This window comes from Meles meles, chromosome 4 (assembly GCF_922984935.1).
Source record: "Meles meles chromosome 4, mMelMel3.1 paternal haplotype, whole genome shotgun sequence".
Taxonomy (NCBI): Eukaryota; Metazoa; Chordata; class Mammalia; order Carnivora; family Mustelidae; genus Meles; species Meles meles.
The window spans coordinates 49,279,326-49,351,414 of record NC_060069.1 but is presented as its reverse complement, the minus strand read 5'-3'; the positions used below and the strand labels follow the sequence as shown (position 1 = coordinate 49,351,414).

General features: G+C 36.6%; 1 long non-coding RNA gene across 1 annotated transcript; it reads right to left on the bottom strand.

Annotated features, from left to right (window-relative positions):
• Nucleotides 1-59,045: 59,045 nt before the first annotated feature.
• LOC123939710 lies at nt 59,046-65,938 on the bottom strand. Its single transcript, XR_006817957.1, has 3 exons — nt 65,872-65,938; nt 63,551-63,611; nt 59,046-60,038 (listed from the first exon to the last, which is right to left on the bottom strand). It is a non-coding gene; the product is annotated as an uncharacterized LOC123939710 (long non-coding RNA).
• Between the last annotated feature and the right edge of the window lie 6,151 nt (nt 65,939-72,089).

Sequence of the window (72,089 nt, the reverse complement as noted above, 5' to 3'; positions counted from 1 at the left end):
TTTAGAGAACCACAAGCTGATTGGTATGCATATTCTTTAAAAGGACACTCACATATATCAGGCAATCAGTCATATTGTAAAATATCATATTTTAATAAAGTCAGTGCTCCATATAATAACAATAATATTACTAATAGATAAAATATGTGGGTACATTATGTTGGCACTACATTAAATGTTCTACCTACAAAATTTTCTTTAATTATAATATCAGTCTTATGAGGTAGGTGTATTATCTATCTTTCCATTTTATAAATGAGGAAAGTGGGGGGGCATGAAATAAACAAATAGTGATAATAATAATAATCATAACAAACTCTTACCCAATATTTATTATTTATCAGGCCTTAGTTTTAAGAGTACAATCATATTAAATTGTTTAACCCACCATAAAACCCACCGAAAAACCCACCGAGTAGATATTATAATTAGTCTCAATTTTTAGATGAGGAAATAGAAGCATGGAGAGGTTAAGTAATTGCTCAAAATCTCAGCTAGTAAGAGGTGGAGCTGGGACTGCACTGCTGGTTTCGGGTTCCCAAGCCATCCTCCCACTGCTGTATTGAATACCTCTGCCTCTCAGACAGTTGATTCCCAGTGATTAATGACTGCTTGGTGGCAGCGATAGGCCTTGATTTCAAAGTCTATGCTCTTAATTGCAGCATTTTATTCTCTTATCTCTCATTTACTAAGCGCACAATCACTGTGCTTAGTGCCATGCCCTGTTGCTTTCATTGCATGTGCATATAAGAGTGAGTGTACAGAGATCATCTTTGCCCTTAAAATTTTTACCTTTTGGGAGTGAAACAGTTTACTTTTTAGGTAAGGGACCTACTAATCCAACGAAATACCAGAATAATTTCTCCCAGGATCTTTCTGGAGTCATTAGGGATCTCTCCTAATGGCTTCTGTAACTTTGACTATGGAATGAGTCAAGAGTCTCTCACTCAATACAGTCCTTGAGTTTCTTAAAGGACTGTTATAATCAGTAAGAGGTAAGCTACTGCTGAAAGTTCTCCCTGCTCACTAAGACACAAATGGCTGAACTGATGGCTGGACGGCGAAGAGAACAAACCACTCTGTGGAGGTACGCCAGCTTTAAAGGGCTTAGCTCCTTGCTTTCTTGTGTGAGAATGCTATGGTGTGACATGAAAGAATGAATGCTAATGAGTCCAACCTGCAATTCAATTATTTTATGATCCTCAAATAGTCTCTATAAACCAGATATACTGTAGTGAAGGAGATATTATTCCTTTCTGGAGGCACAAAATAAAATTGAGAGAAAAGTAGAGAGGAAAGTAGATTTTTAAAGAAAACATGATCCTAAAAGTTTTGCTAAATTTATGACTAATAAGACCTTAAGTGTTACATGAAATGAGGCTAAACTAGGAGTCTGCTGCCCAAGTTCAAGCCCTCACTTAAATCTTAGATTTGGTCTTACAGATAAAATATTGCTATATGTAGTAGACTTGGCTTTTATTAAAAGAAGTGGCTTATTCTCACAGTCTCTCTTTGGTTAACAGCAACCTCTTCCTTTTCTGAGCTCTTACAGTTCATACAGCTCATGTTATGATGTCATGGATTGCCATTTATTATTATAAATGGGGCTCTATATTATATTATTATGTCACTGTATTTAGCACCATTGTAAGCTCTTTAAGGGTGAGGTCTATGAATTCCAACCCTTCACAGTCCCTGTTCCAAACTTTTCACAGGCCTATTCTTTGCCAAATGTGGGAGTTTTGTAATTGTTAATGGACTGAGATTAGGTTGCCAGTAGAAAGCTATTCTTTTAAAATTAATGCTTACCAAACATATCAGTGGAATTCAAGCTTAATATTTACTGATTGATAATAATGACTGCATTAAACTAGAGGCATAACTTCATGCAAATAGCTGCAACTAATTATACCTGTAAATATGATGATGGATACAATTACTAAAACGATTGTCAGCTAGCACAAGCTTATCATTTGCAAGATCATATGTAGTCCTTTCGCTTAAAGATGGCTTTTGAGCATTGGCATATTCAACAAATGATGTATTTGCACTAGTAACCATGTGGGGGAGAACTAGTATTTTTTGGATGACTTCTCATAAAAATAGAGGGTATAAATTCACCCTTCTAGACGCAAATGACCAAAAAGAATTGTAATTTCAGGGGCGCCTGGGTGGCTCAGTGGGTTAAAGCCTCTGCTTTCGGCTCAGGTCATGATTCCAGGGTCCTGGGATCGAGGTGTCAGGCTCTCTGCTCATCGGGGAGCCTGCTTCCTCCTCTCTCTCTCTGCCTGCGTCTCTGCCTATAGTGATCTCTATCTGTCAAATAAATAAATAAAATCTTAAAAAAAATAAGAATTGTAATTTCAATACTGTTTTTCCTGGGAGGTTTTGTTTCTCATCTTAGTTTGAACTGGGCAAGGACATTTTAAATCTAGCTCTTGGAGTTAGGAGGCTGCGGACCAGTGTAATATGAAGATTGCAGTTACATACTAGGACAGTGGAAAGAGCACTATACACAGTCTGGATATCTGATTAGAAGTCCCAGCAGTTTTCTGTGTGACCTTGAGTAAATAATATCTGTATTACAGTCCCCTAGCAATAGCAACCTCTGATTCCTGAAAACAAAAGCTTTATATTCTTACTCCCACCTTTGGTCCCAAGTCTGCTATTCTTCTTTCATTCTAGGACTTTATCTTGCTATCTAAGAGTTCCTCTCTCTGGAATGAAAACTTCAAGTTCATAAAGAAAACAATCTAAGGTTGAAATAGGCTTTTGTGTTGTAAAGAGCTCTATAGTCTCAAGAGATATCTAGTTGACTGTGTAATAACTGGTCTTGGCAGCTTGGATGTCAGACAGTTAACTAGGTCAAAGTGGGTGATTTGGATTGATGCTATTTACCTGTTTTCCTATTGTACAACTTTATTTGCTTTGGATAAATTATTCTTAATAAATAAACTCAAGTCAGAAACCGGGTGCCTTTCTCCCACCTCTACTGCTTAACACTGTGTTATAATGGGCAAGTGATGTGTTAGCTTTGAACTTTAGTTCTCTGTGTGTAAAGTAAGGGTCATAATACCCATCTAACAGAATCTTCATAAATGTTAAATGAGCATTATCGAAAATATTTATACCTTATCAAATATTTTCAAATTCAAGGGATGATAAAAATGACACTTTGCAGAGAATGAACTAAAGATTTGAGGGAGATGCAGTAACTCCTTTAGATGTTAAATAAATGTACAGTGTTCTAAGTAAAATACCAACAGTTTCAAAATTAAGGTAGCTTTTAAACTGTGTGGGCTTACTCTTAAACTCGAAACTTCAACCAAGATTTGCCTTAACAAAAAGGAATCATTCACCTGAATGCATCCTATTCACTTTGTAAAAAATAATATATATATATTATTATAACTGTTATCACTATCATGATAATGATAACAGTAATTTTGATAATGTTGATATCATATTTCCAGAATGATCAACCTCCAATTTCTTTTAAACTGATGAAATATTTTTTTTCTAAGAGTGCAGCTTATTACACATGAGGAATATTTTTTATCTATATCTTTTCTTGGAGATGTCGTGGAGTGGGGTGGAGCAGTTCCTTTTTCCACACAAAGGACATTAAGAATAACTTAGGACAAATACATACTTACTGGGATGGAAGAAGAAATACAGGTATATATGGGAAGAGAGTTCCCTTTTTTGTTTGAACTGAAACTGTTTTCCCTTCAAAAGGAGAATCTAACCCATGGCTTTTAATAGGAGCTTAGTTCAGAATCTGAAGTGTTGTACTAGATGTTTTGACGCCTGCTCAGAAATCCCATTATTTCACGAATTAAAGTTGAGCCACAGAACTCCAGGACTGGTAATTTCTTAGCCAGCTTGTGAAAATCCCAATGCTTCTTAACTATGTACAGCCAGAGAGCATGAGTGCATTGCTTGTCTGGAAATGTTAGCAATCACATCATCATAATATAGGGATTTGGCAGCCTGTCTTCATGAGTGACCTTCACAGCTGAAATGCGTGAGTTCATTTTCAAGTCCTTTGAGAAGTAAAGCATTCAAAAATAACTAGGGATATTGAAGGCATTCATTAAGGAACTAATTCTTCCCAACTTTGTTTTGGAGATTAGCTTGGGAAGTAGCTGCTTGTATGTGGCTACTCTGGGGTTTGTGGTGATGAAGATGAAAATTACCCAGAGCAGGCCCAGGCCAGGAGGTCCCAGAAAATGGAAAGTTACTAACAGTAAGCTAGAGATAACTGGAAGCCCTACTGGGAGCAAGAGATAGCCAGCCATTTCTGCTTCTGTAAACAGGCTTCTGGCCACAGGCTCCCTGCACTACTGTTCTCGCCTAAAGCAGTCCCTGGCCCCCAGTTTAAACCCACCCACCAGGAGTCAGCATAGCCCTTGGAACCTATAAAAGTCCTATAACCCTATTGCCTGGGGCCCAGAGCTTTGAGCATGAGCTTATTGTGTCCGTCAGCGTTAAATAAATCCGAGTTCTCCTACTTCTCTGAGTGTCACTTGGTCTCTCATTGGTCTGATTATTTTCCGCAACATTTTGAAGCAGTAGATGTATATTAACAGGAGCAAGCAATGTTGAGAGGTACGCACTGGGGTCTGTGGTGTGTGTTTATGAGCTATTCAGCTCCAAAAAAAGGGGCAGAGAAAAATTTACAGGCAGTTTAAAGATATCAAAGAAAAAAATCCAACTACTTACTGGTAAACAAAATTATCTCATTTTACTGAGGGTATCTCATTTTAAAAAATAAAATGTTCTAATCTCATCAAGTTCTTTGGAGTATTTTTCATATGAGCTCATTAAATGTTATACAAATTATAGATGGCATGATGAGGTAGGGAGTTTGCCCTTATATGAAAAACTCTAAGTGTGTGATTGCTTATCTAGATGAACAAGGGGCAGAATCATCAGAATTTAAGGAGATACATCCTAGATAATAACTGGCCAGGTAGGTAGATAGCGAATTTTATCTTTGCATTTTGTTTGTTTGTTTTAATGGGAAAATGATTCACCTAGGAAGTTATTACACTGAATTCTGGTTTTCAGCTAGGTAACATATATCAGGATCATCTATGAAACAAAAATAAATGGGGGGGGAGTTTCTGTCCCCCAAAACCCTGACTTAAACATTCGAGAAGGCCCTAGAATTGTGCCCAGTTAAACCAACTCTTCATTTCACAGACATATCCATGCAAACATACATTTCTTCTGAATTAATCTTGCTCAGACATTAACTTTTACTATCCATATTCTTTTAAAACAACCAGTTTTCCTTCCCCTAGTTTCTCTCTTAGACGATAAGAAAATTGAGATTAACACATATTCTGAACTGAAGTTCTGTGTACAACAAGCTTCTCTGTTAATCTATTTGCAAATAATTCCAATTAATAAATATTGTCTGAATGTCAGCTAGGGGCCAGACACTGGGCTAGGTTCAAGAATCTGAAGATGAGGAACACTCAGTTCCTGACCTCAAGCCGCTCACAGTTGAACTACAGAGACAGAGACCCAGTGTATAAGCAGTGAGAATCAATGACTTTCTCCTTGGGCTACGTCATACTTTATACTGATCCTATAATCTCACTGCATTTTTCCTGTGTCTCTGTATCCACATACATCATTCCAAGTGGGTTAAAAGTCTGCTGAGGGTAGTGAAATACCAATAGCCCTATAAGTCTGGTGGTACCTAGCATATAAAAGGAATAAATAAATAAAAATTGATTAAGGGTAAAGAATGGGTAGTTGGGTTATGGACATTGGGGAGGGTATGTGCTATGGTGAGTGCTGTGAAATGTGCAAGTCTGACGATTCACAGACCTGTACCCCTGAGGCAAATAATATATTATATGTTAATAAAAATAATTAATTAAAAAAAACAGAAAATGGAGTAGTGCAGATTTGCTTGTTGACAATCGTTAGTCAAGTTGTCTTAATCTTGAATAATGGTGTAGAACCTACCTGTTTCCAAAGTGGAAAATTCAAGGTCATTTGCTTGTTCTCCACAGTCTTTACATCCATATCCAAAAAGATTTGTACCAAAGAGCACAGAATCTGAGTGATTATATTATATTTTCATTTTCATTGATTTGCTTGGAAAAAAGTGATCATTCCAGGACTTCTGAAAAGAACTTGGCATTGAATTTCAGACACTTTCCCCCTTTCTGCCTTCTGCTCTTTCACCAAAGCTATCTTCCTAGAGAGCAGATTTGATCTCTTTTTCCTGTCCTTAAAAACCTCTTTTGACACCCCAATGCTTACAAAAGAAAATTCAAACACCTCAGCAGATGAACCTCTTCCTTCTTTTTGTCTCACTTCTGTCTTCAGGCCCATCTGCAAACACTCTCCCCACTGTACCTCAAATATATCAGCCATCTCTTCAGACTGCCTCTTGCCACATGCAATAATTTCTTCTGAGGGGTCTTTCCTCTTTGATATGCCAGATAAAATCCCAATCAGGTTATAATTCAATCCTCAGTACCATATTTATGAAGCTTCCCTGAATTATCCTTCTAAAGTTAGTATTTTTCTGCTTTATATAGTGAAGTTCAGTTTTCAAGCTTCTACTCAGAGTCCAATTCTAAAAATTGTGCTACTCCAGTCTTGCCACTGAGTGTAACATTTGTGAATCTGTCAGTCCTTTGAAGTAAGGTCATTACAACTACAGGAATCCTTTCTAAAACACAGATAGCTTCAGAAGAGCTAATACACTAATAATCCCTGGAATTTACCTAACGCCTCACAGTTTACAATAAATTTACATATTCAATTTCAGGCCAGGAAGACAAATATTTCTACTCAGTAATATTCAAACCAGATAGCTAGCCTTGTTTTTTTCTGCAGCTATATGTTTTGAGAGACCTTTTGAATTTGTCAGGTCTATGTATTTCTGGTCAAGGTTTCTCCTTATAATTTCCGCTCTTCTTTTTTTTTTTTTTTGAATTTTATTTTATTTTATTTTTAAGTTTTCCAAAACTCATTGTTTATGCACCACATCCAGTGTTCCATGCAATACATGCCCTCCATAATACCCACCCCCCCACCCCCCCCAAACCCTCAGTTTGTTTCTCAGGGTTCACAGTCTCTCATGGTTTCTGTTCTTCTGGCTAGTGAATAGACAGTCTCCCCAGAAGAGGCTCAGCTGAATGTAGCAGAGGACCACATGGAATCCAAAGCTGAGAACAGTAGCTTTTCTCAAAAACACTTTGAGCTTTCTATTTTTTCAAAGCATGTACCCCCATGCATTTGTGCACAGATGCATGGGGGTACATGCTTTGTACCCCTCCACACACATTTTCAAAACACTATACTTTTAAAATAAATTTATAATATGCAGTTAATTTTTAAAGGAAGAAGTAGATATGACAAAATTTCTATTATCTAAAGCGAAACACTATTCTGATTGTGGTCTTTATTTTTACTATCTTTTTTTAGTATTATACATACACGCGCAGATGACACTTGCAACTTGTGTTTGTCACTAATAGTGTACGCTGAATATCTTCATACCTTTGATCTTCCTTTGAAGCCAAAATTTATAAAATGTTCATTGAAGTTTGATTGAAAACTCAGAGATTTACACAGAGCTAAGTCCAATCAAATTCAGCTGTTTAACCTATTAGAAGAAAAAGTGGAGGATGATAGCTTCTCAAGGAAGTTTTGGGGAAGACAGCGTGTCCTAGACATCTCTCTTATAATTCCTTGTGACAGCTATGCTACATGGCATGATTAAGCCTTATTTTCCTACAAAAGATGATGATTTACTTTCTTAATTCTTATTCTTAACTCTTAATTCTCGGTGATGTATTTCAAAAATGAGACCTTTCTCGCTTTTTCGCTCTCTATATATACATACATCCTTAAACAAAATTCTGTTGGGCCTCAGTTTCTCCATGTATAAAACAAACGTGTCAGCCAGATAGTTTTTTTTTTTTAATAAACATATAATGCATTATTAGCCCCAGGGGTACGTGTCTGTGAATCACCAGGTTTACACACTTCACAGCACTCACCATATCACACACCCTCCCCAATGTTTATAACCCCACCACCCTCTCCCTACCCCCCCCACCCTCAGATTGTTTTGTGACATTAAGTGTCTCTTATGGTTTGTCTCTCTCCCAATCCCATCTTGTTTCATTTATTCCTTCCCTACCCCCCAAACACCCCATGTTGCCTCTCAAGTTCCTAATATCAGGGAGATCATATGATAATTGTCTTTCTCTGATTGACTTACTTCGCTAAGCATAATACCCTCTAGTTCCATCCATGTCCTCACAAATCAGCCAGATAGTTTTAAAAGCTTTATCCCACACTAATATTTCCAGTTTCTGAATCAATTTTCTAGGCTTCCATTTTAAATATAATCAACCTATTATCATTAGAATCAAAACAGTCACTCTATCTTTTTAAAAACTTCACAGTTTTATTCAGTTAAATTCCCAGTGGTTTACTAGGCTTATGATTTTGCAAGCATAGTGGCTACTTCATGACTTTTAAACAGAGCCTTAAACTCAAAGCAAAGTCTCAAACTATGTTACCTATTAATACACTCTGTTTCTTTCAACACTAAATTCTTAGACACTGGTTTTTGGCCAAGTGATCTATTCTGATTTTCTCAGCTTCATTGTTAATTCAATTCAAATTGTCATCTGGCTTTGCCCACTTCATTACTATAGAGTAGCTTCTAAACTTTTCCAGCCTATAAACTCAAACCAGGCTTGCATCTCAATTCTCACTTTTGAATGTATGAAAGGATGGAATGCACGATAAGGTAGCTCTCTCAGGGCTCCCAGTTCCCACCTCAGTCCCCTTCCAACAGTATCATGCTGCCTTTCTGATGTTAGTTTGTGAAAGTGTCTCTTTTGATACATACTAAAAAATGTTTCTTTATTTAACACTAAAGGAAATGGTGGTAGGTAATCACGTTGCTACCTTCCATCCTCCTGACCTTTAGATTTTATGCTAAGTGATTTCCTGGAAGTGAATCCTACCACATCAAATGCATTTTTTTTTCTCTTCCAAAAGTCATTAACTTGCTCTACCTTCTGAATTCATCATGACTCACAGGTGTAACGGCCCCTTGAGGAATTGCTAAATGTCTCAGACATTTCAGAGATGTTCTGGGTCAAATTGCCACTTAGAAAGAGGACACTTAAATTAGAGGTGAATAAAATAGTTGAAAATCAACCGATTTACTCCCCGAAGGAAGCAGGAATGTCTCAATTATATGCAGTATCAGGTCAGGCTTCCCTGGAGATTTTACAGTGATATATGCTTCCTGTGTCCCTGAAAAATCAAGTCTTTATGGATGACCTAATTTAGTTATAAAAATAATTGCCATAAAGGGTAATATTCACCTTACAGTAGACTAAAATGTATGCCTTTTAAAATTTATTAGTGCATTTGATTCACTTAGAAATATTACTTATCTACTACCAGATCTCAATTCCTCTTCCTCATTTGTTTTTCTTCATTCAAACTTGTTCAAATGAGCTCGCAAAATCTTCCTTAACAAAAGCTGCTCATTCTCATGCAGGAAACTTTACGGCACTTCCTCTTTTCCTTGTGCCACCTAGCTTTTGTTTTGAGTGATAATAAACTATGCTTCTTTCTTTTCTCCATTAGTTTTTCTCCATTAGTAAGCAACCTTATGCAAGAAACTAGGCTTATTCTCTTTCCCTAGATAAAGAGGTTTATCCCTCTTTCCCAGCATAGGTCCTGGAGTCTAGTAGGAATTCAACAGATGCCTGAATTTTTGCTGAACAAAGCCTATATGCATTTGTTTTACTCACTGTGCCACCCACGGAAATGCTTGGAAAGTATGGTTAATCGTTATTACAAAAATAAGCATTTTCCTTAAATCTGTGGCAAGAGACTCAGAATTGTTCCATTTGTGTTCAAAAGAATAGTTTTTAGTTTTGAGTTGGAAGTCAAGAGAATAAGCTGATTTTGTATGTGAAGAAAACAAAATTCATAAGCCATTTAAGCCACCCAACCGAAACACAAACAGGAGTGGGTTGTTAGGTGTTTACATTAGATTTAACTTTCATTTTTTTAAATGAGGAACTAGCGTTAACTCCATTTCCAAAAAGTGATAATTTACCAGCAAACGATCAGGTTTGTCTGCATGGCAACAGGATTGGCAGTGCTCAGAAAAGGGATCAAACAAAGAGAAATGAACAAATTATCCAAAGTGTCAACCCCAACCTATTTATTTGATTTAATCAATCTCACAGCACTTTAGACTTCCTCAACAAATAAAGGCACAAAAGCTGAGTTAGGTCAGTCATCCTTCTTGGGGAATTTATCCTGCTCACAAGCAAAAGAATGTAAAGTTGGTTTTTCCAACATCTATTACAACATTTAACAATATGAAGCAAATCCAAAACATCAGCTGAAACTGTTAGCTTTAAAATGAACCCTTTATTTAAATAAAGGCTGCATTCTCAAAGGATATTCTACATTATAGTTGCAATTTTACATCTGCCAAAAAAAAAAAAAGATCTATGAAATTAAGAACTGAAGCAATGCAGTCATGGGAAAGATTATTTACATATTTTTTGAAGAGCACAATAGTATTTATTCCATAGTCAAGATAATCAATATGAGGATTTTATCTATTTCTAAATATATTCATCTCACTTATGCACTAAGATTAAGGAAATGACTAGAGTATGTGTCTGAAGACTGATTGCACACATGGTGAGATGTTTCTAGAGCATAATTCTATCACCTGGCTTCCATAAGTCCTGATCTTAGCAAGAAGTGTGTGTATAGAGGTATTGGGCACAATTCATTTCAGAACCTATAGTTTAGATCAGCTAGGCTTCCTTAAATGCTCTAGAAAGATCTGAGTATTTCCTTTTCTCCAGTGAATTGTTTTATTTTAATTAATGGCTGTTGGTTTCTTTGGAGAAGAATGAAGAAGGTATTTTTTTTTTTAAAGATTTTATTTATTCATTTGACAGAGAGAGAGATCACAAGTAGGCAGAGAGGCAGGCAGAGAGAGAGGAGGAAGCAGGCTCACTGCGGAGCAGAGAGCCCGATGCAGGGCTCGATCCCAGGACCCTGAGATCATGACCTGAGCCCAAGGCAGCGGCTTAATCCACTGAGCCACCCAGGCGCCCCGAAGAAGGTATTTATTTTACATATATGGGTCAGGATTGCGAGGTTTTTTCCTCCACAGGACTCTGCCTCTTTTTCAATGGATAGGTTCTGGATCTAAGAATTTTCTCATATAAGGAAACTGATAAGGGATCACTATTTTCCTTTGCAGTTGGTACATAAGATTTCTGGACATCGTTTAACTTTTTCTGGTCATACAGTTATAGTCCCTACCTCATTCTTGCAATCACTATTGTCAGCTAGTTATCATCTCAGATTCCTAATGTTCTAGACTCCCTGGTTACCACCCCAAACTTACAGGTATTTCTAGGTCACCTCTGATGATTAAATGCCAACATCTGGCCTTTCCTATTTTCCCCACATCCAATCACCCCTATTGAAACTGAAGACCTTAGCTCCATCATCATCTCCAATAATCAACTCTGGCTTAAAGAGAACAGTCAGCACTAACATTCTCAGTGAGGCCAGTGGTCCCCACTCATAGGCTCTCTTAGTGAAGAGAGTTTCATCTCGGCCTTCTCACATAAAATGGGGAAGTGACGGGTTCTCTAGTCTCACAAATTATATCCATTCTAACTCACCCACATCCTTATGCCTTCTGATTCCTTTTACAACATTCTGACAAAACAGTTCTTATTCATGTACTATTTGCCATATTTATTGTGTCCAAGATCTAAAGAACCATTCTAGCAATGTTTCAGGACCAACTCTAAATGCCCGTGCTATAATGTTAAATCTTGAGTCACAGAAAATTCTTCTATATCAATAAATATTCTCTTATGCTGCCTTATAGTCAACACTTCCACCCTGACCCACAGCTCTAAGGAGTCCCATACATTCTCTTGGTTCCCTCTTATACATATTTACTAGAATGTGAAACAACTTTACAATAAAGCTATCTATTATCCCAGCAGAGAGTATATTTCCTGCTCAGCCTATGCTGAAATTTGACTCTAGTTATTAGTCAACAGGCAATCGGGAGAGACCCGGACAGATTTTAAGAAGGAAAAGCATCAGGGCATCTGGGTGGCTTGGTGGGTTAAAGCCTCTGCCTTTGGCTCAGGTCATGATCCCAAGGTCCTGGCATCCAGCCAAGTCCCATGTAGGGCTCTTTGCTCAGCAGGGAGCCTGCTTCCCTTCCTCTTTCTCTCTGCCTGCCTCTCTGCCTACTTGTGATCTCTGTTTGTCAAATAAATAAATAAAATCTTAAAAAAAAAAAAAGAAGTAGGCAAAGCATCATCTTGCAAGATCTCCGCCTCAGGTAAATCGTCATATAGCCTCCAGGCAAACCTCATGACAAGTGTCTGTAATCCCAGGAATCGGAAGTGAAGGACTGGGAAAAGTGAGACAAAGACGAGGGAAAAGTCAGTTATCACTATGGGGAATCAGGGCTTAATTCTGCTGGGCTCAAATAAGAAACTATGCTGAACATAGCTCAGAATTGTCCTTAGAATGGGTAAAAATCCTGCGGGAATTGATTTACCCATTCCTACGCTCTGTGTGTCGAACGTTTCCTCCAGCAGTATTAATTCCCTTATACTTAAAGATTGTGTCTGAACATGGCAGAGCAGCTTTCAAGGAAAGCCAGACAGGGAGTCTTTGAGGCATATTCTTGATGGGGAGCATAGGAAGTACATAGAATATTCCATCAGTCATACTGAAATCAAATGAGCAGAGGGAGGGTATCTTGGCACATCACATGCATTCAGCTAAAAAGGATGATTATCATGTCAATCCCACTTTGTAAGATTGTTCTTGACTCACAGTTTCTGCAGGACAATTTCCATGCTCTTAGCAAGTCATACAATACCCTCTTTAAATTGACTTGCGCTTATTCTTCAAGACTCACATACATAGAAATCTACTCTCTAATTACTTCACTATCTATTCATGTAGATCTTGGTGTCTGCAAGCTTCTAAACATTTATAACTTCCTGACTTTGCATCTATTCTGCCTGACATATCATCAAATCTCATCACCCTTTCTATACGGAATAAACTTAAAAGTCCTTAGTGTGACATTCAAAGCTCTACAGTGATTGTCTCTACTGCTTCGTAATTGTGATATTATTTTCCAAACGCCTTAGAAAATCTTTATTACTTTTTTTTTTAAAGCCTCAATGCAATGGTCACATGCATTATGAAGCATTGTAAGATTTATCCACACCACCCACCACTCAGTGAGTTGACCTCATCCTCACTTGGTGACTTTATATGCTATTATGGTGCTTATCATATTACATCATGATTATCAGTCACCTGCATTAGCATGTAAGCTGCTGGAAATAAGATACATTGTCTAATTTGGATATTTATATCTCCAGTACTAGTTGTCCAGTAATTAAGTACTGAATCAATAAAGCAACTGAAGATGAGATTTTTATATCTTTTAAAATTTATATAAAAAGTAAAATCAGCTCTTTGATGGCTACTCTGCTGACTCAACCCTATTTAAAACTAAATAAATACAGATTTTAAATACAATATTTTATTTCCATTTATACCTTAAGTTAGAGTTAACAAATGTGATTGGGTTACACTTGTAGTGAAAATAGAGATAAATTCAAATAGACGCTTGGAGAATAATATATATAACTGTATTATACCCTTTTTAAGAAGAAAGGAATTAATTTAGGTATTTGGATAAGGAAGCAGTAGACAGAAAGTTAAAATATCTTTAAAAAATGAAATGCATCCCATCTAAACTCATGTAGAAAATGTTATGAATAATTTAAGCATTTAATCAATAAGGGCTGTTGATATTTTCATAATTTTCAAAAGACTCAGTCTCTGTCAAGTGCTAATGTATTGTAGAAGGATTCAGTTGGTGGAGCAATGAAAGCCTTTAGTTCCTGAAAGTTAACAACAATTGCTGGCAGCTGAATTACAAAATTATAATAAATCACGTCAACTTTTTAGTCTTTTTTCACATTTGTAAAATACGGAGATGGAATTTCATAAGCTGAATTTATCATTCAGGTAAATAAAAGTTATCATAAGTTTTCTTCCTGCCACTAACCTCAACTCACCTTTTAATTTTTTTTTTCTTTTTTAAGAAAGCTACCAGAGTAAGCTCCCTTGACCGTTTTACTGTCCCTCCTTTTCCCATCAGGGTCCATATAAATTTCGAGATAGACTAAGATCGAAGTATAAATGATCTATCTAGAAAGAGAAACCCTCACACCTACTTATATATTTATTTACTTATGATCTATTTCTCCTCCATTAGTCTTTAGGAATCATGAAGTTTGGTACTTGTTTGTATTCACTTCTGAATTGCTGTTACCTTGAATGTGGTAGGATGTAAAAATTCAATAAATCCTTGTTGAATCAATGCATAGTTTAACTTTCAGTTTATCTGGGGTTAGAACACTTTGTTCTGTTACTTAGGAGTTAATAGATATACACTTAATGATTCTCCCAATCAAATAAAACAGAAATGGTTTTTAAAATGCAAATTTTAGGTAGACTTAAAATAAAGTAAAACATTATCAAAGGCCCAAACCAAAGTCAAGGCAGGAATCAAAAGATAGGAAAGCTTGGGAGGCAATTTTCATCCAAAGATATTTCATCTGCCATTTTAAGGATTGCATACAGTGATGGAGACATAATGTGAATTCTAAAGCCTGCTGAGGTGAACACCAACTAGGGAACACCAATATAAGGTTAGGATTACAAATGATCATAGCTTTAAAGAAAGAGCAGGTGAGGAAAAAAGGTCAATGTTCAGAAAGTGGTAGGGAAAAAAGTTTAATTTTTAATATTTTGGGTTTTGAGAAAGGGGAAAAAATCTCCTGGAAAATTTCACAAACATAAATTGACTCTCATATGGTTTTGTAACTCAGAGTTATGCACTTATATGAACCAACAAAACTTAAGGTCAGATGTTTATTTTAAAAGATCCCAGGTTGAAAATGCCCCCAGTCACCTGGCTGAAGCAAACACAAATCCTCTTTGGAAGAGTACAAAATCAGAGCGTGAGCTTTCAATCCAAAAGTGTTCTCTCCTTTCAATTTTTTGGAAGAGCTTGAGATAGCATTAATTCTTTTTTCAGTGTTTGGTGGAATTCACAAGTGAAGCCATCCGGTCCTGTGCTTTTCTTTCCTGAGCGGTTTATGATTACTGATTTAATCTTCTTACTTGTTTTTCTTTTCTTTCTTTTTTTTTTTTTTTAAGATTTTATTTATTTATTGAGAAAGAGAGAGCCCATGAGTGGGGGCAGGGTCAGAGAAATAAGCAGATCCCCCTGCTAAACAGGGAGCCTGATACAGGACTCAATCCCAGGACCCTGGGACTATGACCTGAGCCAAAGGTAGATGCTTAACTGACTGAGCCTCCCAGCTGTCCTACAATCTTCTTACTTGTTATTGGTTGTTCAGATTTTCTTCAGTCTTGGTAAATTGTAGGTTTCTAGGAATTTATACATTTCTTCTCGGTTATCCAATTTGTTTGATTTGTATGATTATTCATAGTAGTTTACATAATTCTTTGAATTTCTGTGCTCTCAGATGTAATGTCTCCTTTTTCATTAATAATTTTATTTATCTGAGTTTTTCTTTCTCTTGCTTAGTTCACCTGGCTAAAGAGTTGTCAATTTCCTTCATCTTTAAAAAAAACAACTTAGTTATTTTCTTTTTTTTTTTAGTCTTTATTTTATTTGTTTCTCTTCTCATTTTTATTAGTTCCTTCTTTCTGCTAACTTTGGGCTTAGTTTCTTCTTTTTGTTGTTCCTTGATGCATACAGGTAGGCTGTTTGAGATCTTTTTTTTTAGTGTGGGCATTTTTCATTATAAACTTCCATCTTAAAAATATGCTCACTGTTCATCTTTTTTTTTTTTTTGCTTGATAGAGGCTGTTATTGACACTATTGCAATTTTTCATCTCATTCGGAATATTCTTCAGTTCCATAGTTTATTTGGTTCTTTTTTATTATTTCTTTTTGTTGAACTTTGTTCATGTACTGTTTTTCTGATTTTATTGTGTTGTTTATCTGTGTTCTTTGCAGCGTGGGGAGCTAACCTTAAACTATTATTTTGGTTCTTTTATCAGGCAATTCATAGATCTCCAGTTCTTTGACGTTGGTTACTGGTCACTTTTTGTGTTCTTTTGATGGTGTCATCCTTCCCTGTTTTCTTGTTTTTGTTTTTGTTTTTTGTTTTTTTTCCAAGTTCCTAATCATTGTTGACTTTGAAATACTATTGTCTTTGAAGAAGTAGCCACCTTCACAGTCTTATATTGACTGCCTTCAGGAGGGAAAAATCTTCACCAGCTAACCCAGCTAGGGATTCTGTGGATCTCAGATCTTTTCTATGACTATACCTACTCCACTCCCATTCCACTTGGAAAGGAAGTGTTTTCTCAACCCTACCAAGCTAGACTGGTTCTGACATCCCATTTGTTTTCTCTAGGGCAGTGCCCTGAAATGTTCTTAGTAATACACCTTCTCCCAATTCAGTAAAATTGAGCCCAACTTTTGTGCTCATGTATAATCTGCAGAGGCTTCTGTGTGCCATCTACAGGTGGCATGCAACAGCAGAAGGAGTGCTCAGGTTACTGGGGTGGCATGTGGACTAGTTTGGGGGGCCTCAGGTAATGTATCCTATGAGGTTTGTGGCAGTATCTTGGTGGAGACTGCCAGGCAGTTAGGAGAAACCATGTGCCTTTTTTAGTTTATGCTGGCTACTGTGAGTCCTTGCCCCCTTTCTCTGTTCCTAACAACCCTCAGACTCTTCAGCTACCCTGATCCCCTAAGTGTTCTATGTGAAGCAAGAAAGGAGTGGGTCTTTTGAGCAGTGTCCCACATAGCTGGGGATGCCAAGTACTCATTATGTTCTCTACTTTTCCCCATGAGAGAAATCATAGGCTAAAAAGTCTTTCTTGGTACTGAGCTACTTTGGGGGAAGAACGACACAGGTAAAGTGAAACTTCTCTTATTCTCTTCAGTGGATATTATTGGCTTTAGTAGGGTTCTGGGACCTCTCCACTGTACTTCCAGGCTTCCACAAAGTTACTCTCTTGGTGATTGTCCGAATCAGTGTTTCTGTGTTAAGAATAAGTGCTGAAAACTTTTTCTACAATTTGCTCTACATTCATTCTCTGATGTCATTTTCTGTGCTAGGTTCAGCCCATTGCAGGGATCTATGGAAATGGGAGTATTCAACTTGCAGCTACCAAGTAAAATTGATAATAGCAATAATGTAAAAAATGGTTGATTTCATTCTTGAAATACCCAAAAAATCCGTTTTTAATAGTGAAAACAATGTATGTTAAGGATTGAGCTTAGGTCAAGCATCAAACACCAAAGTTACAACTAATTTGAACTCTGCAGAGCCAGTTAGATTTCACTCACATGGGAACAATTCTGCCTCTCATTAAAACCAAAACATTGACAGTTATACAAGTATCAGGTCGGGAAATCAATGCTTCTAGCTTTCAGGCTGAAGTCATGAGAAGAGTAAATTCAGAATAAACAAAAAACAGTTTTCTAGTGTGATGTGTATAATGTTAGACCAAGACAGGATGTCTGGATGCTAATTCCAACTCTGGACAAGTTTCTTCCCCTGCCTTGGCCACAATTTATTTCTATGTAAAGTTAGTGGGTTAAAATAGAGCTTAGGAATTGAAAATATGACCTAAAGGACAAATGTAACTTGCTTATCTCAGGGTGGAAAAATCATCTGATATTTTTAGCACAACTTAGAAGTCTTAATTTGCTGGTATAGCTCACCTAATATGGGCCTGAATTGATTAAGCATTTAAGTTTTAAATTGCTGCCTCTGGGAAGGGAGAGAAAGGAGAAAGAACTGTTGAGTTTTTCCATAGGAATTATCATCTCTGCAATAGGAGATATGTTTTCATCTCTATATGCCACGCCTAATGAGATTTCTCCCATGAAAAGAGGTTTAAAACACTTTTTTCTTTCACAGTGGAAGTAGAACGCTGATTTTGCAGTGAAGAGGCAGGCAAGCAGTGGTCAGATGAGAGAATCAAAGAACCACTCTGCATCTGAAGTGGTTCTGCTAACTTATAGACTAGTTGAAGCATTTTTACTATTTGTAACTTGGACATCAAATTATAAAAGTGAGTGAAAATATTTCATTCATTAAAACAATCAGATTTTTAAAAAATTGCTTTCCTTGTCGTATAGAATAACCCCCCCCCCCCCAAAAAAAAAGGACACATCCCTAATAATTTTTACCTAAAGTTAAGAAGGTGATTCATTTCGGACACTTGCAAAGCATCTTACATTTTAGTTTTAGAAAGTTCAACTTATGGGTACTATTTTGTCCCCATAAAACTCAGCTATTTCTGAGGGTCAAAGAAGTTGAAAACATAAGGGACAACTTGTTCCTTGGGTTTACTTTTTGATGTTACTTCTTTGGAATGCAACCAAGGGCTGGGATTACTTTTGAACCAGCTCATACCAATTTCACAATCTCCTGCTCTGGCATGTTTAATGAAAGTGGTTTTATTAGATATAAAAAGCTACTCATCCAACTAATCGTCTAATACTTATTCCTGAAGGGTGTTGGGGGATGTTGAGTCTGAACTTAAAAAAGATTTTAAACTCCCATAACATTTTAAAATAAGAGAATATTTGTTGAAATGTTGTTGTCCTTAGAGATGCAGCATTTGGGGGGGGGGTCTCTTGAGGAAAAGCCTTATTTTCCCTCATTTTTTTTGAGTGCAGTTTGGAAAATATGTACTTTAAAAACATTTTTTGGAAAATATTTCAAACTTAAAATTGTTTCAGAAATTAAAACAATACAAAGAACATCTGTATAAATTTTACCCAGAGGGTGCCTGGGTGGCTCAGTGAGTTAAGCCTCTGCCTTCGGCTCAGGTCATGATCTCAGGGTCCTGGGATCGAGTCCCACATCGGGCTCTCTGCTTGGCAGGGAGCCTGTTTCCTCCTCTCTCTCTCTCTGCCTGCCGCTCTGTCTACTTGTGATCTCGCTCTGTCAAATAAATAAATAAAATCTTAAAAAAAAAAAAAAAATGTACCCAGACTCATCATCTAGCATTTTGTCTTATTTGCTTGATAATTCTCTCTGTGTGTCGGTCTCACTCTGTATCTCTTTCTTTCTCTTTCTTGTCTTTCTCCTCATGAAATGAGAACTTTATTCTCTTCCTCAGATTGACTTACCGTGGAGGCATGAAAAGAAGACATGGACATTTTTGGTTTAAAAAAACAAAAAACAAAACCCATCATCTGGTAAAGCAACTGCCCCTGGGGTCTTTGCAAAAACTCCAAGGGATAAGAGATTTTTTCTGTTGCAAAGGAAAAGAAATGTTTCTACTAGGTCTGAGGACTCAGAAGAATCTGGAGGTTCAAGGTCCTCAGCTCATTCAATCAAATGTCCCCATTGCAGACCTCAGATTTCATTCATTTCCTATTAGCACCCTGTCTTTGGCATAAAAGACCTATCAAGTTTATGCAATAAGTTGTAACTGGGCTACCTTTATAATTAAATCTTGGGCCTCTGCCTTGTAGCTGTAGGAGAGGAGGGTCTTTTTAAATGTTGTCAGGGAGGCTTTCTTATTTTCAAAGTATAACTACCTGAGTCTATCACTTTATTTTTTTAAGTTTTTGAAGCTGTAAATAAGCCAGGAAAATCGCCATCTTTAGAATTACTTTTGCCCTATATAATTTATTTTCTTCTATTTATTTATTTGCGAGTGGGGGCAGGGAGACAGAAGGAGAGGGAGAAGCACTCTCTCTGCAGAGCAGGGAACCCAATGAGGAGGAGGCAGACAAGGTATCGAAGGACCCTGAGATCATGACCAGAGCTGAAGACAGAAGCTTAACCAACTTGAGTCACCAGGTGCTCCTGCCCTATATAATTTAAATGTCAACTCTTAAAACTACCTCAGAAGTTAAATCTTCACCTTCTACATGCTCCCAGGCCCATCTAGTGTTGATGAAATCCTTAGTGACTGTAAGCAAGGGTTATCACTGGCTCACTTACTACCAGCAATGCAGTCTTTACAGCTTTCTGACTATTGAGAGTTCCAGCTTTACAAAACCCGTTCTGAAGGTGTGATTTACAGGGTCTTTTCTGTTACCAATCAATTTAAGCCAATTTGCCCAAGAAGCACATGTGAAATCTAGGTCTCCATGCAGATAATTTAATTTTGAAAGTGATCCTATGAGATAGGAAGGGGAGTGGGTAGGGCATAAAAGGGAATAAAGAAGGCCAGTCTAGGAGTAAATTATCATACTAACAAGAGACCTGTCTTGCTAGATAACTTGGAGGAACCATATAGAAAGTGTTTGTGTACTACCCCTGAATTTCAGAAAAAGGAAGTATTCACTGGCTCCCAATCCTCACTGATTAAAAGTAGCAGCATGGGGTTTAATTCCTTCAAGATTTGAGATTTTCTCCGTGTCAGAATGGCTCACAGTTTTCTGGCCCTTGTCCCACAGTACCGTGATAGAGAAGCTCAGGGGGAAAAGTCACATTATTCCACAGAGCTGATGTGGGGGGCTGGGGATAACACTTGCACACAGTAACTTGGCACTGTAAAAACGAGCCAAAAGGAGGGCTGAAATAATGTGAAGTGAGACACAAGGTAAGTCAATTACATTTGTCATTTAAACAAGGGGGGAGGTATTATCTAAAAGAGCATATGTTAGAACAGGAATATTTTACTTTGGAGGTAAGGTTCTGTATTAGTTTCCTATGGCTGCTGTAACAAATTTTCACAAAGTTGGTGACTTAAAGTAACATAAATGTATTCTTTTATAGTTCTGGTGACCAGAAATCTAAAATTAGATTCAGTGTACTAAATTCAATGTGTCAGCACAGGCAACGCTATTTCCTTCCAGAAGTTGTAGAGAAGAATATATTTCTCTGTTTTTTTTCCAGCTTCTAGAGGACCTTTATTTTTGGTTTATGTCCCTTTATCAGAGTTCTGCAGAAAAACTGAGTCAGTGTGAATGTTTATATCATATATGTATATTATTGTTCCCCGAATAATGATGGTTGACTTAGGATTTTTCAACTTTACAATGGTATGTGATATGCATTCTGTAGAAACCATATTTCAAATTTTGAATTTTAATCTTTTCCTGGGCTAATATATGAAATACAACATTCTCTTGTGTTGCTGGGCTATGGCATTGAGCTGCAGTTCCCATTCAGCCATTTGATTATAAACAACTGATACACTTATAACCATTTTGTATTTCAATTTCAGTACAGTATTCAATGGATTACATGAGATACTCAACATTTTATTGTTAAATAAGCTTTGTGTTAGATGATTTTGCCCAACTGTAGGCTCATGTAAGTGTTCTGAGCATATTTAAGGTAAACTAGGCTAAGCTATGTTATTCAGTAAGCTGGATGTATTAAATGTATTTTCAACTTACAATATTTTTAACTAATGATAGGTTTATTGGGATATAACCCTTCCATAAGTCAAGGAAGATCTGGAGATCTATGTATCTATATCTGTCTATCTTATCTATCTATCATCTATCTATCTATCTATATCTGGTGGGGGGAAGATTCATTTTAAAAAATTGGGTGTTGGAATTCTGGAGGCTGGCGGTTTGAAATTTTCAGAGCAGGTTGGAACACTAAAACCCCAGCGTAACATTGATGTTATGTTATGTTAGAAGGCAGTCTAGGGGCAGAATTCCTTCTCCCTTTCAGATCTCTCAGTCTTTTTTCTTAGACTTTCAACAGATGGGGTGAGCCCTACCTCAATTATAGAAGGTGATCTGCTTTACTCAAAGTCTAACTGGTTTAAATCTTAACCACATCTCACAAACACCTGCCTAGCAATATATGAGCCAGTATTTGACCCCTCATCTGGGCACAGTAGCCTAGCCAAGCTGACATAAAATTTGTCATCAGAGTTCCCGTCCCCCATCTTTAAAGTGTATTACTCCAATCTTTACTTCCATTATCATATGATCTCCTCTGTTGTTTTGATTCCTCTGGCACTTTTCTCATAAGGACACTTTTTATCATATCAGGCCCATAGAGATAATCCAGGATATTTTCTTTATCTCAAGATCATTAATTAGATTATATCTGGAAATTCTCTTTTGCCATATAAAATAATATTCATGGGGTCTGGTGATTAGGTTGTGAATTTAGTGGGATGTTTTTTAGGCTATCACAGTCTGCCCTGTGGCCCCTGAAGATTCGTGCACATTCCACACACAAAAGATATTCTAAGTCAGGTATAGGTGAGACACTGGGCATGATTTATTTATCTTGTCAAAATTCTACTCCGTTTGTGGACATGTGAAACTAGAAAAGAAATTATCTACTCTCAAAATATATTAGTGGGGCAGGCATAGGACAACAGTCACAGATTTTCCCATTCTAAAAGGAAGAACATGAAAGGAAGAAAGGTCCTAAGAAATTAATTATAATGTGTCATGGTATGGGTTTCTTTAGATTCACTTTATTTGGAACTCTCTGGGCTTCCCTGGTTGTGGACATCTGTTTCTTTCCCTAGGGTAAGGAAATTTTCAGCCATTACTTCTTTGAATAATCTTTCTGCCCCTTATTCTCTGTTTCTCTTTTCCTTCTGGGACTCCTATAATGCAAATATTTTTCTACTTGATAATGTTCCATAAGTCTCTTGAGATATTTTTATTCTTTTTCATTTTTTTTTTCTTGATCCTCTGATTGGATGAATTCCACTGCCTTACTTCTTTGTTTACTTCGGCCTTGTGGGACCCATGAATCCAATTCTACTGGCCACCAGGGCCAGGTAATCAACACATGTATGCTCAGAGTAGCAGCCACACATGCCAGAGTGATAGCCATGTGCACAAACTCCTTCCTGGGTGATGCCAGTGACCAGCAGCAGGCCCAAGGGATAACATGAAGACGGTGCCTGCTGTTTTCCCTGGTTTCCAGGTGGGAATCCAAGGTAGCCGCTAGGGGTATGCTGAATTAGAAGCCCACTCTCAGGCAGCAGCTTTTAAAGTATGCAAGTGAGACCTCTTTCAGGAAAAGAGTGGGAGTTAGAGTTTCTGTCTGTAGTCTCTGCCCTGAGCTTTTGGGTCATAGCCATAGAGAGTCCTCATGAGCCTAAGAACTTGTTCTTCCTTTGGTATAGTCTTGCAGGCCTTTTGGGTTAAAGCCCCATTGATTTTCAAAGCTAGTGTTTTGGGAGCCCAACTCCCAGATGGAAGTCTTAAAATTTGGGGTACTTGCTGTTGCCTCCAAACCTTTTGCCATCTGACAGAAGCTGGGAATTATGAATTCTCTCCTGTTTATATATTGCTGTGGTGGGTGGGGTTTATAGACAATGTGTCAGCCTTTCCTACCCATTTTGAGTAGTTTCTTATTTGTTGGAGGTGTAGAAGTCACTTAGCTAGATTCTGAATTCTTTTAAAAGGAATTGTTCCATATGTAACTATATATTTTGTGTGTCCAGAAATGGAGGTGACTTCAGGAGCCTCCTTTGTAACAATTTTGGACTGGGACTCCCCAAAACACCTAGTACAAGTAATTACCTGTCTACTTATTTTCCATTCTGTAATGTTTTATCTTAAGTCTTGCAACTTTTTTTTTGCGCTGAATGCTTTTGTAAACATTATGCACTTTTTAAAAACAATCCTCATTTATAGAAGCCCACATCATAGTTTTATATGAATAAATTGACAATACAAAGTGATAACGCATTTCTTCTGTAATTACAATTTATCATTTACTTTACAAAGGAATGTGACTATACAATAGTTTTTAAAAATTAAGGATAGGTTGAAAATACATTTTACATTTTAATAATATATAAAAATTGTAAATGAATTGACAGAGAAATATATAGAGTCTTGTTTCTGGGTTCCACAGAAAACAGAGCCTGAACTAAAGTGTTTATCTGAGATTGTGTTACAGGAAGAGGTGCAATACCAGAGAGCAGGTGAGAGAGGAAATGTGAATGAAGCAGAGAAAAGGAAAAGCCAGTTACCAGGACATGTTATTGATTTGGATGCTGCAAAATGCAATTGATCGCTGATATCTTAGCCACCAATAAGCTGCATAAACATCATCCCTCAACAGCTTATTTTAGGGATGCTGGGGGAGGAGAATTACTCAATAGCTGCTCTTTCCCATTCATCAATATTTCACCCAAGAATGGGTAATTCTCAACTACATTTCATGGATGTTTGGTTGGGTGCCGTTGCTTCCCAAGCCTTTCAGTCAACAGAAACATCATGGGAGAGGAAACAAGAGATGCATGGCACAGTGAGATGGAATGGTGCTGTCATAATTCATGCAAAGCTGGTAGCCATAGCAGACAACACAAACAAAAGACAAATGAGGCCAAGAAACTTCGAAGCAGTACATGAAGTGTTATCTATACAAGTCTCAAAAGCACAAATATTGGTTGTGTAATTTGTTTCTAATTATGCAAATAACATATATAAATAATGTTTAGGTGAGTATTTCACACGTAGCACACTCAAAATGTGTTTACTTAAATATTTACATCTCCTCATTATTGCCCAAAATCTGGAGACATTTGGTTTGTCCCAAAATTGATCATTAATCTTTTTACTACCAGTTTTCCTCCTGAACAGAGATAATTAATATTTATGATAAATTATACAAAAGTACTAAGTGAAAGATTTTGGAATTCATCTTTTCCATTTAGATGTCTAGCACCAGACTTTCTTGACATCTGCATAAAGATTTGAAGAAAAGTGGTCTGAGAATTTGTTTAACTAGAAGTAAGCTGAGATTTAATTCCCATAGTTGGATGTGTGGGCAAATACTTTGCCATGCAGCAAAGATTATCAATACCTGAAAAAGCAGTTGATATTTACATTAATGTCCATACCCTCCTCATTTTTTCCCTATATTACATACTTTTTGCTGAATATTCAAACAGAAAATACTTCATCTCCGAAAACAAGATTTCTGCTTAACGCTTTTACTTCGTAAATCTTTCAAAGCAGCTTGTTTTCAAAAGTATTTAAACAGATCTGCAGATGGTAGAGAATTAACATTTTGGTAGATGACATATGTAGCTTTTTCAGTAGGAAAATCTTATGATGATATAATTCATTTTACATGTAGCATGTATGAATGTATTCTATAAAACTTGTGTGTGAGAAGCACTACATTTGCATTTTTTTCTCCTAGATTAACTTAAACCTAGCATGAGATTCTATCTCCCAACCTAGGAGAATATCCAATATTACTCATTATGGTGTCTCCCAAGCTTACTTGATGTCACGATAATGGGAAACTATTTAGTACTTTGTATTGCAGTCACCAAGGTGTGCTTCTTATCCTATAGAATGCTACTGTGGAGGCTAATCCTTTGCTTGTGTGTGTGTGTGTGTATGTGTTCCTCTGATGCTAAGCCCAGAGGCACGATCACTGGTACTCTAATAAAGAAGTGGTACTGAAAAGCTATCCTGCATGTGTGTTGGCCTGACCTTCCCCCAGTTATCCAGCCAGTTCTTTTTGTGGGAGTAGAGGGTAAGATCCTGACACCCATGAGTGCTCTGGTGCTTCCATAACTCTACAGATGGAGTATCCAACTCTCCCTCCAGGTCTGGCTGTCTCTCTCTCTCTTACTGCCCAAATACTTGTCTCTTTCCTCTCTACCCTTTTAGAGAAAGTAGCTGAATTTCTTCCTCACAGAGCTGGATAGGTTTTTTCTTCCATAATTAAAATCCAGAGAAAGTTATTAATTTTCCCGAAGCAGTAAGAGTCAGACATTATCATTTCAATGGAAATCTTGACACAAATGTAATTCTATGTCATCCCCATAAAAATGTTTGTGAGCTCAATTTAATGCTTAATTATAGTAACCATTGTTATTTTTTTTTCAATAGCTGAATTCTTCCCCTAGACTGAGTTCCTTCCCCCAAATTATTTCAATATTTAACTTTACTGTGTCATGTGTCCTTTATTATAAGATGCTTCTAATCTTTTCTTTTTTCTTTTTTTTTAAAGATTTTATTTATTTATTTGACAGAGAGAGATCACAAGTAGGCAGAGAAGCAGGCCGAGAGAGGAGGAAGCAGGCTCCTGAGCCGAAGGCAGAGGCTTTAACCCACTGAGCCACCCAGGCGCCCCACCTTTTCTGTATAAATACTGGGTACAAGGGAGGAAGAAATACTTTAAAATATTTTACAAACAATAGTACATGTTTTGCATACACTAAGAAATTTCTCTTCAAGGTAACCTGCCTTGCATGAATGCTCTTGAAGTGTGAGTGATAACCTCTTCCGTTATCTACTCAGTAGTTTTTGGCTTCCATTCTCAGTGTGTGTGCACTCACACATGGTCTGTAACACGTATATGAAATGATTGCACGGAACAGCACTAAGATGAGTGGGGCATCCTGCATTTTGGGTAGAGCCTCATGAGGTGAAGAGGAGATATTTAATTTCAATTTATAATACATATTTAAGTTTCTTTATAAGAGTTGTTCCTTTTTCTTTTGATAAAATGTAAAACCCAAGTGAGACTTCTTTGAAGCAAAGAAGGATCATTCAGTACAAAAGTATATAGACCACAGGCGCAGACACAGAAAGCCCATGGTAGTAAAATAAAGACGTTCACATCATCTTCAGAGACACAGCACATCACTTAGACACAGCCATTAATGTCAGGGCTTATAGAAGAAAAATAAAGCCTCCCATAGAAATAACATTTCTCCCACAGAATAAAATCTGAGATATTGGTGTTTAGGAGACAATTCATTTATAAACTGACCTTTAAGCACTGACCTGTCTTTACCTTTAGTACGCTTACTCACTGACATTAAAGAGAGATTATAGAAATTGCCCAAAGTTACACAGCTAAATGACTGATGGAATAATGATTTAACTTAGAATATTTCTACTCTAAAAAGTATGTCTTTTCCATTTGCAGAGCACAGGGCATTTACTTAGTGCTGATATTAATACTGCATCCTTGGGAATATTACAGTTTGGACAGCAGGACAGGATGAGGGTGAACCTAACCTCTACAGCTAAGGTTCAGTTATAAATAGAAAATCTTATTTCTGTTGACATTTGGGTTTATTCCATTATTAAGAGGGAAGAAACCTTTGCTTTCTTATCAAATGTTGAGTGCCTGGTGTATAAAATTGGTTAGGTGGGAAAGGAATTAAAAAAAAATGAGGAAAACACAGAGACCAAAGAGAAAACCCATAAAAGTAGCTTGTCAAAGGGGTAAAATGTATTGCAAAAACATATTCACTTTTCCTGCTAGTCACTATGATTTAGAGGGCTACATATTATAATTAAGAGACAACATACACAAAAATTCTAATCAATTATCTATTCACTGATTTTAACTGTAAAAAATTAATTTAATTTAAAATTGCAGAACTTGACTCAATCCTGCCTATTTGAGCTGTTTAGTTTGGTTTTGTTCACTTGTCATTTCCATCTGGGATTGAAATATATGCTGCCAAAGTAGGCCTAGGAAGGAGGCTTGTATGGATTTCCCATCTGGGATCTCTGATATGGGGCCAGAAATCTCCTGGGAGACTTTGCATTGGGTCACAGCCAGATTTAGGGGTTGTTATTTTGAGTATTTAATGTTAGCATGGAACCAACAGGATATTAAGTGAGGTGCAGAACATCCAGAGGGAAGGCAGGGCCTTTAGCAGGTAAGCAATAGTGATTAAGAGCAGAGCTTTTCCAATTTTCGTGTGTGGTGTAAGGAATTGGACCACTTCCTTACACCACACACGAAAATAGACTCCAAATGGATGAAGGACCTCAATGTGAGAAAGGAATCCATCAAAATCCTTGAGGAGAATGCAGGCAGCAACCTCTTCGACCTCAGCCGCAGCAACATCTTCCTAGGAACAACGGCAAAGGCAAGGGAAGCAAGGGCAAAAATGAACTATTGGGATTTCATCAAGATCAAAAGCTTTTGCACAGCAAAGGAAACAGTTAACAAAACCAAAAGACAGCTGACAGAATGGGAGAAGATATTTGCAAACGACATATCAGATAAAGGGCTAGTATCCAAAATCTATAAGGAACTTAGCAAACTCAACACCCAAAGAACAAACAATCCAATCAAGAAATGGGCAGAGGACATGAACAGACATTTCTGCAAAGAAGACATCCAGATGGCCAACAGACACATGAAAAAGTGCTCCACGTCACTCGGCATCAGGGAAATACAAATCAAAACCACAATGAGATATCACCTCACACCAGTCAGAATGGCTAAAATTAACAAGTCAGGAAATGACAGATGCTGGAGAGGATGTGGAGAAAGGGGAACCCTCCTCCACTGTTGGTGGGAATGCAAGCTGGTGCAACCACTCTGGAAAACAGCATGGAGGTTCCTCAAAATGTTGAAAATAGAACTACCCTATGACCCAGCAATTGCACTACTGGGTATTTACCCTAAAGATACAAACATAGTGATCCGAAGGGGCACGTGTACCCGAATGTTTATAGCAGCAATGTCTACAATAGCCAGACTATGGAAAGAACCTAGATGTCCATCAACAGATGAATGGATAAAGAAGATGTGGTATATATACACAATGGAATACTATGCAGCCATCAAAAGAAATGAAATCTTGCCATTTGCGACGACGTGGATGGAACTAGAGCGTATCATGCTTAGTGAAATAAGTCAATCGGAGAAAGACAACTATCATATGATCTCCCTGATATGAGGACATGGAGAAGCAACATGGGGGGGTAGGGGGATAGGAGAAGAATAAATGAAACAAGATGGGATTGGGAGGGAGACAAACCATAAATGACTCTTAATCTCACAAAACAAACTGGGGGTTGCTGGGGGGAGGTGGGATTGGGAGAGGGGGAGCGGGCTATGGACATTGGGGAGGGGAGACGAACCATAAGAGACTATGGACTCTGAAAAACAACCTGAGGGTTTTGAAGGGTCAGGGGTGGGAGGTTGGGGGAACAGGTGGTGGGTAATGGGGAGGGCACGTTTTGCATGGAGCACTGGGTGTTGTGCAAAAAGAATGAATACTGTTACGCTGAAAAAATAAATAAAATGGAAAAAAAAAAAAAAAAGAGCAGAGCTTTTAGAATCGGGCATTTGATGCTGGATTTAGACAGTTATTGTATATTTGATCTTAGGCAAATGACTTAATTCCTCTAAACCTCAAGTTTATCATATGCAGTTATTAGAAGGATTATAAGAAGTGTTTGTAAAGCATTTACCATGATACCTGTTATATAATGGAGCTCAAAAAATCTAATGCAAATGGTTTGAATAATCATTAGTCATCATTTTTTAAAAAGATTTTATTTATTTATTTGAGAGAGAGAGATGGAGATAGCGAGAGAAAAGTGAGAGAGCAGGAGTTGGGAGGAGAGAGAGAAGCAGGGTCCCCACTGAGCAAGGAACTAGAAGCAGGACTCAATCCCAGGACCCTGGGATCATGACCTGAGCCGAAGGCAGACACTTAACCGACCAAGCCACCCAGGTGGCCCAATCATCATTTATTTTTTCTAAATGTATTGCCTAAACAATATTACAGAACTAACATAAATAAAAAGTGAGAGGGAAAAAAAAAACACCCCAAATTCTATTCACTACCTTAAGTGTCAAGCACTAGGTCCTTTTTTCCTTTTTTAAATTAGTAATAAATTAAATTAAATTCACTAACAATATTTGCATGGTAAAATCACACTGTAGATATAGTTTCATAAACCAATAAAATTTCAGCTCCCTAAGGACAGGGATAGTATCTGTCTTTTTCACTACTATAGGTCCACAATGTAATACAGATTTATTGAGTTGAATTGAATTCGAATTTTAAACATAGTCTTCATCACCATTATTTCTAACAAGGAGACTATAATTTACCTAAATAAATTCATTGTTGCTGTAACCATGGTTTCTAGTTTTCTAGAGATAGTCCTAGTATATAACTGTTACAAATCAATAGTACTTATTTGTTTTTAGTGCCATCTTTCTCTCTAAATCATGTCCTGATTTGAATGAATTATATAATTTGGTTACCAACTTTTTGACTTTATAAATAATGCTGTGATAGGCATCTTTAATATATAGCTTTTTACTTCTGTGATTTTATTCCGGTAGGAGGAATTAACAAGATTAGGATTTAGTCAAGTACAGATATTTTAACATAATTGTAAATCCTTCCTTTTTGTGTGTGATTGACTCTTCTGAAAAAGATACTCAATTAACTTTTTAATAATTCTTATTATATAAAATGATGTGACTTCCTCAAAGTTTTGATGGATTTAACCATATTGTCACTATTACTTCCCTACCAATAGATTTCAGGATTAATAAAAAAACTCAAGCCAAAAAAACCTCAAATAAGACAAAAATGTTACCTGTTCTCTATAGACTTTTAAGTATTTTATACATGATTTCCAAACTGTGGTTTGATTAATCAATTCACTCATTATCTCCGATAGGTATTAAACGTTCTACAGCATTTCCTTATTTTCCTAAATCAAATGATAATTTCCTATATACTCCCAACTTGTTAAGATTGGCAATAACTTGATTATCAATTTTTAATAGACTCCTTACCCCTTTGGAAATTACATGGTCCTAACAAGTGTGTTTATGTGGAGAAGTCTTAAGAGTCTGGTTATTTTGATCAGTATTGTTTTCCTTATGCTTGAGACATCTTCATAGAATAGCAAGGTTCTCAACCTTCCTCAGTGCTGAAGTCCTTTGAGCATAGCCTTTGAAGGAACCCACATGGCTATTTTCCATCTATTTCCAAGGAGACTATACCTGGCCAGATTCTAAGGTTACCATGTTTTTTTAGTCAACTCCAACTGCTCTAACAAATCACCGTGGACTGTAGCTTGAACAATAAACATTTATTTCTCACAGTTCTAGAAGCTGGGAAGTCCAAGATCAAAGTGCTGGCAGATCCAGCGAAAGGTGAGGGTATGCTTCCTGGTTTGCAGATGGTCGTCTCCTCATTTGGTGCAGAGCAGAGGGAACGGACTCTCCTGTCTCTTCTTATAAAAGCAATAATCACATTCATGAGGTCTCTGTTTTCATGATCTAAACTACCTCCCAAAGGCTCCACCTCCTAATACTATCACAATGGGGTTTAGGACTTTAATGTATAAATTTTGGAGAGTTGAACACAAACATTCAATTCATGACATTCTTCTTTTGTACATTCTAGGGTTTCCTATTAGATAACTTGATCTAATTCCCTCAAAGGCCTAAGTCTTTGAAAACACTGGTTATAAAGATTAATAAGGCAGGAAAGAACAAATGTTGGAAAGGATGTGGAGAAATGGGAACTCTCTTACACTGTAGGTAGGAATGCAAGTTGGTGCAGCCACTTTGGAAAACAGTGTGGAGATCCCTTAAGAAATTAAAAATAGAGCTACTCTATGACCCTGCAATTACACTACTGAGTATTTACTCCAAAGATACAGATGTAGTGAAAAGAAGGGTCATATGCATCCCAATGTTCATAGCAACAATGTCCACAGTCACCAAACTGTGGAAAGAACCAAGATGCTCTTCAACAGAAGAATGGATAAAGAAGATGTAGTCCATACATACAATGGAATATTACTCAGCCATCAGAAAGGATGAATACCTAACTTTTTACATCAACATGGATGGGACTGGAGGAGATTACACTGAATGAAATAAGTCAAGCAGAGAAAGTCAATTATCATATCATTTCACTTACTTGTGAAACATAAGAAATAGCATAGAGGACCTTAGGAGAAGGAAAGGAAAAGTGAATTAAGGGAAATCAGAGGGGTAGAACAACCGCGAGAGACTGTGAACTCTGAGAACAAACTAAGGATTTTAGAGGGGAAGGGGATGGGATGAGGGGTGAGCCTCATGGTGGGTATTAAGGAGGGCACATATTGCATGGAGCTTTGGGTATTATACATAAACAATGAATCTTGGAACACTGCATCAAAAACTAATGATGTGTTTTTTGGTGAATAACATAACACAATTAAAAAAAAACACTGCTTATGTATGTTGAAAATATCTTCAGAACTATACCTCCAGTTTGAGGGCATGAAACCCAGCATAGTTATTAATTACTCCTTGAGGGAAGATAAGCTAGAACTAAGAACTCCATTCCTGGAATGGAATGGTCTCCATTCCTGGAAGGGAAAGGATAGAAGACATGACAGATGTTTTCATTTTTCTTTGTTGAGATAATATTAGACACAGTAGTTCCTCCTTATCCACAGTTTTGCTTTCCATGATGTTAGTTATCCACAGTCAACTGCGATCTGAAAGTATCATCAAAAGGTCAGTAGTAGCCCAGTGCTACATCACAGTGCCCATGTCACTCACCTCACTTCATGTCATCACGTAGGCAGGATATCATCTCACATCATCACAAGGAAAAGGGTAGGTATAAGATATTTTGAGAGAGTGACCACGTTCACATAACTTTTATTCTCTCTCTCTCTTTCTCTCTCTCTCTATATGACATATATATATGTCATATATATATATATGTATATATATATATGTGTGTGTCTCTTGGATATTCTAATACAAATGTCATATATATATATATATTTGTTGTTAATAATTGTTCTACTTTGTCATTAGGTGTTGTTAATTTCTTACTGTGCCTAACTTATAAATTAAACTTTATCATGTATCTATTAAGGAAAAAAAAAGTACATATTCATAGTATATATTGAGTTTGTACTATCTATAGTTTCAAGGCATCCATTGGGAAGGTCTTAGAACTTCCCCTCCATGAATAAGGGGGGGATTACAATAAAAAAAATAATATAATAATAATACTGTCTTCAAATGATACCAGTTGAACTTTTTTTCTTTTTTCTTTTCCAGAGCTTAACTTATTTACTACCTATATGAAGTTCTGTTAAGTGCTATAAGGAGTTAGATGTTTATGAGGAATGGGGAATAGGATCAAGGTAGAAATTGGTGAACTGATGATAAGGTAATCACCACTCTCAAGTAACTCAGAATCTAGTAGCAAGACAGGTAGCTCACCACTTGTCCAGTGGTTAGGAGCAGGTTTAAATTCCAGATATATGTCATTAGCCCTGATCAAATCCTTGATTTCTCTATACTTTAGTTCTCTTGTGTCTAGAATGGCTAATAATAATCCTCTTGGGTTGTTGTGAATATTATATGAGTTAATATATAATATCATAATAATATTAATGTGATAACAAAAAGAACTTAGAGGAATGCTTGATGCTTCACATTTAACAAATTTTAGCTATAATCATTAAGGTAATGTAGACTATAATATGGTGTGAAAGAAGCAAATGATGTGTTAAGAAGGAAGTGAAAAAAAAATAGATTCTTCTGGGAAGATCAGTGATGCTCTTACAGAGGAAAAGACTTTAGATTGAGCTTTGAAGAATGAGTAGGAATCCACAGGCAGAGATAAGGAGAAGATAATTTCATGATGAGGAAAGAGTGTGATACTTACAAATGGATGGGTTATTATATTTGGGAAATGTCAATTAGCCTTGTGTGTTGCATGCAGGATGCAGGAGAAGGTTTTCAAGTGAGGCAGCTTGTCACTACATTGGAAATATGAGTGAAGCGATACATTAAGAAGTCTTAGATACAAACTAAAATATTAAGGTTTTCTTCTCTTAGTAAATGAATTAATATTTTATTATTTATTATTATTTTAACAAATAATAATAATATAATGATTAATTATATTATAATATAACCAATACAATATTTAATTATTATATAAATAAATATTATATTACTATAATAAATAATTATTTTAACAAATAATTAATAATTAATATAAGTATACTTGATGTTTTTCATGTAAACAATTTACAGTAAGTTTAGGTTTGTGTTAGAAGAGGCAGAGACTGGAAACAGGTACATTTCTGAAAGGGTTCCTTAGTGATGACGGAGAGGGTAGAGTTAAAGATTATAGTGTCTTTTTTCCTGAGTGAGAGACTATTTATGCCATTAACTGAGCTAAGAAAAATGCTGTACATGTTGGGAATAATCAGTAAAGGAAGTCTGGCCTTTAGGGCTGTCAATCCTGGATGTTTCTACCACTCTAAATTTGGCATGCAGATGGTACCCGTTATTATTGTTGTTGTTTAACATTTACTGAGTATCGACAGTGAGCTAAGCCTGGAGTGGAACATTGGCAAGGCATGCACACCTCCACATTCCCACTCCCACCTCCGTCTGGTCCCTTACTTTGTTATTATCATATTTTCTGGATACTTGTAAGTTGGTCACTGTTTATTGACTGAAGAATTATCAATTACGTGGTAATAGTGAAATTTTGGAAGTTCACTCATTTATCAAACAATACCTCATGGGAAATGGGTACATGATCTTGCCTAAAACTTTGTTTAAATAAGGGTTGTATGTCTTACTGTTTAGTGTGTTGCAATTTTATGACAATTTTGGATTTATTGGCTTATTTTGATCCTAAAACATAGAAAGTTCCTGTTTTACTTCAAAATACTTAAAATCACAGAAAATGCTTAGAATGATATAAATATCAGTGTTTCATGCACACACAAACACATACACATATTTTTAATTAAAGAAATATTACTTTATATGTTTATAAAAAATAAGAAATAAAAATTTAAAAAAAAGAAAGATATTACTACAGATAAATTCAAAATCTCTTTTGTTCTCCAGCCCAGTATCATTTATCTCTCTCCCTGTCTCTCCTAGAGTAACCACCATGATAAAATTTGATATATTTGAAGTCCTTTCCGGCCAGTGTTGTTGTACTTTTATTACCTAAATTTGCATTTTTATAGAATACAATATTATAGTTTTATCGGTCACATAAAATTAGCCACACAGATTCCCCTTTTCTGCTTCTCTGTAATAGTACAAGAAATATTATACAATTGTATTTTATTAATTTGTGCTTTTATTTTTACTGTTTTCTCCTCTATGTACTTTAGGCATAATCTGTGTGTGTGTGTGTGTGTGTGTGTGTGTGTTTTCCCTAGCATCCTGATTCAAATTTTTAGGCTTCTAAGTTTCCATTTTTATTTTTGATCACTGATCACAGGAGGTGTTTTGTCTGCTATCAAGGGTTTGGAAATTTTTAAAAGAATTTCTTTGGCCTAGTAAAAATAGAATAATAAATACTCCATGTATGTTTAAATGGATTTATATTATTGTTGGCATATGTATAATTACTAAGTATAATTATATGAACAGTATAAACTTTGTAAGTATTAAATGAACAAAATAACTTAAATATTTATATAGTTATATATAATGGTTGTATATATATTTTTATATCAACATTATTTATTCTTTTTAATCTGCCACAGTGTGGTATTGTCTTAAAGATACATCTATAAAATAATAATAAAGAGCCCAGAGATAGACTTACACATATATGGTTAACTGAATTTCACTAGAAACATGAACACAGTTCAATGGGGAACGAATAGTCATTTAGGCAAATAGTGCTGCAACTCTTGGATATTCTAATATAAAACTCTTCTCAATTCCACCTTGCACCACACAAAGATGAATTAACTTGAAATGGTGTTAAAAATAAATATCAAACTTAAAATTATAAACTTTTTAAAAATTATAAATATTAAAAAATATGAAACTCTAGGGGCACCTGGGTGGCTCAGTGGGTTAAAGCCTCTGCCTTCAGCTCAGGTCATGATCTCAGGGTCCTGGGATTGAGCCCCACGTTGGACTCTCCGTTCAGCAGGGAGCCTGCTTCCATCCCTCTCTCTCTCTGCCTGCCTCTCTGCCTACTTGTGATCTCTGTCTGTCAAAAAAAAAAAAATATATATATATATATATATATATGAAACTCTAAAAAAATAGAAACATTGAGAATACCAAATACTGGCAAGAATGTGAAGAAATTGGAATGTTTAGACATTAATAGTGGAAATGCAAAACAGCACAGATATTTTAGAAATCAGTTTGATAATTTCTTATAAAGTTAAACACCTCTTATTTGACCCAGGAATCCCACCCCTGGATATAAAGAAATGAAGTATATGCTTATAAAACAACAACAACAGCAATAAAAATCTGTATGGGAAAGTTTATTGCAGTGTTTGTTACTGGTAATTGTCCAAAACTAGAAACAACTCAAATGTCAATCAACTGTTAAATGGAAAAACTAAATATGAGACACTATGGAATGGAATTTTATTCAGCAGTAAGATGGAAGGGATTGTTGATGCATGCAACATCAAGGATGAATGCATATGTATGAAGCTAAGTGGAAGAGACTGATAAAAAATCCACAAATTATATTATCCCATTGATATCATATTCTGGAAAATCCAAAACTATAAAGACATTAAAAACAAACAAAATTTTTGATAGCTGTGATAACCATGGGCTAGATGTGGGGAAAGTAAATGGACAATGAAGAAGCATGTGGGAATTTTGGGGAGTGAAGCAAATGTTCTCTATCTTGATTGTGTTACTGGTTGCATGACTGCATAAATTTGTTAAAAATTATAGAGCCATACTCAGAAAAAAGGTGCTCTTACTCTATATAAATTAAATTATAATTTGAATTTTTTATATTTCTTTTGCATGGAGGTCTTATACATTTTGGGGGGCAATATTCTATTTTTTTTTCTTAAAGATCTTATTTATTTATTTGACAGACAGAGATCACAAGTAGGCAGAGAGGCAGGCAGAGAGAGAGGAAGGGAAGCAGGCTCCCCGCTGAGCAGAGAGCCCAATGCAGGGCTGGATCCCAGGACCCTGGGATCATGACCTGAGCTGAAGGCAGAGGCTTTAACCCACTGAGCCACCCAGGTGCCCCTGGGGGCAGTATTCTTAAACGCCTTATAATTTTGATACTATTTTAGATGGTATATACCTTCTTAAGTTAAGTTGAACTGTTTGTTAAAGCATAAAATTATGGTTATTATTATTATATTGGTCAAGTTCCAACACACGTTTTTAAAAGTTTTATTAATTTTATTTTTTAAATGCTTTTGGATTTTCTCTACACAAATAGCTCATTAGTGGATTATAAACATTTTGTTTATTCCTTTTAAAAAGTTCACAGATCTCTTGTCATTTACTCAAGTCTGCAGGGTTTGAAAGTGGCAGAACCATAGCTCCAACAATGCTCTTCTAAATATAAACTCCACAGCATTCTTTGATTCAGTCTGCACCTTTATTATTTAATTGCTTTCATGTAAGGTATTTATGTTGGGTATGTATTGTTTGCAAAGCTGCAATGGATATCATTTATGCCAGCCCAGCATCTATTTCCTATTTTCTAGTAATTGAGTCTCAATTTCCATTAAGAAAAAAACAAACAAACAAAAAAACCCCCCAAAAATAAATGAAACAAGATGGGATTGGGAGGGAGACAAACCATAAATGACTCTTAATCTCACAAAACAAACTGGGGGTTGCTGGAGGGAGGTGGGATTGGGAGAGGGGGAGCGGGCTATGGACATTGGGGAGGGGAGGCGAACCATAAGAGACTATGGACTCTGAAAAACAACCTGAGGGTTTTGAAGGGTCAGGGGTGGGAGGTTGGGGGAACAGGTGGTGGGTAATGGGGAGGGCATGTTTTGCATGGAGCACTGGGTGTTGTGCAAAAAGAATGAATACTGTTACGCTGAAAAAATAAATAAAATGGAAAAAAAAATTAAAAACAAAAACAAAAACAAAAAAAAAAAAAAGAAAAGAAAAGAAAAAAAAATCCAATGCCGCCCACCCCTATAAATTTAGGTGGACATCCCATTGAACACCACACGTCTTTGGTAAATGGACTATATGGATCAACAATTGACTCACACCAGGTTTGTCATTCAATCCATGAAATGTAACTGGATTTATTGGAGGGAGGATCCTTCTTTCCATGAGGCTTGCAATCCTATAGAATATAAGTGTGAGGCTTCCAGGGTCTGCTCTGTGTGAGAGCCTCACAGGAGATCAGAATGGAGGGGAAGAATTAGAATTCTGATGGTGGGATGCCTGGGTGGCTCAGTGAGTTGCACCTCTGCTTTCGGCTCGGGTCATGGTCCCAGGGTCCTGGGATTGAGCCCTGCATCAGGCTCTCTGCTCAGCAGGGAGCCTGCTTCCTTCTCTCTCTGCCTGCCTCTCAGCCTACTTGTGATCTCTGTCTGTCAAATAAATAAAATATTAAAAAAATAGAATTCTGATGGTATTTTTTATTCAATTTTCCTAAGACTAAGTTGGTCCCTGGACTTCAGTTATGTGAAACAATAAATTATTTTTTTTTTCTTGAACTGTTTTGAGTGTGAGAGTATCCTCTGATAATGATGTGTAAAGTAGAACATGAGTCTCAGAACAGAGAGGCCTCGCAGGTAAGTTAAGGACCTCAAAGACCTTTAAAGAGGATAACAGGGGTGTCTGTGTGGCTCAGTCACTTGGGCATCTGACTCTTGGTTTCAGCTCAGGTCATGATCTCAGGGTCCTGAGATGGAGCCCCACATAGGCTGGTGCTCAGCATGGAGTCTGCCTGTCTCTCTCCCTCTGCTCCTCCCCCACCCCACATTGTCTGTCTCTCTTTTTCTCATAAATAAATAAAGACTTTTTAAAAAAAGAAAGAGGATAAGTAATGCACATAAATTTATTATGATAATAACTTTTCTATGTTGCTTCAATGTCTGATTACCTCATTTGAGACCACTTATAAAAATAAATTGAATTAGATAAATGTGAGCCATTCTTTCATCTAAACCAAGAAACAGATAATAGTTTAAATTCCACCAAAAACAGATACAGAGAGAGAAAAAAACAATGAAGTAAAGCTTTGTTTGAGTAGAAAGACATAGTCCTAAGAAAGTCACATTTAGATTTTATTTAATGCAATTGGCTGATTTTGGACTTTATTTCAGAGATCTAGATTCCTTAATCACTGTGAGTTTTGAAGATCAACAGAGAATGATGTGATTCCAAACATTTAAAAATAAAGGTTTTTAACATCCATGGGAAAAAAGCATATGAAGATGACCTCAAGATTTAGTATCAAGGGGGCGCCTGGGTGGCTCAGTGGGTTAAGCCGCTGCCTTCGGCTCAGGTCATGATCTCAGGGTCCTGGGATCGAGTCCCACATCGGGCTCTCTGCTCAGCGGGGAGCCTGCTTCCCTCTCTCTCTCTCTGCCTGCCTCTCTGTCTACTTGTGATCTCTCTCTGTCAAATAAATAAATAAAATCTTAAAAAAAAAAAAAAAAAGATTTAAAAAGATTTAGTATCAAAAGCTGGGAATAAAACGAAAGAAGTGCTCAGGGCTCACCATTGTCTCCCAACTTGTTAATTATACTATTGTTAAATAAAAATCTCAGAATATATGCATTAAATGTTGTCAAATAACATTTTTTCAAATGCAGTAAGTAAATTGGAAATCAGTCAAAATCTACAGTCTTCTTAATCCTGAATGATGTTTCATTAACACTTTCAAACTAGCAAAAAATTAATTAAATAATTTTTAGGACATAGCAAGGAGGGTAAATATATTGAGATTAATAGAATTAAATCATGAAAGTTTATGTCTATAAATACATATAAATGTCAATCTCTGTGTGCAGGTACAGTATATAAAGTACCTAATCATCAAGAATGTCTTCAACACACACATGTATTTTTTTTTATAGGATTGCATTAAACTTGTAAAAAAATTAGAGAGAACTGACATCTTTACAATGGTGAGTGCTGGAATCTATGAATGCAAATCGATGAATCATGAATCCGTGAAGTTTCTCCTTGATTTCTTTCATCAACATTTTGTAATTTTTAGGATACAATCCTGAATATGTTTTATCAGATTTATACCTAAGAACTACATTTTCTTTGGATCAATTATAAATGGTATTACATTTTAAAGTTTGATTTCCATGCAGGTTTGTTTTTTTTTTTTTTTTTAGTATATGTATATATTTTTGCAGCCTCTCAGATTTTCAAAGCATTCATGTCATATGCAAATAGGGGCAATTTTATTTCTTCCCTTCCAATCAGTTTGCCTTTTATTTCTTTTTCTCACCCTACTGCACTGATTAGAACTTCCAGTTTAATAAAAGTAGTGAGAGCAGGCATCCCTACCTTATTCCCAATTTTTTTTTAAGACTTACTTATTTATTTGACAGAAAGAAAGAGAATGGTGGAAGGGGCAGAGGGAGAGAATATCCAACATCCAACCAAACACCAGCTAAGCCAGTCACCAGGCTCCATCTCAGGAGCCATGAGATAAAAACTTGAACTGAATCCAAGAGCAGGATGCTTAACTAACTGAGCCACCCAGGCATCCCTTATTTCCAATCAAAGGTAAAATATTCAGTCTTTCCTTCTCAGGTATGATGATAGCAGAAATTTTGGTAGATAACTTTTTATCAGATTGAGGCAATTCCACTCTATTACAAACATGCTTATTGTTTTTATTATGAATTAATGTTGAGTTTTGTAAAATGTTTTTGCTATGCCAATTAATAGAGTCACCAGATTTTTCTTTTTCATTTTGTTGATATGGTGAAGTAAATTGATTTTTCAAGTGCTTCACCGGTCTTCCATACCTGAAATAAATTCAAGTTGGTAATGATGGGTGTTTCTTTTTATACATAGCTGGATTCAATTTTCTAATATTTTGCTGACAGTTTTATGCCTAAGTTCATTAGAGTTATTGGTGTGTACTTTTTTTCTTCTTCTTCTTCTTTTTGTATTATTTTGTACTATCCTTGCCTGCTTTTGGTATCTTATTAATACTAGTTTCATACAATGTGTTGAAAAATATTCTCTCCTTTTTTATATTTTGAAAGAGAGTGTGTAAAATTTGTGTCAATTCTTTAAATAGCTGGTAGAAATCGTCAGTGAAACGTCTGGTTTTGTTTTTATTTTTTGTTTTTGTTTTGGGGTTTTTTTGTTCTGTTTTGTTTTGTGTTGTATTTTCAGAACTTGTTTAAATTGCATGTTCAACTTTGTTAAAGGTAATGGAAAATTTTAAGTTGACCATTTCATCTTTATTGGTAATTAGTCATTCTTAGGTTTTTGATACTCATTTATTTCCTTTAAATTGAATTTATGAATGCAGAACTGTAGTATTTTCTTATCATCTTTACATATATATATTTTATTTCTTATTTTTTATAAACATGTAATGTATTTTTATCCCCAGGGGTACAGGTCTGTGAATCGCCAGGTTTACACACTTCACAGCACTCACCATAGCACATACCCTCCCCAATGTCTATAACCCCCCTCCCCCCTCCCAACCCCACCTCCCCCCAGTAAACTCCAGTTTGTTTTGTGCAATTAAGAGTCACTTATGGTTTGGCTCCCTCCCAATCCCATCTTGTTTCATTTATTCTTCTCCTATCCCCCTAACCCCCCATGTTGCATCTCCATATCCTCATATCAGGGAGATCATATCATAGTTGTCTTTCTTCGATTGACTTATTTCACTAAGCGTGATACCCTCTAGTTCCATCCACGTCGTCGCAAATGGCAAGATTTCATTTCTTTTGATGGCTGCATAGTTTTCCATTGTGTATATATACCACCTCTTCTTTATCCATTCATCTGTTGATGGACATCTAGGTTCTTTCCATAGTTTGGCTATTGTAGACATTGCTGCTTTAAACATTCGGGTGCACGTGCCCTTCGGATCACTACGTTTTTATCTTTAGGGTAAATACCCAGTAGTGTAATTACTGGGTCATAGGGTAGTTCTATTTTCAACATTTTGAGGAACCTCCATGCTGTTTTCCAGAGTGGTTGCACCAGCTTGTATTCCCACCCACAGTGTAGGAGGGTTCCCTTTTCTCCTCATCCTCGCCAGCATCTCTCATTTCCTGACTTGTTAATTTTAGTCATTCTGACTGGTGTGAGGTGATATCTCATTGTGGTTTTGATTTGTATTTCCCTGATGCCGAGTGATGTGGAGCACTTTTTCACATGTCTGTTGGCCATCTGGATGTCTTCTTTGTAGAAATGTCTGTTCATGTCCTCTGCCCATTTCTTGATTGGATTGTTTGTTCTTTGCGTGTTGATTTTGCTAAGTTCCTTATAGATTTTGGATACTAGCCCTTTATCTGATATGTCGCTTGCAAATGTCTTCTCCCATTCTGTCAGTTGTCTTTTGGTTTTCTTAACTGTTTCCTTTGCCATGCAAAAGCTTTTGATCTTGATGAAATCCCAATAGTTCATTTTTGCCCTTGCTTCCCTTGTCTTTGCTGATGTTCCTAGGAAGATGTTGCTGTGGCTGAGGTCGAAGAGGTTGCTGCCTGTGTTCTCCTCAAGGATTTTGATGGATTCCTTTCTCACATTGAGGTCCTTCATCCATTTTGAGTCTATTTTCATGTGTGGTGTAAGGAAGTGGTCCAATTTCATTTTTCTGCATGTGGCTGTCCAATTTTCCCAGCACCATTTATTGAAGAGGCTGTCTTTTTTCCATTGGACATTCTTTCCTGCTTTGTCGAAGATGAGTTGATCATAGAGTTGAGGGTCGATTTCTGGGCTCTCTATTCTGTTCCATTGATCTATGTGTCTGTTTTTGTGCCAGTACCAGGCTGTCTTGATGATGACAGCTTTGTAATAGAGCTTGAAGTCCAGAATTGTGATGCCACCCACTTTGGCTTTCTTTTTCAATATTCCTTTGGCTATTCAAGGTCTTTTCTGGTTCCATATAAATTTTAGGATTATTTGTTCCATTTCTTTGAAAAAAATGGATGGTATTTTGATAGGGATTGCATTAAATGTGTAGATTGCTTTAGGTAGCATAGACATTTTCACAATATTTATTCTTCCAATCCAGGAGCATGAAACATTTTTCCATTTCTTTGTGTCTTCCTCAATTTCTTTCATGAGTACTTTATAGTTTTCTGCATATAGATTCTTAGCCTCTTTGGTTAGGTTTATTCCTAGGTATCTTATAGTTTTGGGTACAACTGTAAATGGGATTGACTCCTTAATTTCTCTTTCTTCTGTCTTGTTGTTGGTGTACAGAAATGCAATTGATTTCTGTGCATTGATTTTATATCCTGACACTTTACTGAATTCCTGTACAAGTTCTAGCAGTTTTGGAGTGGAGTCTTTTGGGTTTTCCACATATAGTATCATATCATCTGCGAAGAGTGATAGTTTGACTTCTTCTTTGCCGATTTGGGTGCCTTTAATTTCCTTTTGTTGTTTGATTGCTGAGGCTAGGACTTCTAGTACTATGTTGAATAGCAGTGGTGATAATGGACATCCCTGCCGTGTTCCTGACCTTAATGGAAAAGCTTTCAGTTTTTCTCCATTGAGAATGATATTTGCAGTGGATTTTTCATAGATGGCTTTGATAATATTGAGGTATGTGCCCTCTATCCCTACACTTTGAAGAGTTTTGATCAGGAGGGGATGCTGTATTTTGTCAAATGCTTTTTCAGCATCTATTGAGAGTATCATATGGTTCTTGTTCTTTCTTTTATTAATGTGTTGTATCATATTGACTGATTTGCGGATGTTGAACCAACCTTGCAGCCCTGGAATAAATCCCACTTGGTCATGGTGAATAATCCTTTTAATGTACTGTTGAATCCTATTGGATAGTATTTTGGTGAGAATTTTTGCATCTGTGTTCATCAAGGATATTGGTCTGTAGTTCTCTTTTTTGGTGGGATCCTTGTCTGGTTTTGGGATCAAGGTGATGCTGGCCTCATAAAATGAGTTTGGAAGTTTTCCTTCCGTTTCTATTTTTTGGAACAGTTTCAGGAGAATAGGAATTAGTCCTTCTTTAAATGGTTGGTAGAATTCCCCTGGGAAGCCGTCTGGCCCTGGGCTTTTGTTTGTTTGGAGATTTTTGATGACTGTTTCAATCTCCTTACTGGTTATGGGCCTGTTCAGGTTTTCTATTTCTTCCTGGTTCAGTTGTGGTAGTTTATATGTCTCTAGGAATGCATCCATTTCTTCCAGATTGTCAGATTTTTTGGCGTAGAGTTGCTCATAGTATGTTCTTATAATTGTCTGTATTTCTTTGGTGTTAGTTGTGACCTCTCCTCTTTCATTCATGATTTTATTTATTTGGGTCCTTTCTCTTTTCTTTTTGATAAGTCTGGCCAGGGGTTTATCAATCTTGTTGATTCTTTCAAAGAACCAGCTCCTAGTTTCATTGATTTTTTCTATTGTTTTTTTTTGTTTCTATTTCATTGATTTCTGTTCTGATCTTTATGATTTCTCTTCTCCTGCTGGGTTTAGGTTTTCTTTCTTGTTCTTTCCCAGCTCCTTTAGGTGTAGGGTTAGGTTGTGTACTTGAGACCTTTCTTGTTTCTTGAGAAAGGCTTGTACCGCTATTTTCCTCTCAGGACTGCCTTTGCTGTGTCCCACAGATTTTGAACCGTTGTGTTTTCATTATCACTTGTTTCCATGAATTTTTTCAATTCTTCTTTAATTTCCTGGTTGACCCATTCATTCTTTAGAAGGATGCTGTTTAGTCTCCATGTATTTGGGTTCTTTCCAGCTTTCCTCTTGTGATTGAGTTCTAGCTTCAGAGCATTGTGGTCTGAAAATATGCAGGGAATGATCCTAATCTTTTGATACTGGTTGAGACCTGATTTGTGACCCAGGATGTAATCTATTCTGGAGAATGCTCCATGTGCACTAGAGAAGAATGTGCATTCTGTTGCTTTGGGATGTAATGTTCTGAATATATCTGTGAAATCCATCTGGTCCAGTGTGTCATTTAAGGCCTTTATTTTCTTGCTGATCTTTTGCTTGGATGATCTGTCCATTTCAGTGAGGGGAGTGTTCAAGTCCCCTACTATTATTGTATTATTATTGATGTGTTTCTTTGATTTTGTTATTAATTGGTTTATATAGTTGGCTGCTCCCACATTAGGGGTATAGATATTTAAAATTGTTAGATCTTCTTGTTGGACAGACCCTTTGAGTAGGATATAGTGTCCTTCCTCATCTCTTATTATAGTCTTTGGCTTAAAATATAATTGATCTGATAGAAGGATTGCCACTCCAGCTTTCTTCTGATGCCCATTAGCATGTAAATTGTTTTCTACCCCCTCACTTTAAATCTGGCGGTGTCTTTGTATCTAAAATGAGTTTCTTGTAGGCAACATATAGATGGGTTTTGTTTTTTTATCCATTCTAATACCCTGTGTCTTTTGATTGGGGCATTTAGCCCATTAACATTCAGGGTAACTATTGAGAGATATGAATTTAGTGCCATTATATTGCCTGTAAGGTGACTGTTACTGTATATTGTCTCTGTACCTTTCTAATCTACTACTTTTAGGCTCTCTCTTTGCTAGGGGACCCCTTTCAATATTTCCTGTAGAGCTGGTTTGGTGTTTGCAAATTCTTTCAGTTTTTGTTTGTCCTGGAAGCTTTTGATCTCTCCTTCTATTTTCAATGATAGCCAAGCTGGATGTAGTATTCTTGGCTGCATGTTTTTCTCATTTAGTGCTCTGAATATATCATGCCAGCTCTTTCTGGCCTGCCAGGTCTCTGTGGATAAGTCTGCTGCCAATCTAATATTTTTACCATTGTATGTTACAGACTTCTTTTCCCGGGCTGCTTTCAGGATTTACTCTTTGTCACTAAGACTTGTAAATTTTACCATTAGGTGACGGAGTGTGGGCTTTTTCTTGTTGATTTTGAGGGGGGTTCTCTGCACCTCCTGGATTTTGATGCTTGTTCCCTTTGCCATATTAGGGAAATTCTCTCCAATAATTCTCTCCAATAGACCTTCTGCTCCCCTCTCTGTTTCTTCTTCCTCTGGAATCCCAGTTATTCTAATGTTGTTTCGTCTTATGGTGTCACTTATCTCTCGAATTCTCCCCTCGTGGTCCAGTACCTGTTTGTCCCTCTTTTGCTCAGCTTCTTTATTCTCTGTCATTTGGTCTTCTATATCACTAATTCTTTCTTCTGCCTCATTGATCGTAGCAGTGAGAGCCTCCATTTTTGATTGCACCTCATTAATAGCTTTTTTGATTTAACTTGGTTAGATTTTAGTTCTTCGATTTCTCCAGAAAGTGCTTTTATATCTCCAGAGAGTGTTTCTTTAATATCTTCCATGCCTTTTTCGAGCCCGGCTAGAACGTTCAGAATCGTCATTCTGAACTCTAGATCTGACATATTACCAATGTCCATGTTGATTAAGTCCCCAGCCTTCGGTACTGCCTCTTGTTCTTTTGTTTGTGGTGATTTTTTCCGCCTTGTCATTTTGTCCAGATAAGAGGATATGAAGGATCAAATAAAATACTAGAAGGGTGGCAAAAACCCCAGAAAAATGCGCTGTACCCAAATCAGAAGAGACCCCAAATTGTGGGGGGGAGGAAGAGGATAAAAAGAGGTTCAGGAAAAAAAAATTAAAAAATTAAAAAAAATAAAACTAATAAAGAAAAAATATAAAAAATAAAGAAAAAATATATATTTTAGCTAAACTAGTCAAAAAACATTAAAAAAGAAAAGGGTAAAAGTTTTAAAAAATTTAATAGAAGAAAAAAAGAAAGAAAAAAATTGAAAAAAAAATTGAATTAATCGCAAGATTAAGGAATCATGGGGAGAAAGCCATGAGTTCCGTGCTTTGCTTTCTCCTCCTCTGGAATTCCGCTGCTGTCCTAGGTATTGAACCTGCTTTCCTTGATAGATGAACTTTGTCCTGACTGGATATTTTGTTGATCTTCTGGGGAAGGGGCCTGTTGGAGTGACTCTCAAGTGTCTTTGCCCGAGGCGGAATTGCACGGCCCTTACTGTGGCCGGACTAAGTAATCCGCTCAGGTTCGCTTTTGGGAACTTTTGTTCCTTGAATGCTTTCCGTAGAGTTCTGGAGGACAGGAATGAAAATGGCGGCCTCCCAGTCTCCGGCCTGGAGGAGCCGAGAGCCCGGGGCCCCACTCCTCAGTGCGCCCCCAGAGAACAGCGCCCAATCACTCTCGTATTCCCGGCCTCTAGCCGCGCTCCGAGCTCACCGAGCCTGCGACCGGTTCAAGGTAACCCCGAGCTGAGAATTCAGTCCACGGCTCTGTCTCTGTAGCCGACTTCTCCGTTCTAATACCTGCGAGCTCTGCGACACTCAGACACCCCTGACCCTTCTGTGACCCTGCGGGACCTGGGGCCACACTGACCCCGCGTGGGCTTCACCCCCGTTTAGCCTCTGGAGCAATGTCCCTCAGTGGAACAGACTTTTAAAAGTCCTGATTTTGTGCTCCGTTGCTCTGCCGCTTGCTGGGAACCGGCCCCTCCCCCCGTGGTCTATCTTCTCGTCACTTTGGATTCACTTCTCCGCCAGTCCTACCTTTCCGAAAGTGGTTGATTTCCTGTTTCTAGAATTGCTGTTCTTCCCTTTGATCTCCCATTGGATTTGTAGGTGTTTGCAATGTTTAGATAAGCTATCGAGCTGATCTCCTGCTATCAGATGTAGTCTCAGCCTGCTACTTCTCTGCCATCTTGACTCCCCATCTTTCTTATTACCTTTTTAATGCTATAAGATCTATAGTGATGTCTCTTGCCTCATTCTTTTTTAGTTGTTTTTTTTTTAAAGATTTTATTTATTTATTTGACAGAGAGAGAGATCACAAGTAGGCAGAGAGGCAGGCAGAGAGGAGGAAGCGGGCTCCCTGCAGAGCAGAGAGCCTGATGCGGGGCTCAATCCCAGGACCCTGAAATCATGACCTCAGTCGAAGGCAGTGGCTTAATCCACTGAGCCACTCAGGCGCCCTAGTTGTTATTTTTTATTTTGTTTTTGTTTTTGTCTTATTCTTGATAATGTCTTTGCTAGTTTTTTTTTTCTTTGCCAGTCTGAATATAGCTTTATCAATTTTATTGTATTCTCCTTCATCTCTCCAAGGAATGAGTATCTTGTTTATTGATTTTCTCTATTGGTTTTCTGTTTTCAGTTGTATTGATTTCTGTTTGCATCTTTATTGTTTTCTTCCTTTTTCTTGCTTTAGGTTTTTCTTTTCTTTTTTTTTTTTAAGGTAGAAACAGATCATTGATTTGAGGCTTTAGTTGCATTTCATATATTTGGTATGTTGTATTTTCATTTTCATTCCTTTCTCTATATGTTTTATTTCTCCTGACATTTCTTCCTTGACCCAAGGCTTATTAGGCATTTCTCAGTGTAAAGATTTTCCAGTTGTCTTTCTGTTACTGATTTCTAGTGTCATTCCATTATGTTCAGAGAACATACTCTAAAACTTCCCAGTATCTGAAATATGTTGAAGTTTACTTTATGGCCTAGAATATGGTCTCTCTTGGTGAATTTTCCATGGAACTTGAAAATTCTGCTACTGTTGAGTCAATGCACGTTGTTGAGTAACTACTGAATCTAAAAGATATGACATAAATGTATGCATAGAACTTAGTCTCTATTCTCAAGTGTCTAATAAATTTGTCAAAGAAAATCAGTGTACAAGAATAATTATCAAATTGTGATAATCATATTTCTGATTAAGTTGAGAAATTTTTTAATAAGAAGAGTGTCTTTGTCAGACATTAAAGGATGAGTAAAATTCCAACATATGAGATTTGAAGGACAGATATCTTGACTTTGTTTATGTAGTGCATGGAAGCTGATTGAGGGACGAAGGGAAGGAATTAGTTTGACTACTACATTTTTAAGATCCTCTCAATAGATGCAGATAAAGTTTTTGACAAAGTACAGCATCCTCCCTTGATAATAGGGATAGAGGGGACATACTTCAATATCATAAAAGTCATATATGAAAAACCCACTGCAAATATTTTCTTTTATTTTTTTAAGATTTTATCTATTAATTTGACAGAGAAAGAGAGAGAGAGAAAGAGAGAGCAAAAGAACATAAGTAGGGGGAGTTGCACAGGGAGAGAGAGAAACAGATTCTCCACTGAGCAGGGAGCCTGATGCAGGGCTTGATCCCAGGACTCTGAGATCATGACCTGAGCTGAAGGCAGATGCTTAACTGACTGAGCAACCCAGGCACCCTGTGAATATCATTTTCAATGGAGAAAAACTGAGAGTTTTTCCCCTAAGGTCAGGAAGGTGGCAGGTATGTCCACTCTCACTACAGTTGTCTCAACACTGTTGTTGAACATATGTTGTTCAACAAAGCCTCAGCAATCAGACAACAGAAAAAAAATAAAAGGCATATGAATAAGCAAAGAAGTCAAACTCTCACTCTTTGCAGATGACATGATACTCTATGTGGGAAAATACTCTACCCCCACATTGCTGGAACTCATACAGAAATTCAGCAAAATGACAGGGTATGAAATCAGTGCACTGAAATTAGTTGTGTTTCTATACGCTAACAATGAAACAGAAGATAGAGATATTAAGGAGTCAATTCCACTTATAAGTGCATGCAAACCATGAGATACCTAGGAATAAACCTAACCAAAAATGTAAAGAATCTGTACTCAGAAAACTATAGAACATTCATTAAATAAATTGAGGAAGACATAAAGAAATGGAAGACCATCCCATGCTCATGGATTGGAAAAAGAAATATTGTTAAAATATCTATGCTAGGGGTGCCTGGGTGGCTCAGTGGTTTAAGCCGCTGCCTTCGGCTCAGGTCATGATCTCAGGGTCCTGGGATCGAGTCCCACATCGGCTCTCTGCTCGGCAGGGAGCCTGCTTCCCTCTCACTCTCTCTGCCTGCCTCTCTGCCTACTTGTGATCTCTCTCTGTCAAATAAATAAATAAAATCTTTAAAAAAAATGTCTATGCTACCTAGAGCAATCTATACATTCAGTGTAATCCCTATCAAAATAACATCAACTTTTTTCATAGAGCTGGAACAAAGAATCCTGAAATTTGTATAGAACAGAAAAGATCCTGAATAGTCAAAAGAGTGTTGAAAAAGAAAACTAAAGCTGGTGGCATGACAATTCTGGACTTCAAGTTATACTACAAAGCTGGAATCGGCCAGACAGTTTGGTACTGGCACAAAAACAGACACATAAATCAATGGAATAGAATAGACCCTCAACTCTATGGTCAACTAATTTTTGACAAAGCAGGAAAAAATAACCACTGGAAAAATGACAGTCTTGGGGTGCCTGGGTGGCTCAGTGGATTAAGCCGCTGCCTTCGGCTTAGGTCATGATCTCAGGGTCCTGGGATCGAGCCCCGCATCAGGCTCTCTGGTCCGCAGGGAGCCTGCTTCCTCCTCTCTCTCTTCCTGCTTCTCTGCCTACTTGTGATCTCTCTCTCTGTCAAATAAATAAATAAAATCTTAAAAAAAAAAAAAAGACAGTCTTTTCTACAAATGGTGTTGAGGAAATTGGACACAGCCACATGCAGAAGATGAAACTGGACCATTTCCTTACACCATACAAAAAAATAGACTCAAAATGGTTGAAAGACCTAAATGTTAGACATGAATCCATCAAAATCCTAGAGGAGAACATAAGCATCAACCTCTTTGACCTCAGTCACAGCAGCTTCTTGCTGGACTCATTTCTAAAGGCAAGGGAAACAAAAGCAAAAATGAACTATTAGGAATTTGTCAAGATAAAAAGCTTTTGCCCAGCAAAGGAAACAGTTGACAAAACCAAAAGACAACTGACAGAATGGGAGAAGATATTTACAAATGTCTTATCAGATAAAGAGCTAATATCCAAAAACTATAAAGAACATATCAAACTCAACACCTAAAGAACAAATACCCTAATCAAGAAATGGGCAGAAGATGTGAACAGACACTTCTGAAAAGAAGACATCCAAATGGCCAACAGATACATGAAAAAATGCTCAATATCACTCAACATAAGGGAAACACAAATCAAAACCATAATGAAATACCACCTCAAACGAGTCAGAATGGATAAAATTAACAAGTCAGGAAACGACTCTGTACTCTGCTTCCTTATCCCTCCCTCACCCTATCTCATGGGAATGAATAAACTTTTTACTGTATCCATAGTTTTGCCAGAGTATCATCCATATGTAACCTTTCATATTGACTTCTTCCATTTAGCAATATGCATTATGGCTCTTCTATGTCTTTTTATGGCTTAATAAATAATTATTTTATAATGCTAAAAATATTCTATTGTCTGGATGTGCTACAGTTTATTCATCCATTCACCTACTGAAGGACATCTTAGTTGCTTTCAGTTTGGGCAATTATGTATAAAGCTGCAATAAATATCCATATTTAAGGTTTTTTTGTGGACATAAGTTTTTACTCTTTTAGGGAGATAGAAAGAGTGCAATTGATGGATTGTAGAGTAAGAGAATGTTTAATTTTGTAAGAAACTGCTAACCTGTCTTCCAAAGCGGCTGTGCTATTTTTTAATTCCCACCACCAATGAATGATAGTTCCCAACGCTGCATATTCTCACCAGCATTTTGTGTTGTCAGTGTTCTGGATCTGGCCATTCTAATAGGTATGTAGAAATATCTATCTCATTTGTTTTAATTTACATTTCCCTAATAATATTTGATATGGAGCATATTTTCATATGCTTATTTGTCCTCTGTTTATCTTCTTTGGTGAGGTGTCTGTTAAGGTCTATGGCTCATTTTTTTCACTCAGGTTTTTTTCTTAACTGTTGAGTTTTAAAAGTTCTTAGTATGTTTTGGACAATGGTACTCTATCAGATATGTTTTTTTGCAGATATTCTCTCCCAGTCCATATCTTGTCTTTTCATTCCTAGTGATGTCTTCAACAGTGTGGAAAATTTTCATTTTAATGAAGTCAGGCTTATCAATTCTTTCTTTCATGGATTGTGCCTTTGGCATTGTATCTAAAAAGATATTTCCAAAACCAAAGCCTGTTGCTATTTTATCTTCTGAGAGTTTATAGTTTTGTCTTGCATTAGCTTTTAAATTGCTGGACTCTGAATAAAGCAGATTGCCTTCTATAATGTGGATGACCCTTATCTAATCAGCTGAGGATTTGATTAAAGAAAAGACAGGTCTTCCTCATCAAGAAGGAATTCTCAGCCTGAGGACTTGAATTGCAACATTGGCTCTGTTTGGCCCTATTTTGGGCTTCAAATCCTGCTTACACTCTGCAGATTTGGGGCTTGCCAATCTCCATAATGCATAAGTCAATTCCTTAAAATAAATCTCTTTTCATATATCTATCTATTTATCATCTAGCCACGTGCTATTGGTTCTGTTTCTCCCAAAAATTCTAATACACTCTCCCTGCTCTATGATCTGGAAGTTTATATGACAGAGTGCTTACTTTTATTTGTTTTCTTTCTCTCAAAGACTACAATTCTGTGCTGTCTGTTGTCTATTGTTTAAAAACTGTATTTTATATATTTTATCCAGTTCTCTATATTTTTTTACAGTGTGAAATTTAAATCTAGTCCCTGTTACTTTATTATGGCCAGAACATGAATCCCAGTATCAGTTTCCATGCTCCTTATAATCTCTTATTTCTCTGTTCTCTAAATGTCTATTAGTCCTTTCTTAATTTGTCTATTAATAAAAACATGACCAACCTTTTAAAGAGATTTATTTATTTATTTCAAAGGGTGGAGGGTAGAGGGAGAGGGGAGAGAGAATCTCAAGCACAATCCCCGCTGAGCCAGGAGTCTAATATGGGTCTCCATCTCATGATCCCAAGATCAGGATCTGAGCCAAAATCAAGAGTCAGATGTTTAACCAACTGAGCCACCCAGGCACCCCAAAAACATGACTGATTTTTATTTAACTTGAGCAAAGACAGGAACATTCGTTTAGAGTCAAATAAATGTGAGTTCAAATGATGGTTCCACCACTCACCAAGTGCCATGAGCAGTTTATGTCCTTTCCCAGAGCTTTTATTTCTTCATTTGACAATGTGGATAATAACTGGGACATAAAGCACCTGGAATCGTGTGCCCTCAATAATTGCTAGTATACAGAATACATTTTTTGGACAGTTCTCTACTCTTCTCCATCCAAACAGAGAATGTGAAGTCATTCTGTATACCATGTCTTTGCTCTCCAAGTCACATCCTGCTGAGGGGTAACAACCTGGTGTTTGTAAGATTTAAAATTCAGAAATTGTGGCAGTGATCATGTTTCCTATTTTAAATAACAGAGGCAAGGAGAAGACAGAGACAGAGAAACAGAGAGAGAATTCCCAAGGTGCAAAATATGTCTCATATTCAATTAGTAGGAGTCACCTGTTTCAAAGACCCATAAACCAGCTGCATTCTATTCCACGAATTCTATGAAATATCTCACTACTTTTACAATAAACTTTTATTTTGGTTTAAGATAGATTAAATTTGGTTTTTGGCCTTTTCTATCCAAAGATTCCTTACTAATAATATGTATCATCTCTTCAACCTTGATTTTCTTTGTTTCCTTGGAAATTTAACTTACAAGTTTTCCTTTTTGTAATGATCCGTACAATGATTCAGCTTCTCACTCTCTAATATTGGGTAAAATATAAAGGGAGATAGAATTTTTACAAAATATGTGGAGTTTTTTAATGGTTTGCAATGTGGAAGGTAGCATAATTATAAAATGATTAGCAAAACTGTTCCTCAGATGAATATATTTTATGGCTTTGAATGTCCCCACTTGTACTGTTTCCTGTTATCCTAAATCCTTAATTATAAGTGACTTTAATTATAGCCCAGCTTTTTGCATGAAGAAAGTAATGAGATATAAATCTTTTTTTGGTCAAACTTGTATGAATTCAGAACTTAACAATCAGTATAAAATATGTAAATACCAAGCAGATTTTCAATGTAACAAAAAATGTAACAATGAATCACAGAAACAGGTGTCCATCTATCATGCCTAAATAAACATTGCAGAAAGTGTTGCTCAACATTTCTTTGTGTCTTGAATATCTTACTCCAATAACAGAAAGTCCCAGGGAACACTTTTGGCATGCCATGAAGTACCTGCAGGAGAAACCCTTGCTGGTTTATACAGACTCAAAAGTTTAGAAGGAATACCTGATCTAGGATCATGCTTTCAAATGTTAACATTGTCATCAGCCATTATTTTGCGCATGGGCAAATTTGACCTAAAAATATAAGATATTTTGGTCAAGGTCACAGTATTCTTCAAAAATAAAATCATGCCAAGAATCTATTGCTCATCTGTTCACTCATTTATTTATTTACTTAGTGTCATTTACATAGTCATTTACATAGTGAATAGTTATGTTTGAGTACTTACTGTGTGCTGGTCACTATTAGTTGCTAGGTACAAGTCACAAATAAATCTGACAAATTCTCAGACCCCATAATTTTTATTAAAAAATTCTACATGTATCATTTTAAAAGAACATTTTTGTTTTCTTATTTATGTATTTGTAATAGATTCTTGGATTCTTATTTTAATCAATAGTTTATAACTCATTATTATTATTATTCCTTAATTTAATCCTCAAACTTTCACAGATTTTTCCAGTGAAAGCTTGTTAAAACTGGATTTTGTGTTCTCTTGGCTTGTAGTCATGATTATTTAAGAACTCCCTTAGCTTCTGGCATAACAAATTGTTCCAGAGTTACTCTGAATATTTCCAGACCCAGCTCTGAAATTAGGCATTTCTCCAAGGAGCCATGGTTCATTTTAGTGGAGAATAGTTTTTGCGAACCAAGATCTCGGTGACAATAGGTGTGCTGATTACTATGTGTCTCCTGATATGATGCACTGAGATATATACAGTATTACAGTGTAGTATTTCTCCCAAAATACACATAAATCTAATGTTGAGTAAATATCAGACAAGCCCAAATGGAAGACACCTTACAAAATAAATGCTCACATTCCTAAAAAATTTGTTAAACCAATGAAAGAAAGGAAAACGTCTGGGGAACTATACCATCTGAGAAAAACTAAAGAAACTTGCTAATTAAATATAACATAATTATGAATTGAATCTTACTACAGAAACAAAGTACATAACTATTTAAGTATAATTATGATTAATGCTAACATGAGATACAACATTCTAGTGATATTAATATGGAAAAGAAAATAAAGGAAATGTAAGTTATTTACTATGTGGAATTTCCTGGAAGTTTGGTATAATATACTAAAATAAAGAAATGAACACAAGTTCAGTTCATAACTTTACCAATTTACCATATTCCACTTTGAACAACTCACTTAATTACACTGCTGTTCACTTATTATAAGATCATTATGTGAAAGATTTTAAAACCTTTGAAGCATTTTACAAATAATAATCATTGTTAAACCTAAATTAGTTTATACCTTTTTTCTATATCTTTGTCTTAATCCTGGTATACTGAAGGCATAGTCCCAACCCCCACCTCCACACTGCTGCTCCCTACTGACTGGTATCTTCTTAATGACTTTAGAGCTCTACAAAGCTACATTAGTGTGCCTGGGTGGCTCAGTGTGTTGGGGTCTCTGCCTTCGGCTCAGGTCATGGTCCTGGGGTCCTGGTATTGAGCCCTGCATCAGGCTCTCTGCTGAGCAGAGAGCATGCTTCCTCCTATCTATGCCTGACTCTCTGCCTACTTGTGATCTCTCTCTGTCAAATAAATAAATAAAATCTTTTAAAAAAAAACTTACATTATTTTCTGTATGTCATGACATAGGCTATAAGCAAGTAGACAGAAAGGAGTCTATCCTCATTCTTATCTCTTCCCAGCAAAAGCACAATATCTGGAACAAAGGATGGAATTGGTAATATTTGCTGAGTGAATGAATGATCATGGATAGCTAGAAAACTGTAGTGAATTAGGTCTCACTATCTCACTATCTCATCTTCTATCTTAGGAATGTCAACATACCACTAGTTTCTGCTTTCTTACCTATAAAGTAATGACAATAATATGTGCCCTAAGTGGCTTTTGTGAGCCAATGAAAATAATTGTCTTGAAAGAGTTTAGCAAGGCTAACATGCCTAATGTATTAGTTTTCTAGGGCTGCTGTAACAAATTACCACAAACCTTAAAATAACAGGCATTTATTCTTTTATAGTTCTCGAGTTCAGAAGTCAAAATCAAAGTGTTGGCAGGATTGGTTCCTTCTGGAGGCTCTGTGGGAAAATCTGTTCCACGTCTCTTGCCTAATTTCTTGAAGTTTCTACAATCCTTGGTGCTACTTGCCTTGTAGATGCATCACTCCAATCTCTATCTTCATCTTCCATGGCTTTCCCTTTGTGTTTCTCTCTTTCTTTCTTTTTCCCGTCTCTTTATTTGATTTAGAGTATTAAGAAAGCAGGCTGTCGGGGAAATTCTCCCTTTTCCTGAATGTAATGAAAAGTATCTTCTATGCTTTAGTATTAGTTGATGATGATAGAGATGCTGTAGGCTTCAATGCCTCTGGTGGTACATGTACTATATTCTATAAATGATAATAGCTGGCAACCAACTCTGTGTGATAGCAAAATACGGTGAAATTGGTGGCAGTTTTTTGGAATTGCAACAACAACAACAAAAATTGTCCACCAGAAGTACTTAAAAATAGAACTACCATATGATCCAGAATCCTACTTCTGGGTATATGTCTTAACATAATGAAATTACTATTCAAAGAGATATCTGCACCCCTGTGTTCAAATAAAGGAGGAAAGAAAAAAGGCAGGAAAAAGGGGAGGGAGGGAGGAAAAATGAAAAAAAGGAAAGGAAGAGAGGAAGGAAAGAAAAGTAAACATGTGTTGTCAACACACTCATATTTTATGCATTAGGTGTTTTACCTCAAATATTGTAAATTGGAAAATCATACCATTTTCCTTAACACATAAAGAAGACACAATGGACTTTAAGTAGTTTTTGTCTGAAATATCTTTATAAAACTAGGCAAGTATCTTTTCCTCATCTTTTAGAGGATTCTGTCTTCATGGTTGAAAGAAAAATCAGTGTTATTGCTAAAAGAACTTCATGACATTGAAGAATGAGCTTGGAATGAAAAATTGTTCATATTCAATTTCTCTTTCAGTATTTGTGTAACTACATTTCTTGAGAGTTGAGTTACTTTTGTTTTTGATTGATTGATCATTTCAGTTCTCAGAAGCTTATATATCCCATCTATCATATGAGTACTTTTTAAAAGCTCCATTCATTTGACAGAAAGATATTGTATTAAGCTCCCTCTTTCTCTGAACCCAGTAACCTGTTTCAAGGTCTTAGATAGTCATTCCGAGGACAAAATGTTGTCAGTAAGATTTTCCCCAGACTACCTGCATCTTCTACATTTTCTGGCCCAAATGCCAAGCTATCCCTGCATATCTATCTATCTATATTTATCTATCTATCTATCTATCATCTATCTATAAATACACACACACATATATATATACACATATATGTATATATACACATTTGTAAACATACATACATACATTTTTTAAAAGTGACAAATTAAGATTCAGTGACTTATTAAAATAATTGAAGAGAATACAATAATTACTGATTATACTTTAAGATTTTTTCCATGTAAAGAAAAAAATTATCTACACAAGATTATTAGTGTTTTATAAAGATAAAAACCGCATTCAAATATTATTTTTTTTCTTAAAAAAGGCTTTGAGCAGAAATATAGTATTTGAATTCTTAAATCTATACTGGGCATATATTAAGTAATATCTTCAACCATGTTTTCACAGTAATTTTTCTCCAACTCTGGAATATTGCTTTACTATCATTTCACATCTGACCTCCAAATTACTAGTACCATAAAAAAGTTGATGGCAACAGAATGAGGAAATAGCTCCCAAGCCTTTCATCTCTGCCTTTACAAAGACAATGTATCTGAAAAGAAAGACCTATTACCAAGGAAACCCGAAATCACCAATGTTGCCATTTCCCAGAATGTACTTGCTAGCCAGTACCCACCTTTCAGGTTTGGTTACAAAGTAAACTATTGACATTTCCTAATGCAGACTTTTCTTTCAGAACTTTAGTTGGGTTGATATTCACTATTTCCTTTTATATTCCATTTTTCAATTTCCCTCAAGAAATAAATAAAAGATACGTGGATAGAATGAATGATGTCTTTTGATCTGTGTATTTGTAAGAATCCAAATACTCCTTCACCAACAGCATGAGGTAGCTATTTTTTCAAGAACACTTGCTATAATAATATTAGTTACAGGTTTGCTACATAGTTTACAGTGCTGAATGCCAAATGAAAGTGTTTTCAAAAAGCAGGGAGTGAAGTTGTCATTAAAAGTACTGTCATTTTCCTTTCTCCCAGAGTTTTTCTCCTGACTTATCATACATATTTTTTAATGTGATATTTTTTTCATTCTAAGTAAAGAGAAATTAAAAATTTATATTTTTCATCTGCATTTTACTGTACATCTATATTTCACACAATGCCAATTTTAATGCCAATATAAGAGTATTGAAATTGAATGTAGAATTCATTGAAATTATACAATTTGTAGTTTATAGTTTGTGCATTAAGTATTTCATTCTTGCTAGGGCAGTGACATGCTGCACAAAGCTAACTCAAATGTTTTTATATTACTTCTTGATTCTTCCACATCCTATCAACACACTCTACTTCCAGCTTACTGATGAGTAGGGATGACTGAAACTGGAAGGAACTATGGGTTTCCGATCTTTCCCTTTTCTTTTATGTCATTATTTTTAGGGTGATTGGCTTGTACAGGGAAACAACGTAAGTAAGAAAGGATATGGTAGAGTATTTTGGTCATCTATGTGTCTTAAAACACAATTAATTTCTTTCTTCATTCAAATCAAGATTTGGTTTGATTAGAAAGCATGGTTTCTTAGGGTCATTAGTGTCGCCCTTAGTTGTAGACATAGTACATTTATCTTGTACATACTTTGAGTCTTGCTACATTCCCATGTATCTTAGGTCCACCAGAATTCTGTGCTCATAGGGCATCACCAACACCCCATGTCTCTGGTAGAGAGGGCATATGTATGCTTTATAGCTCATTGTTCTATTAGAACATCATTTAAAGACACAAGTTCAAAGTTCATAGATGATTAAGATTTTCAAGATAGTGATAGCAGAGCAATAAACCAAATACTGGACCATTCTGAGCCTGGGACCTATGTGACTGCATAGTTGTGATGTCATCCCTGTAATTAACATTTATTGAATGCCTCCATATTCCCAGTGCTTTAAATACATTTTCCCCCAGTCATGATCAGATTATTGTCTTGTAGATAACAAGGATGTTATAGAGGATGAAATTAATATTTAATAGTAACTGATCAACTTCGTCTGTATGTTCCTGGCCTACAAACAATAATTTCATGATTAAGTCAAAGGTCAAGCTATAACACTTGGTAATTTTAACTAACCCTTTCACATTACTATAATATATAATCAGAATTAATGAAATTAATTTTATTGCATGGCTTACAGAAATCAGCTTTTTAACTTTATAATCATACTATAGGCAGTCCTTACTTTGCATGGTACTACAGTAACTGAAACTTATGAATATTAGTAAAGTGTCATTGCCCTTTATTACTTGCACTGGAACAGTGCAAAGCAAGCATTACTTTATATAATTCATTGTATTTGTATAGTGATTAACAGTTCATAAGCTTTTCTTTATTTTTTGTTAGTTTTTGGTTAATTAAGATGTTATTTACTATGCTATAAGAGTCAATTCCAGCAGACCCAGAATTGGCCTGAGCTATATTAGTGAAATACTTGTACTGACTCATGGTCAAAGCATGAAACATATTTATTAATACCATCATTTGGTAACCATGTGCCCAAGAAATTTGAGGATGGTTTTTACCAGTTTATCAGCATTGTTTAATAATAACAATAGACTGATAACTTTAATCTGTTCTTGGTGAAACCCCTGGAGCGTCACCACTGGGTCTGGTTACATAACAAGAATATGGTTATGTGGCCAACAGAATATAAGAAACCCCAGTCAAGACTCAGTTACGGATTCCATGGTGGCAAGGTGTGCTGAGCATACGTTGGTAGTTCCTGATTCAAGAGAGAAAGCATCCAAACAGCCCTTATACACAGTCTAAGCCCTCACTTGGCTTTTCAGGACCTCTCGCGGAACTACCATCAGTATGTTGTCTTCATTTCATGGTCACAGTATGCTTGCCACACTCCCAGCCTCACATCTCCTATCAAGGAAGGAAAAAAGCAAAACATTGAGAGGTGAACTAACAAAGGCATTCTAACAATTTTGTACAAATTTAAAATGTAGAACATTTTAAAATGTAAAACAAAACCAACCAACCAAACAAAAAATAAACAACAACAACAACAACAACAACAACAACAAAACCACCTTTCTTAAAAACTAGTCCAGAAACTTTTTGCATCTCATTATCCAAAAGAGGGTTGGTTACATGGTCATGCTTAACTTCAGGAGAGCAAAAGAAAGGAACATTCTTATTTTTTAGACTTTAAAAAAGAGGAAGATAATTGAAAAGAGATTGAAAAGGGAGCTTTGAATGGCTTTTGAGTGCAAATAAGCAGGAAACTTCAAAATCTTAATATCTCAAAATAGTATTCCACCAAAGGCTATAAGAACTTACTTGCTTCTAAATCTGCTATTTGTAAGTTAGCTGCTTTAGTGCAGCATAGGAAAAAGCTACAAAATGTTATGTTTCTTTTAGGGGGAAGAAAACACCTAGATTCAGAGTGAACTGAAATAAATCTTCACTTTTATGTAAAGGCCCTATGTCCTGTGGTTGTATCTTATATCTTCATGTAAAATACTGTTGATTTCAGCAAATATTTGTGGTAAAAATAATCTATGAGGGGAGGGGGTTTAATGTTTGGAGCACTTACTAGAACATTATATAAACAATGCATACTCAATCAGGCAGCCTACCACATCACACCCCTCTATCTTATTGAATAATCAGTCCTCCTGATACAGAAAATATCAATGGAAACTTGTCTTAATGGACAGTTAATCAACAACTGGAATTGGCTGTGCTAGCTTTGAGGTAACTAATAAATTTAGAAACTATTGACAACTGTCAGAATTTTATGGCCAAATTTAATAATTTATAACTAAAATATTATGAACACACAAAATTTCATAAATACACTGGATGTTTACTTCATTCTTTGGACATTAGATGACATCAAGAAGTAAATTCAAGGCAGTGCTTGGATTTTATGTATTAAGCTTGATGCCCAACATTTTATGGGACCTTTATTATTTTGTTGGATAAATATCCTTTTAAAGTATTTGGAATAAATAGTGTTCATAGGACTCATTGTATGCTAGCAGCACATAGCTGAATAGATCATATAAAAGAGAAAGTGGTAAACAGAGAATGTGTCCAACAGTTACTGTCATTTTTAATACATCACTGATTTTTTAACATTTCTTAGATATTTAATTTCAACATGGAGTTGGAATGAGTTTAGATATTGAAATGGCAGTAATTCCAAAAATCTTTAAGAGATTTTGAAAGTGAACTTAGATTCTAGTGAACTACATAATGATACATGACCCATCTTCACAGCTCATTTTTTATTCATTTATTATAGTGTGTTACTGGCCTGGATACCTGCATGAAGTTTCAATTCATTCTGTGTCCTTGGAATAATTTAAATACAAGCACTGCAATGGAGGCAAATTGGGGAGGGGGGCTCTTAAAGCACCATATAATCCTATTTCCAAACTCAGGCATACTTGAGGATTTCAATAGTAAAGAGTTACTGTTGATGCTGAACCCTGAGACTTGGTGTCCTAGGAAGAAAAAAATATACAGAAATGGAAACCTTATGTCAGGAGAAAGACTGAGGTGGTCTGCCATTTCTACCCTCATTGGGGTATGAAAAAAAAAATGGAGCAGAACTAGATGAGGAGGTCAAACACCTGGAACATTACCTCCCTGCAGTACTTCCCTTGTAGCTAGATAGGAAGAATTTAAAAATATACATAAAGGTAGCAGAGAATCTAATATCTGTTGGCTCAGAGTTAGAGGAATAATGTGGAGGTATCAGTATTAGTAAGAGGAGGATAAGCAGATGAGCCTGAGGTGGTAACCTGGTGTTTCATGGCATATTGCCTGCAAAGTCTCTCATGACCTGGTGAAAGAGTAGAAAGTTACTGAAAGGATCTGTGGACCAGCAGATGCCAGGTTGGAGAAAAGGCAAGGGAACACATCTTTTTGTGGCTGTTGTGAGGTTATGAAAATATTGTCTTCTACAACAGCCCCCTCTGCTATAGGAATTTCCTGTATTGAAAGGTATATCAAACCATTGTAACGCCGGTCCTGATTTTGCCCCATGTGATTACATTAGGAGTTGTAACCTCAAATACTTACCCAATAAGATGTCATGACACTGGGTCCCCTGGAGAGCACATGGCCTTTCTTAAAGGGTTAGAATTAGCTCTAAGGGACAGTTGCTATAGAGGATTGCTGGTCTAGTGTTGCCACATTTTCTCATTTTTAAAGACAATGTTAAATCATTTTACTGGAATCTTCTATGTTTTTAAATATGATCAAATAATCCAGTTTTGTTGTTTGTTTGTTTGTTTTTTAAAGAAGGCAAACAAAACATATGACCTATTATCCATCAGCTTACTGACATTATAGAATATGCTGGGTTGGTCTTACACAAATCAGCCCTTTACCTGTGTGAGGGAAAAAAAAAATGGACTGCCAAGATTAGTGCAATGTGGGCTTTTTTCCCAGATAGGTAGGGTTTCTGGGATAACACTTTTCTCATATTTTTGTTTTCATCTCTTTTCTCAACTACTTCAATTTGAGAATCTTGTGTCTACCCAATCCATGATGAAACAATGTGTTTTTTTTTACATTACTGATGTAATTTAAGTACCCAGACACATAATCCAAGGCTATCACAGTTATATGCAAACAAACTTATTTAGATCTGCTTGAGATAATTACTGAAGAAGAGGAAACTTTGTTTCCTTTTTCCTGGTTTGTCCATAACATTTTTGTATTTGTATCTCTGGGATTTTCTTGGTGTCTTTATTATTTTTCTTTTTCAGTTTTGAGCACTTTATAGGGTATCTTTTTCTCACCTCAAGAAATAAGCATCTAAAGTAATAAGTACTCTTCACTTTTTATTCATTTAGATGGCCAATATCACAAATATTCTTGAAGATTTCCCCGCATGCAGGATGAAAATGGCCAGTAGTGGGCGGTTTTACATTTATTTCACTACAAAGGTGTGCATAATGTGTTCTTAATTTTTTTTTATTTTTTAGCTTGAATAGAACAGTAGTTCAAAAGTATCTTACAAACAATTACAAACAAAAGCAGGAGCCACATGTTAAATATGCTGCTGGGGCTCCTTTTACTCACATTTAGAAAGAAATTCTTGACACTATCTTATATCTTTTTGATACAACCTTGGGCTCAGTAATAAAATATAAAATCTTCAGGGATGCCTGAGTGGCTCAGTTGGTTAAGCCACTGCCTTTAGCTCAGGTCATGATCTTGGAGTTTCGGGATCAAGTCCCGCATCAGGATCCCAGCTCTGTGGGGAGTTTGCTTTTCCCTCTGACCTTCTCCCCTCTCAGGCTCTCTCTCTCAAATAAATAAATAAAATATTTTAAAAAATAAATGAAATATTCAGGATTAAGAATTAGCAACAACAACAAAAACCTCTCAAAGTATTTTGGTAAATATGAACATACCTAGTAGTACTCACGAACTGTTCAGATCAAAATACAAGTCCAGGGAATTGGTGGTCAGGTTCTAGTGCCCACAATGGGGAGGGGGAAAAAGGTATGGCATTGGAATTATTCAAGATGACACAACATTTACTGTAAACATGATAGTATTTAGCTATTTAAAACAGCAAATATTATAGTGACTACTTAAAATAGTAAATGTAATATGTGATTAGATTTAAATAAATTGAGAGTTAAAATGAGGGTATACAATGCAGTTGGGAGAAAGAGAAATAAAGCGCTCTTAAGGTCCTTGTTACAGATGGAAAGAGGTTAAAATTATCTTTTATTGTTAGACCTTGTTAAGAATGTATCCTGTGAATTGTGTAAGACTGATGAATCACAGATCTGTACCCCTGAAACAAATAATACATTATATATTAAAAAAAGGGGGGGAAGAAGAATGTATGCTGTACTTTCTAGGAAAAAAAACTCAAAACAAGAAAGGTACAAGATATAACTGAGAATCAAAAAGAGGAAAAATATTTTTCAATATTTAATCATTTCAGAGAAGGCAAAAAATAGAGGAAATTTGACAAAGTAGGAACTAGTGAAATAGATATGAATAAAAATTAGATATAATTCCATTACATGCAAAAAGGACTACTGCCCCCATTAATACACACACAAAAAATAATTATTAATACTGGATAGAAAACGAAGGCTGATTATATTCTGCTTCAAACACAGACTTAGTGACCTGCAACTTAGATGTGGGGAGATGACTCCCTATACGGATGTGAATGAAATAGAAAATGTAGAAAACAAATAAAGATCCCTGGGTGACAGAATGAAAAAGCACACCTGATGTTTAATAGTGTCGCTGAGAAGTGAGCATAGAGAGAATTTGGAAAGAATCTTTGAAGAGATAGCAACCGAGAATTTTCAGAATTGAAGAAGTGCCTGAGTCTTTAGGCTGAGACAGGAACCTCCCCCAACAAGACCCGAGAAAGATAAATAAAAATGAATAAGCATTTAGACACATTGTGGTGCAATTGCAGAATATCACAGAAGTAAAGACAAATAGTCAGATAAAATGAGTTGTCCTGCCGGGAGGAGAGAGAAAGGATGAAGAGTCTTGCTCACACCAGACTGTGAGCCCCCAGAGAGCAGGATCAAAACTCGTTTTTCTTTAAACTTCTGGTATCTAGTTTACTGTCTCACTTTTAAGTATTCTTCGACCTTGTGGAGCTTACAAAGCAGAATGAAACCCGTGTTGTGATAGGAATATAAATTAAAGTGATGTGAGAGCAGAGAGGAGGAAATAATTCCTTCCAAATGGGATCATGGAAACAGGACAACCAGGGAAATTGCGTGCAGCACGGGTGCGAAGGATTGCAACAGCGGCACCAGCGCTCGCGGCATGGCATGCGCAAGACACGAGGCAGATACTGTGCTTGGTGGACACCGAGGAGCTCTGTTTGGATGGGTTCTAGAGGAAAAGGAGCGATGTGGTGAAGGACAATGCAAGCCTGGGTCGGGCCAGATTGAAGAACAGCACAGTTGATTTGCTCATCAATGGAATCTGGATTTTTTTCTAAAGGCAAAATGATCCAGTGAGTTTATTTGTTTAATTTGTTTTATAACAAAACAATGTTTTGTTTAAGCAGCGAATAGTTATAATCAGACCTGTGCTCTGGAAAGATCAATCTTGCCAGAGTGTATGGGATGTATTAGAAGGAGCTACTGTGGGCAAGGAGATCAGGTACAAAGTTTAGACAATAGTCAAGATGAGAAAATACACCTTTGTTGCTTTGATGTTTTCTGTGTATCCTAAAGAGTGGAGTGTGTGTGTGTGTGTGTGTGTGTGTGTGTGTGTGTGTGTAAATAGAAAGTATGATAGTATATATACAATGCTGTGTTTAAATTCATGGAATTATTCCAGCTGTGGCACAATATAATTAACTTTGAACTTTGAAAACTCAGCACTACTGCTTTTTAGCTATGGAGTCTTGGGAAAGTTAAAGTTTAAATACGTGAATATCAACTCTCTCGTTTTACCTCATCTTTAGAATGCATGATTGCTGTGAGAATTAAATGAAATTAATTAAACAGCATTGCATATATTAAAAGTTCTAATTATAGTGCTTAGTATGTATAGAAAATAATTATTGGATAGTAGAATGAAAGGCTGGAAATTCACATCCATATTTTCCCATTTGCTTTAAACTTTCCCAGAACTTCTTGCTGTCAGGTAATGGTACCTTATCCTCTCAACCATGGCTCAGAGTTGAGCATGTTACAACAACTTTCATGTGGCTTAGAGGCTCTATGTAGCACTATACCTTGCTTTCATCATGGGCTTTTGAAGGATGTTCTTTCAGGGTACCTGGACGGCTCAGTCAGTTAAGGATCTACCTTCAGCTCAGGTCATGATCCCAGAGTCTGGGGATCAAGTCCTGCATTCGTCTCCTGGTTCAGCGGGGGAGTCTGCTTCTCCCTTTTCCTTTCAGCCTGCTTGTGCTTATGTTTTTTCTTCTTCTAGTACCGTAGAGCTAATCATGTTACTTTGCACAGTAATGCTCGCAATGTTGATGTCATTTTCAGAAAACTCTGACTGCTAGGTTAATAAGAAACCTACTTTGAGTCAACAATTTGTAGCTATTGGGCTGCACAAATATAAGCAAAGTATCCAGAGTCCTCTCTATTAAAACACAAGGGAACACAACTTCAGTTCTGAGCCTTACTGTCCTACATTGTCTGCACAGTTAATCTTGAACAAAGAAAACGAGGTTTTTTTTTTTTTTTTGTATTGTAAACACCCTGAACTAGGATCATTGGGTTTATGTAAGGCTATAATTTGATCCTGACATTAGATAGAATTTTCTAATGACTAAAGCTTCCAGACAACAGAATGAACTATGTTAGTATTTAATGATTTCTCTGCCAGTGGACTCTGCTGAGATATAATCTGGCTCACTCCTTAGGATGGGGACTGGGGCAATACCAACCACTCTAAGGCCACCAATTTTTAGTCTTTTGATCTTCAGGAAAACCTTTCTGCCTCTTCCTCTTTGCTGATACAGCCTTGAACAGAAAAATAATTTCATGTTGATTAGATTCTAATGAAATTAACATTACATCAGTGACTACCACTGTAAAGTACCATTTTAAAGACTTACATTTGTTTATTTAATACTTATACCAACACTGAAAGATATTATTTTTGTAATTTTATAATTTCTCAGTGGCTACAAACAGATACACTGTTCAATAAAAAAAATACAAAATATAACATGAAGTGTGTTACAAATTATGGAAACAATGATTCTGTTTCCATATATGTGATTTTATATATATATACATATATATATATATACACACACACACACATACATCACACACATAAAAATGATCAGAATAATATACACTAAAATGATCATCGTGATCAGAGCTGGGTTATGGGTTATGAAAGCTTCTTAATTTCTCTCTTAGACACTTCGGATTTTCCAAACTATCTACAAAGATAAGCCTGACTTTCATTTTCAGACATTAATATTTATATAGCTATTTAGAAAAATAAATAACTCAAGATGACATAGAGAATAAGCAGTAGAATCTGATGATATTTGCTGATGTGGAAGCAATTGAGAGAAGGGAGTTCACCCTTACCTAAGTCCAGAATTTTGAGCTGTTCTTTGTCCCACTTTTTTTCCAGGCAAGTTTCACTACCATTGATTCAAGGACAGGAAGAAGAAGAATGGCCCATTCTCTTAATGATGACAAATAGCAGCTTTGGTCCTTACCTGAGAGGCTGTGGTAACCTGGACCTGTCTTTTGTGTGTGCCCATGGGCGGCAAGCAGGAATTCAGTGTGGTAGCTGGAACCTGGCTGGGCTTCAATTTGGCGTGTGTCTAACATTGTTCGGGGAACACTTTGTGCCTGCTGAGGCACACTCCTCTCCCAGGGCCTAGAGCTAAGAAAACAAAAGCTCCTGGTGCCAAGGCTACTGGTCTTATCTGTAAATCACTTATTCTTTTTTCCTGTCTCCTCAAGGGTGCTTAGACCTTAGCCCAGAGCTTGAGCAGGCACAAGTCATCAATTTTTCACTGACAAGTTAAGAGACCAAGTAGATTTAGCTCACTAATTACTGAAACTGTGTCAGATCTTATATTTGGGTATCTTTTTGACCTAATGGTGACTCGTACTATCAAGAATGTGTGTGTGTGTGTGTGTGTGTGTGTGTACATATGTTTACAACACATTTACAACTATATGTACATGATCATTAATCAAAATGTGAATATATGAGATTAATTTTACTTGTAGTTTTTTGAAATCATAGTTCCCACCTTAGCTGATTTAATCTTTTCTATGTTTGTGCATGCTAGGGTGAAATATTGAAACAGAGAAAAGAGGACAATAAGAACTTTGTTTCTCATGTTCAATTTTAGTGGGAAGGGCCATTCCTCATTGTTTAGCTCTACCTGCAGATTTATAGAGGTGAAAATGAAGACCATGGGGTCTTCAGAGAAGCCCTCAAGGTCGGAAGCTAGTTCACTGCAGTATTAGACTAAAATCTTACTCTCCCAATTTGATTCAGTAGTCTTTTCACCAAGTGTCTCAGAGATGGCCATCGTGGCATCCAAGGAGCAGTCACAAAATATTTTAGATATAGATATAGATATAGATAGATAGATATAAATATCTAGATATCTCTCTCTATATATCTCATTATAATAATAATTACACTAGGAAAAATGAGAATGTTAAGAGGGATTATCTTTGTGACATGTGAGATGGTGAGTTTATTATCTCACCGAATTTTCTAAAATTTCTACTTAATATTGTTACTTTAAAGATATGTATTTTAACACATATATTAGCCAGTGTGTCCTGAGTCCTCTGCTAGGCACTTCTCCCTTCAGTTTTGTCATTTAATTCCTATAGCCCATCTTGAGAAAGATGTTGAGAAAAGGTTCTTATAAATGTCTGTTGAATAAAATACAATCCAAAATTAGCAGTGCCCAGAGGTGACTCTAAAACGGCACCATTTTTCCTTCTAGAATTCTTCTTGGGTTGCTTGTCTGACTTCAAAACCAATGTTATCCTGGTAACAGTGAGTGATTCCAGATCAGGCTCAAGCTTTAATGTTTTCCTAAGAAGCCACTTAACAATCTGAAAGAGGAAGATTTTTACCAAGAGTGAGTCAGACTGCTCTCAGGTCACTGACCAGGAACATTTACTCCACAAGGTCAACAGACAGGCAGCTGAGTTGCTCACTTTTAAAATCTGTGCAAATAAACAAAGACTTAAAATGATCAATAATATCCACACCCATTAAATATTAAACATTAAAGACTCCAAAATGAATAGCTGAAATAGAGGAATTTTGTTCTGTGCTTCAAGCTTCCTTTTACTTATTATATGCCCCCCTCCTCCTTGGCTTGCTTTCTAACACAGGGCCCAAGGTTGTAATTTAAACAACAGCAGAAATCCACTATGCTTTGTGGGGCCCTGAGCATGCTGCCAATGTTAATAACTAACCATGCAGACTGAGAATCACTCATACAGACCTTTAGAAATAATTGTCTTTGTTTTGTCTAGGACAGGAAGGCCCAGTAATCCCTCTGTTTCATTCTGCTCAAGCTCATGCTTTGCAGTGGGCTCTTCTGTCTCTAGCAATACATATGCTTTCCTTATTTCCTTGGGTAAAGGAACTTTACCTAAATGTAAAGTTCAGATGTCTCTGTGGAATACCTTTTTGAAGCTGAATGAGATTTAAGAACACCTGAAAGAAGGAAGTTTCTCTTTCAGAATTTGCATCCGTGGCTATCAGGATGCTCAAACTTGAATGCCCGTGTAGGCTGCCACCTTGTCCTTCGTCTGATGCTTGGCTTTTACAGCCTTTGGGTTCAGAAACAAATCTGGTCATAGGCACTGAGAAATTAAAAAAAAAAAAAAAAGAAAAAGAAAAAGAAAAAGAGAAAAGAACGAAGCAGTGCAGAGACACATGAGATCATTCCCCAAGTACCACATTCTGTTTCCTCCAGCAGTTCCATGAGGGTTTTGCTCATGTTCTCAGAGTTGAGCCCTGACTGAGGAAGGCTGCTGTCAACCCTACAAAGGTCTTCCTTGCACCCGATCCCTGAGGACCCCAGCTTCCTTCTGGATCTTGAGTAGACTTCAAAATTCAACAGAATTCCAACTCTGCCCCCAACCAATTCAAGTAGAAAGTCAGGATCAGCCCCCACTGTCGTCCTCACTATCTGGAGTCAGAGACTCTAAGAGTTGTTCCTGGATTGGAATCAAATTTATTTATTTCACAGATTGTGTGGGGTAGTTTGCAGAGATTAAGAGCAGATGACTCCACCTCTGATAAACGGCCAAGATGCCCAGCCTTTCACTGAGAAACGTTGCTAGTTTTGACTTCTGATGTCATCATCCTGGTTTTGCTGCCTAACTGCTTAGAATTCCATTGCATTCCTGGGCCCAGACCCCTGGCCTGCCAACACACTTAGTCATTAACTGGATTATCTCTTCCCTGACTTTCATGACACCAAATACCTATGTGGGTGGCCCACATTTGCTGTCTCTGGACCGTGTTTTCAAACTTACAGGTGTTTCTTTATTTTATGGAGCTTGGCTTATCTTTCTCTGCTGCCTCTCTTCAAATGATATCCAAGTACTCACTGGATATTTCAGCACTGACTCAGGTTCTGATCCATGTTTGTGCCCTATGTTTGTAAGCCAAAGATAAGTATTTGGCCATCAGATGGTATCTTTTTATGATGTTAATATTCAATAATGAGAATCATTTTTGGAGCATATATAAAAAGATTTACAAAGCCAGGACAACATTTGTTCTATAAAACCAAAACAAAGAAACCACCTTTTGGTAATTTAATATATCCAGTATCTTTGTGATATCAGAAGGATATCTTTGCTGTTCCTACTTTGGTTATCAGTTTTCTCATCTGAAAGAAAACACCTAGACTCACTATTCTCTAGGGTCCTAAGCACAAATCCTCTCAAAACCTTCATTTTTCAAAGGACAAAAAGTGCATTAACAGGTAATTTTTTAAAATTTATTTTTATTATTTATTATATTTTTAAGATTTTAGGGGCGCCTGGGTGGCTCAGTGGATTAAGCCGCTGCCTTCGGCTCAGGTCATGATCTCAGGGTCCTGGGATCGAACCCCGCATCGGGCTCTCTGCTCCGCAGGGAGCCTGCTTCCCTTCCTCTCTCTCTGCCTGCCTCTCTGCCTACTTGTGATCTCTGTCTGTCAAATAAATAAATAAATTCTTTAAAAAATTTTAAAAAAAAAGGTTTTATTTATTCATCTGACAGATCATAAGTAGACAGAGAGGCAGGCAGACAGAGAGGAAGGGAAGCAGGCTCCCTGCCTAGGAGAGTTGACTTGGGGCTTGATCCCAGGACCCTTGGGATCATGACCTGAGCTGAAGGCAGAGGCTTTAACCCATTGCACCCAAGCACCCCAACAGGTAATTTTTAAAAGCAGAGTGTGCCAAAACAAAACAAGAAACAAACAAACAAAAAATGCTGAGTGTGCAATTGTGGCCTAGGGAATGGAATGAGGAGATTCCCCTAGACAGTTCTGTGGGTCCTATCTGTATGGACATGGGGTAAGGGCAGAGGATAAAGCTACCCTGCATTGTGTGAACCCTCACATAGAATTTTTGACCTCTCCATGGTGAAACTACTTCTTTCCAGGGGAGGATAGGCTCTTTATCTGAGATACCACCTATCCTCGTTGAATACAGCAGCCAAGGGAATGAGAAAATTGTCCTTGGATCATCTGTTTTTCCCCACATGACAAAGAAATTTATGAATAATATTTATACTTTTCTCTACTCTGTAAGGCATCATAGCTGTAATCCCTGTCTGAAATGGTATCAAAGCTCAGACTGAATTGTTTCCTGAAAACTATAATCCAATTTCAATAGCTATGACCATGACTACTAAAACATGTCACTTTATGTGTTTAGCCTTTCACTAACATTTTCACATCAATTTCAATCACACTTTATTCCCAGAATAGCATTCCAAGACAGGTGGGAGGGATTTTAATAAGGAACCAGAAACTGACAAAGAAGAAGGCACTTGCTCAGGTTCACACAGCTAAAATCCAGGTTTTTATTGACTCCAGATGAGTTCTTTCTCTATAATATCAAATACAGAGATATTTTATGTTATTCCCGATGTCAGAGTACCATCAACAACCCAGTATTTATTGACCTTATACTGCAAATCTACATACTGGAATTCATTATGTATTTGTAATGGCACCCACAAAAGGAAAGATATCACCTTCTCGATAATCCAAGTCACACAGGTATCTGTTTAATAAAGAGGATGGCTTTTCCACGGTGGTTTTTGCTTAAGTTTCCTAATGTCATTATATCAGCAAAACTACCCATAGACTAAACAAATCTTTCCACAGGAAGTCTCAAATCTTTGTGTTAAGTCTGCTGTTGGTTCCAAATTATTGCCAGAAGATGGTGCTGTGCATTAGCAAACATCCTGCTGGGGACATGGGGG